The sequence below is a fragment of the Hyperoodon ampullatus genome, assembly GCF_949752795.1.
Source record: "Hyperoodon ampullatus genome assembly, chromosome: 2".
NCBI lineage: Eukaryota > Metazoa > Chordata > Mammalia > Artiodactyla > Ziphiidae > Hyperoodon > Hyperoodon ampullatus.
The window spans coordinates 32540901-32612989 of NC_136915.1; the positions used below are offsets into that span (position 1 = coordinate 32540901).

At 41.2% G+C, this 72089-nt stretch overlaps 3 protein-coding genes and 1 pseudogene across 4 annotated transcripts; 1 reads left to right on the plus strand and 3 right to left on the minus strand.

The window, feature by feature from the left end:
• Nucleotides 1-1592: 1592 nt before the first annotated feature.
• Nucleotides 1593-7499, minus strand: MYCBP (MYC binding protein; the record flags this gene model as incomplete). The annotated part of the gene is made up of 5 exons (XM_079698251.1): nt 7422-7499; nt 7155-7227; nt 3276-3324; nt 2903-3032; nt 1593-1637 (listed from the first exon to the last, which is right to left on the minus strand). The coding sequence occupies exons 1-5, from the start codon at nt 7434-7436 to the stop codon at nt 1593-1595; spliced, it is 312 nt and encodes a 103-aa protein (XP_079554377.1). The 5' UTR covers nt 7437-7499.
• Nucleotides 7500-8775: 1276 nt separating this feature from the next.
• Nucleotides 8776-10320, minus strand: GJA9 (gap junction protein alpha 9; the record flags this gene model as incomplete). Its single annotated transcript, XM_079697684.1, has 1 exon — nt 8776-10320. The coding sequence occupies one exon, from the start codon at nt 10318-10320 to the stop codon at nt 8776-8778; it is 1545 nt and encodes a 514-aa protein (XP_079553810.1).
• Nucleotides 10321-16973: 6653 nt separating this feature from the next.
• On the minus strand, nt 16974-47051 carry RHBDL2 (rhomboid like 2; the record flags this gene model as incomplete). Its single annotated transcript, XM_079728053.1, has 7 exons — nt 46791-47051; nt 41465-41613; nt 37540-37652; nt 23838-23938; nt 22121-22181; nt 17921-17982; nt 16974-17153 (listed from the first exon to the last, which is right to left on the minus strand). The coding sequence occupies exons 1-7, from the start codon at nt 47034-47036 to the stop codon at nt 16974-16976; spliced, it is 912 nt and encodes a 303-aa protein (XP_079584179.1). The 5' UTR covers nt 47037-47051.
• LOC307048414 (protein LTO1 homolog) lies at nt 41734-42817 on the plus strand (annotated as a pseudogene). The gene is made up of 2 exons: nt 41734-41790; nt 42362-42817. The product of its transcript is annotated as a protein LTO1 homolog (transcript).
• Nucleotides 47052-72089: the final 25038 nt, after the last annotated feature.

A 72089-nucleotide genomic window follows, 5' to 3' on the forward strand; every position in this document is an offset into this window, starting at 1 on the left:
CCCATTGCTGTCCATGTAGGAGGCACTAGAACTGGTAAAACATAAACCAATTCAAGTAAATGTTCTTCCAACTGTATCTGACTCCCCTCCAAAAACAAACTTGTGACTAGAAGAGGCACAGACCATTGCCACATTCCTGCCAACATGACTGATTGAAATGCCCTTATGATTGGCTTGGTCACAGTTTCCAGCAGGTGCTGAGGCTTTTGCTAGTTAAACCAGCTTTCATTGGATTTTGTTTTCTATGTGTGTTTTCACCAAAAAATAAAGACATTTCTCTAACAATAGGGACAGAATACATGAAATAGGACTACTTCTTAATAATGCTAGTCAATCAATAAGGAAAATAGGTGATCAGTAACACAAAACATCTGACTGTAGGTCTTCCAAGAAAGCAAAAAGGACTAACAAACAAGAATATAGTGCTTTACCATTTACAAATCTTTCACATACATTCCATTTGACCCTCACAACAACCCTGTGAGGTAGGCAGCACAGATATTATTCCCATTTAACAGATGAGGAAAGTGAATCTCAGAGCAATTAACTGATGTGCCCAAGGTTCTACAATTAGTAAATAATTTGTATTCATATCAGTCTTTTGCCTAAAAATTCAGCACCCCACCTCCCCTCATACTTGCCTACCTACTTCACAGGGATAATGAAGATAAAATGAATTCAAGGCTAGAAAAATACTTTGAGGGAAAAAAGCACTATATAATTATACCTGCAAACTATAATTTTCCACGATATATGGCTCATTCCCCTTCTTGTCCCAGCTTGTGCGTGAACCCAGAATTTTATATTGCCTCTGTTCTGTGTTCAGCTAAGCAACAAGTAAGGCAGGGGAACAGTGTGATTCTCTTTAAAGTTATATAAATTACAATCAGGATAACTGCTATTATAGCAAGTTGAAAAACAACACAGAAAGGCCAATGTGCAACCGGGACCCACGGAAGCACACAGTAAAGCAAGGCAACATTATCAGATAGGGCATGATTGCATAGAAGGAAACGTGGTGTCACAGTTCACACTGGTACACACACAGTTATCTAAGGCAAAGTGGTGGCAAAGAAGAGTCATTTGTTCCACATTATATAAACAAGAGCAGAAGATTCATGAGACCCCATGCAACAGTATCTTATGTCACACAGATCTCTCCAGCTGCCTACAGAGAATATAAACAACAGTGTCATCTTCATTTTAAAGAATGACTGTACCTGTGTTCATATCCTGAACTAAACCAAGGAATAGCTCCATGCTAAACTTCCTTGGCTAAAATACAACCAGTACCATCACTCCTAGTCAGACTAATAAACAGAATGTCTTTTAAGGTAATGAATTAGATGGCTGTGTTTAGATTTTTTTTCAGGATTCCCTTTTGATTCTCCTGCTTTTAAGACCCAAAGAAAGGTATATTGAGTTTTTATTGGTGATTCTAAGTATATGTGTTTATAACAGTTAAAGTGTGATAGGTGAATTTAACATATTAAAAGAGTGCTATAGCATCTGTTCAGAAAAGATTATATACTATACAAACTATTCAAGTCATACAAAACCATTTTTCAGTGTCTTTTCAACTGAGAAGAATCCTATTCAGCATGCTTCTCCTCCTGAGGTGGTTCATACTGATCAAGCTATGGGGCAAAGACAGAGGAGTTTAGGTGAATTTGATTCTAAATTGGGTAAAAAACTTAATAGTAACAAAATGAGTTAACTATTATATTCAATTTAATTACTGAATCAGTAAGTTTATATTAAAATCCTATCCTTTTTAAACCACTCAGTGATTTTAATATTTAATATAATCAAACCTAGTGAAAGTTCTTTTTAAATAAACCTTTAAAATTACTGGGAAACTAAAACTTAATTCCCATTCATGACTGCACTACACAAATACTTGATATGCAATAATCTATATCTTCCCAAAGATGTTGTGGCTTATAGTAAGGTACTTTCTTCCTCTCTACCATAAGTTTACTGAACTTTCTCCTAAAAAGCAGAAAAAAAGAACTATGTGACATACATTAATCTAGCCAGTCAATGAGGAGCAGCTAACGCTTTTGACTTAAAAGGTGCCAAAAAGTTGTGTGGCATCTACACACTGTGGGATCTCGGATAATTTCAGACACTGAATTTTCTGTTATGCCGAGCTGGGGTCTGCTGCAACACTGCACTAAGATTTGAGTTGTTCCAGTTAGCTGTCAGATTTGAGAAGCTAATTAGACTTCACTGTGTTTTAGTTTCCTCACCTACAAAATGGTCTGTGCACCCGTGTCACTTATCTCACAAGGTTGAGAAGATAAAACACATCATGAGAAATGCCTAGAGTCACGTGAAATGCATTATGTGATTCAGATGTGGTAAAATCTCAAAGACTTAAGAGTTGACTAGTTTGAACTTTATGAAAATTCTCACGGGAGCTTAAACAAAGAAAAAACTTCAGCGCTAGACAAAATTAAGGGCAAGCAAATGTACCGAGGTTAAGTGCAGACAAGTTTACAGAGCTAACACATTACAGGGCCACCACATGACTACGCAGATTGTGCACTGCACAATCTAATGGGTTCCATTAGCAAAGCAGTGGCCCTGTATTGACCTATTAAGTCAACTGCCTAAGACTCTAAGAAATCTCCATTTACTTATAAACCACTAATCATTAACCAATATTTTCATCTTTTTGTCGATGAAGGTTCCCAAGAACCTCTTCTTGACCACACTTTGCTCATCCTATTTACAGTTTGCTTGTGGTTTTCTAGACAGGGCATCAGCTTGGCCTTGCAGTTAACTGAGATTGATATTCACCCACCTCCCTCCCCTACTGTCCATTTTAGTGAGGTTTTGGTCATATAATCATTAAAGGTGACATTATTTTTAATATGAATTCTTTCAAAAATTTTACCTTTGTTTTCAGTTTTTTATTTTCTTCTACAATAGCTTCATATTTCTCTTTCATTTCTGCCAATTCTAGGCGAAGCAGCTCTATTTCTGGATTTTCTGGGGTAGCAGCTCCTAAGTGATGCTTTAAAAAACTAATGTAAAAGTTAAGAATTTACTGAGCTCAATGAAACTAATGAAATAGCCTTTTGAAATAATTCTCTGATGAGAGTTACCCCACCCTACCACAAATATTTACCCAGAGATCAAAATCCAAATACTCAAAGAAAGTAATTTTTTCAATAATCAAAAGTATTTTAAAGGTTATTATCTATGTGAAAAAATACGAGTTCAAAAAAATAAAGGCCTTTTTCTGACTTGAAAAATGAAAAGGATACTCCAAAGCACTATTAGGTTTCTCTGGTTCTTCATATAAGGCTACCAAAACTGCAAATCAAAAAGCAGAAAAAACAACAATTAAAGTCTTAAATTAAAATGGCTGAAATTATATTCCATATCCCAGTAAATATTGAGTGTCTATTATACACCATGCACATTGCTAGGACTGTCCATACCATGGTGAACAAGAGAGACAAGGTCACTGCTCTCAATAAATTTACAGTCTAGTGCAAAAGATGAACAAGGAACTAGACAAAAAAAGACTATCAAGCAGCAATATAGGGTAATGGGTTATAGGAGCACATTGGAAGAACACCTAACTCAGCCCAGGGCACCAGGGAAGGCGTCCCCAAGAAAGAGAAATAAGGGGCTTCCCTGGTGGCGCAGTGGTTGAGAGTCCGCCTGCCGATGCAGGGGACACGGGTTCGTGCCCCGGTCTGGGAGGATCCCACATGCCGCGGAGCGGCTTGGCCCATGAGCCATGGCCATTGAGCCTGCGTGTCCGGAGCCTGTGCTCCGCAACGGGAGAGGCCACAACAGTGAGAGGCCCACATACCGCAAAAAAAAAAAAAAAAGAAAGAGAAATAAGACCTGAGACCTAGGCAATGGTTTCAGATAAAAAGGGAAGGCCAGGGGCAAAAGAACAACATATTGAGGAACTGAAAATTCAAGTGTGTCTAGATGGAGTTGTGAAAAGGGGGGCTGGAAAGGTGGTTAGGGAGGAGACTAGAGGATCCTGCAAGTTCAGTCAGGCCTTGGTCCTAAGAACAAAATGGCATGTAATTAAACAGTTATAAGCAGGGGAGTGACAGGATCACTCTTGACTCCTGTGTGGAAGACTAACAAGTGGGACAAGGATTTAAAGGCAGAAAGAGCAATTAAGAGGCTGATATGGTAATCCAGTTTAAAGAGAGTGACCTGGGAATTCCCTGGCAGTCCAGTGGTTAGGACTCTGCGCTTCCACTGCAGGGGGCACGGGTTCAATCCCTGGTCGGGGAACTAAGATCCCGCGTGCCTCGTGGCGCAGCCAAAAAAAAAAAAGCCAAAAAAAAAAAAGGGAAAGAGTGACCTGCACTAGTGTGATAGAGGGATGAAAACAAGGTAGATACGTTTGAGAAAAACTCTGTAGAGAAACAACAGGGCTATGGTTAACTGTTGGAAGGAAGAAGCTCTGAATTCAAAATGTTCTTCAAGAATGAAGTTTCACACACAACATGCTAAACAACCACCAACCAAAAACTTTACCAGTAATCAACATGCTCAAATCAAAATAAATACTTTAGTGGTTTCATATCCAATAGTTCATGTCAGCACTACCTTTTCCATCTTATTATTGAACACATTCCTTCTAGGATATACTACTCAAGTAAAAATCTAAACCAGTGGTTAATTTTTTTCTGCACGGAACTCTTTGAAAAATCTGATCAAAGACAAAAAACTCTTATCTACACTCAAAAAAATGTGCATATCTAGACCCCAGTTTAAGAACACCTCATAAACCAACTTACATGCTTCCCTTATATTTTTTGAGTTGTAATAACCCTTCAAATATAGACAGTATTTAAAAAATCAAATGGGCAACTAATACTAACAACTTTCATTAAGTTCTGATACTCTTCTAAACGTACTTACAGCACTGTTTTTTAAGAAATTGGCATATTTACATCATCACTGCCCTCTCCTCTCCTTCCCTCTTCTTTCAGTGTTACAGTACACTTTAATTCCTCTACTTATTACCTTTTTCTTGAAACTATGTACTCAAGCCTCTGTTTCTTCTTCCATTAATGTCCACTGATCTCTACCAAATTCTAACTTTATAAGACATGAATACTCTTACCCTTTCTTCCCTTCTTCCCCTACCCTTTCTTTTAGCTTCTAAATTTCTGTCAGTGGTAGTTACAAGGTTGATAATTACAGAACATAATGTAAATGTCAAGTTTCCTGTGCTTTTCTATAGATGAAATATACTTCCTTTTAAACAGACAAGAACTCTATACCCAGTGTTTCCCTTTTTGCCTTAGCAGCCAGGATTTTTAGAGGTTGATACAGTGCTCAAAATAACTAAAATGCCTCTTCTTCCAAATGACTTATCTTTATCTTTAGCCATCCCTATAGCGTTTTAATGTTAGCGTTTTAATGTGGAAATAAGCTGGATAAAAATTATAAGTTAAATCTGTGTAAAGTACACAAAATCAAACTTTAAATAGATCATATCAGTAGATACTCTGTTGTCTGATGTTACTTAGGAGACTGGAAATCTGGGAAAGTTGAGGGGGAATACCAGTAGATGTCAGTAAGGGAAAAGAAGCCTCTCGTGGTTTCCAGTCTCTCATGAAGGAAAATCCATGTGTGGCCACAAGGCTGAATATCTTCATTTACTTCCCACTATCGTCACTTCTCTGTCCTTACCAGTGTATGTTTCATTCACTCCATCCAGCCACTCTGGCCTCCTTACACTTCCTGAAACTCAACATCACACTTCATTCAGGTCTCTGCTCAAATGCTCTTACGAGAGGCCTTGCCTCACCACCCTACATAAAATGGCACACCCATCCTCCTTATCCCCTTACTTTGCTATGTTTTTTTCATAACACTTACCGCTGGTTGACACTATGGTTTATCTGTCTCCCCCAACTAGGATATAAGTTAATTTACAGCAGGGACTTTTTTTTTCCCCCACTGTTGTATCCCCGGTGCCTAGAACAGACACCTGAATAAAATGGTTAAATAAATGAAAGAAGTGCGCTTGTGGAGTTTTTTGAGGGGTGGGGGAGGTCGATGAAATTCCAAGAGTCTGTGATACCTCCCCAGATGACAGCACAGGTGCTTTCATGTAGTCCCTTAAATGTTTAATGAAACTTATTTGCAAAGAGATAGGAAACTGGTACCTGAACCTAAGGTAGCAACTCAAAATTACCAGCCCAGGCTTGGGAATTAAAAGCCCTGCATTCTACTAAGACCCAGAGTTGCTATTCTCCCAGAATTTTCTCCTAACTTTTGCTTCTGGCCAAAGAGCAGTTACCAAATTATTTCCCAGATACTTACTGTACTTCTCATAGGGACCCAGATCATCATCCCTGCCAACTCCTCTGTTCTGCACCCTTGAAAGTTCCAGCCAGTGAGTTGAGTGATACATAACAGGCATTCACCTTACGGCTTAGCTAATGAAATAAGCAGTACCCACACTACCTCTTGGAACCCTCCAGTTTCAAGCACCTTATTCATCTACTTAGATCTTGAACCCCAGAGTAAGAGATACAGTGTAACAGCTTCCATTTTTAAAAGTGAAAACAATATAACTGTTTTGATGTGCCCTCAAGCTCTTTAAACTGTGATTCTACTTTAATTGTGAAATCTGCACAAAGTAGGAATTGATATAGACTACGAAACGGGGTTCGGTTGAAAAGCCACAGCCAAACCGCTACTTCGGGGATTAGGTTCACTTAGCTACTTTATAGCCAGCTTTCAAACCTGGTCATTTCCTCACTTGCCCTTTGTTCAAAGGAAAGTGTTTCTGTACAGGATTTTGAGGGCTCCGAAAAAAGTGTCAGGAGGGAGGAGTTGGGCTCTCAAGGTCTTTAGCAAACATGCTCACTGCGGCTGCTCAAGGCAAAGCAACGGAAGTTGGAGGAACTTCGCAACAGCTGCAAGAGTTTCACTCCCTGCGGCGAGAGCGGTAGCGAGTGCGAGGCTACCCGACCCCGGCGGCGGCCGGCAGCCAGGCGTGAGCCGGTCCCCGCTAAACCCCTAGGCCCACCTCGCTGGACCCGGGACGGGTTCCACCTGTTCCCCTCCTGCCCCACGCCACGGCCCGTCTGGGGCGCAGCGCCGAGGAGCACGACGAGGTCACGAGAAACCCTCTCCTGGCCCATGCTCACCCTTGGTCAGCGTGTCCAGCACCCCCGACTTCTCCAAGTACCTCCGGAACTGCTCGCGCTTCGAGTCGGCGGCCTGAGGAGACACGGCGGGTCAGTGGCCGAAGCCCGGGGGCCGGAGCAGGAAGAAGGCGCTGGGAGTCCGGCAACGCCGCCTCCGCCTCGCCACCTCAAGCCCCCCAGACCTGCGCGCGCGCTCCCACTCCCACCCGAGCCGACCAGCGGCTAGCTACCGCCCGCATGCCCCCAGCCACGCCGCGCCCCTCTCACTTTGTAATGGGCCATAGTGGCAGCGGCAGCGGCGTAGCTGGCGCCGGAGACCGTGGCGGGAGGGCTCGGAGTAGCACTGCTCATGCGCGGAAGGGCGCGCGCGCCTGCGCACTTGCGAACCACGGGCTGGGACCGCCGGGGTGTGGCTCGTTTTCATGGCGACCAGGACGCTCTGAATGCCCCATAGTGAGCAGAGCCAAAGGAGGCTGCGTACGCCCGCCCCTCTGTCTAGCAAAGCAGCACTCCTCCTTCCTCTTCCGGTTCTCGCAGCGATTCGGTTACTTAGTAGGAGGCTGGGTTTTGGTAACTCCGGACAAGTGTCCAGGTGGGGCCAAAGATGGGCGTGGCGCCAGGGGGAGGGGCCTACTGAGCCCTGGAGCACTAGAACGCATTCCAGAGACTCGGGTCTCCTGACACCGGAAGTAGGCGGATTTGTCTCAACTAGGACCTCAGGAACTCTGGCAGCGTGTGTGTGCTGGCTTGTCGACTCCCATCTTGAAAAAGGGCGCACTAACGAGGGCAACCCTTGGATTTCCAGTGGCTGGAGGACTGCTTAGAATCGTCTGTTTGGGCTCCAGCTCTTATATTTGGAGTCTCCTTGATTTGTGGCCAACTTGATGTGGGCCTCCGGAGGGTGAGCAGTAATGTGCTAATAATAGCTAGCACTTTTGAGCGCTTACTGTGTGCCTGGCAGTGCATTAAACACATATGTTTCTTATTTTAATTCTCACACCGTCCCTGCAAGGTAGGTACTGTTAGTAAACTGTCAAGGATAGATAACCAGTGAGTAGTAGAGCCAAGACTCCGATCCTGGCACTGAATCACGATGCTATCTTATAAACTGGTGAAAGAAAGCGACCAATCTTTTTAGGATTTTATTTACCTAGATAACAACATTATGATTATATTCAAGACAGATCAGGTTGCAGTCTATAAAGAAACTGCGTTAAGTCCCAGGGGCAAACAAAGTTTAATCAGTGTCCAGAAGTAAAAGATTAATAACCAAAAGAGGGAATTACATAGATTAAGAACAATCTCTGAAGGCTATGCTCCCTTCAAGGAAAAACCTGATTCCATTTAGCTTCGATTCTGACATGTGATTTTCCCAAAATTAGTGTTATTCTGAAGGGAGCCTGTAGAAAAGTAGTCCTGATTTGGTAACTCTATGTCTTTGAACTTGAAACTACTCCTTCCCAATTCAGAATTAGAGCCATTTTCCCTTTTTTAAATGGGTTTGCAGTTGTCTATCCAAACAGCTGGTCTGTAGAGCTGCCCTGTTGTTTCTGTGCTCAACCATCATTAAGCTACTTCTTTGATAATGTAATGCACAGAATGTCTAAAAACCAACAGCTGTTCAGATCTGAAGGTCTGTGGGAGCCCGCCTACCAATGAGGTTGTTTGTCAGCGACACTGAATGATTTGGAGGACAAGCAGGGGGGTTACTGCAGGTTCTGACCAACTCGGATTCAAAGGACAACCCTCCTAAAGAATCAGGAGTGTCTGGAATGTCAAGCGGATGGAAGTCTCCCTGTGAAGGAGGAAGCGTTCTGATTGTGCTGTCTCTGAGCTGGCCCTTGAGGTTACCTTTAGGAGGTAATGCCTGGTTTTCATTTTCTGCAGAGGGACCCCAAGTAGCACGAAGCCATTTCCGTTTCCAGGTGTAGTTAGCTGGCAGAGAGAAAGCTGTTTGGGGTGACTGCCCCGTGTGGTTGTTCAGATCTATAGCATCACCTGGAATAGAACAGTGACCTTTAGAGTAGTGGTTCCTTTTGCTGTCTTTGCCATCAATTTCTCTTTTTCCCCTCAACTGGTTACCATTAACTTCTTTTCCAGATATTTTATGAGTGTCTTCTTTATTACTTGAGTTGATGTTTTGAAGATGACCACAGGTAGTACTAAGCATGCACATCTCAGAAAGTAGCGTTTCCTGTTCATCCAAAATGCCTTTGTCATAATTTCCACTGTGATTATCAGGATCTGTCTGAAATGCAGGTGGATTTAAACCAGGGTACGCTGCTGTGTGTGTTTGCTTTTCCACTAACAGACTGTAATCAGGTGCAGAAGAGAATCGTTTCAGTGAATTTGCAGATATGTTTTGGTATTTGGCAAGGTTTTGTTTTGACTTGTTGGTACAAAATTCATTATGTTCATCCTTCAATTTATATTGTCCCCAAAGCCCTCTTTTAATCTTTTTAAAACCTAGATGGAATATTTCTAGAACATTTAAGAAAAGTGAAACAGTAGCTATGGATTGCATAAATAATAGGAATATCGTCTTTTCTGTGGGTCTTGAGACAAAACAATCAATTATATTTGGACACGGGTGGCCGTGGCATTTAAATAGAGGCTCTAAATGAAATCCATATAAAAGATACTGTCCAATCATGAACCCAACTTCAACCACAGAGCGAGTGAAAATGTGTATCACATAAGTGCAAAGCAAGGTTCCTCTGAGTGGAGCTTTATTTAGTTTCCTTTGCTCAAGCTCATGCAATTCTTGCTCCAATCTCCTCCGATCCCCAGGCATTTCAAGCTCTACCTCCTCCAGTTCACCCCTCAGTTGAGCTTTCTTCATCTGCCTCTCCTTCTCCAGAACTCTCAGTCTGTACAAAGCATGGCCCATGTAGACCAGGGATGGTGAAGACACAAATATCACCTGCAAAACCCAGTATCTAATGAGGGAGATAGGAAAGGCCTGATCATAGCATACATTTCTGCAGCCGGGTTGTTCTGTATTACAGATGAAGTCAGACTGCTCATCATTCCAGACATCTTCAGCAGCTACACCCAGAACAAGCATTCGAAATATGAACAGGATGGTGAGCCACATCTTTCCAATCATGGTGGAGTGGATGTGAACTTCCTCCAGAATGCGTCCAAGGAAAGTCCAGTCCCCCATGTTTATTTAGTCAGCCATCTTAGCTCTGAACCCCATCAAATAGGAGGCAGATAAATTCTTCCATTCTGAAGGGTGTGCTATTTCTTAAGGCAAACCTATGGCCAAAATATGAACAAAGCATCACTCTTTCAGCATGCTGGTTGCTCTACTTTTTTCCCTAGAAAGTTGTAATAATCTGTTACCAAGAATATGTTTAAGATGTCAGGAATATAAAATCATTTATGTTTAGACCTTACAATGCAATGGGAAAAAAAAAGATACCTGGAGGAGGGGTGTATATATTCCCTCCTATGAAGAATAGAATTATAGGAATTCCTGTAAGAGAAGAGTCTTCTTACTCAGCTGAAGTTTGTTGTTTTATTTTTTTAACTGAGAACTTTTGGAGAGGTTCCTAAAACTACTGACTTGATCTTACAAACCTATTAAGATTATTTTATATAAAAACTATAACCAAAGTCAATGATTTTTAAATCTCATTTATGCACAAAGGAAAAGGCATGTTAATTTCATAATCCAGTAAGATACAGCATTTAAAGAAACCAAAAGAAACAAATCTGGCTCTCGCTATAAGAATGTAGATTAGTTTTTTAATCCACATTTAAATGTCTAAATTCTAGTTTCTTTCTGGCAGTTTTTGAGCATTTTCAGAAATCATTTCAGCAATATATTTATGAATATTTATGAAATTATTACTAACTTTGTTGTGAAAATTTTCCAAAAGTTCTCAACTATTTTGTACTACCAGGATTAGATATTGCTTGAAATAAATGGATCATTGGTATGGTGGTAGTATTATAGAAATTTTCATTATAACAGTATGTGACCTTTCTAAGACATGTAGCTTGCTTTGTGGAGAGAGCAGTGGGGCGAGTTATAATATAGATGCTTGGATTATGAGCCAGTAGGTTCCATATTAGAGTTGATACCCTAGGATATCTAAGAGAAAATATATCCCAAAGAAAAGAAAAAAAGAGTGAATGTTTTCATTCACTTTCATTTAACATATAAATGTATGTCCTATATCCCTTATAGAAAGGGAAATGTTACACAATCAAACAACATACTAGGATATTATAGCTACAAGATATGTTCATCACAAAAATCCTATGAGGTAGGTATGTTGTTCCCCCACTTTACAGATCAGGAAACTGAGGCACACCTTAAATTACCCAAGATTACACAGCTAGAACTGGTATTCAAACTCAATCACTGTGGCTCTAAAGTCAGCTCTTAACTGTTTTACTAAACTGTTATTTTTCCTCTCTAAACACACTTGAAATTTTCATGAAAGAGATATTAAGAAATCATCTGTTTTCTCTTACAAGTTTAATTATTTAAATTAGGTATGTCAAATTGTGAAAGTTTTGACTTTTTAAATAACAGGTTCTAGAGTCTTTAGTTCCTTTCTGAAAGCTTTATATAGTTCAAAAGACTTGCAGAAGCATCAAACTTCTAAAATTGAGTTGTATTCCTGAGATAGAGAAAATTTCTATTTGACTTTATTACGTTAATAGTACTATACTCTTTGACCCAACAATCCAAAGCATTTTAAAGTGTAAGCAAAGATATTATTCTTGTTGTTTATAATAATCATAACTTGAAAATATCCAAAATAATTATCAATACAAGAAAGACTGTATTGTATATATAAATATAATAGTACATCCACAGTGTGGTACTATGCAACCAATAGAAATAATAAATATATACTAACATAAAAAGACATTGATATATCGTTTCAGTAACATTCATATTATAAAATATAGAATAATATGGCCCCATTATTGTAAATTTATTTATATGTAGAGATGCATCCAATAAAGCCTAGGATATTCATCAAAATATTAACTATGATTATCTCTGGGTAGTGTGATTACAATTGACTTAATTTTTTATAATTATATATATTTTAATTTTTTCTTTTACCATGAGTACTTTACTATTAAAATCACCGAAAGAAATTAAAGTTTTTTTCTCCCTTAAAGGACAAGTGCATGGTATTTCCTGAAAGAAGAAGTACTATTATTTAGCTTCAAATCTTAGGTCCTAAAGCTTTCATAGCAAATGACACAAATACTAATATACACAGATACAGTACTATAGAGTTCAAAAGAAAAAAAAATTTCAAATAACTCTTAATTAGCTAAGACAGAGAGATTAACACAGACCTTTCTCAGTTTAGGTAAATCTGAAGCAGATCATGTTTAAAAGTTATACCACAGCCATCTTCAGCTTAATCTCTGAATGTGTCCCTTTGCAGATGTAGAGCAGATTCAGTTTGGTTCAGTGCAGTGAGTGAGTCAGGCATCAGCTAAAATCCATCTCCCTGTCTTCATTCCTGCTTCTAAAACAGCACTACCGAATGGAACTTTTTTTTTTTTAAATCCGGTGGAACTTTTTGCAACAATGTTGGAATAGACTATCTGCACTGTCCAATAAGATGGCCACTAGAAACACATAGCTATTGAGCACTTGCAACGTGGCTTGTGTAACAGAGGCACTGAGTTTTTTATTTTGTTTAATTTTAATTAAATGTAAATAGCTACATGTGCTTAGTGGCTACCTTATTGGGCAGCACACATAAAGAATATTTCCAACATTTCTAATACTACAGCACAGTTTAGGAGACTAAAATTATGAGCCCCAAATTAAGCTGAATAAATGGCCCCTCTATAATTCAGAGATGTCATATTTAAAACACCAGATGTTTGTGTGCTTTTTTAATGGTAACTTTGCCCCCCGGGGAACCTAGAAAGACATCACAGTTTTTGGTAATGTGAGCGATGTTTCTAGTACCAAAATAATCTAACTAGATAGTAACTTCTTAGTCATCAGTCTTAATAATCAATGGGTCATGTCCGATTTCATAGTTAGATGAATCCTGTTTCTCTGTCTAGTTTTCTATTATTAACAATTACATTGCACTTTAGGTCATTAAAGATCTCTCTTCAGAGCTAGTGACCTAGTGGGTTGGCAATGGCAGATAAATATTTCTTCCCTGGGCTTCTTTGCCAACTATAGCTAATTTTCAAATTAAATGCAACCCTGTCATCAGGAAAAAATATATATATATTCATATTTGTATATTATGTATTATCTAAATTATATATTATGTGTAATATATAAATTATAAATTGTTAGTAAACTTAAAAAACACTAAGCTTCATTAGTAGTCAGAGAAATACAAATTAAAATAAAGTATTTTTTTTTTTTAATAAATTTATTTATTTAATTTATTTATTTTTGGCTGCTTTGGTTCTTCGTTGCTGCGTGCGGCTCTCTCCAGCTGTGGCGATCGGGGGCCACTCCTCGCCGAGGTGCGTGGGCCCCTCACCGCAGCGGCCTCTCCCGCTGCAGAGCACAGGCTCTAGGCATGCGGGCTTCAGCAGTTGTGGCACGTGGGCTCGGTAGTTGTGGCTCGCGGGCTCCAGGGCGCAGGTTCAGTAGTTGTGGCGCACGGGCCCAGCTGCTCTGCAGCACGTGGGATCCTCCCCGGCCAGGGCTCAAACCCGTGTCCCCTGCATTGACAGGCGGACTCCCAACCACTGCGCCGCCAGGGAGGCCCCCGTAAAGTATTATTTTTTAATAATACTTTACTTATTTATTTAATAAATTTAATAAATTTACTATCAAAATGTAAATTTTTTCAAGATTTATAATACCTGCTTTTGGCAAAAGTATGAGGAAACTGTTACTCTCATATGCTATCAGTAAGAATATAAATGTATACAGCTATTTAAAAGGTAATTCAGGGGCTGCCCTCATGGCACAGTGGTTAAGAATCCGCCTACCAATGCAGAGGACACGGGTTCGAGCCCTGGTCTGGGAAGATCCCACATGCCGCAAAGCAACTAAGCCCGTGCACCACAACTACTGAGCCTGCGCTCTAGAGCCCGCGAGCCACAACTACTGAGCCCGTGTGCCACAATTACTGAAGCCCGCATGCTCTCAACAGGAGAAGCCACTGCAACGAGAAGCCCCCACACCGCAACGAAGAGTAGCCCCCACTCACCACAACTAGAGAAAGCCCCAGCAACAAAGACCCAACTGAGCCAAAAATTAATTAATTAATTTTTTTTAAAAAAGGTAATTTAGGGAATTCCCTGGTGGTCCAGTGGTTAAGACTTGGAGCTTTCACTGCCATGGCCCGCATTCAATCCTTGGTCGGGGAACTAAGATCCCAGAAGCCACGTGGCACGGCCAAAAAAAAAAGGTAGTTTAAATCTATCAAAATTAACATAGCATTTCTGCTTCTGGATGCTTGAAATATCCATTCATTCATTCATTCATTCATTCTCAAAGACACTGCACATACTAGGATGTTCACATAGCACTGTTGATAATAGTACAAAATCAGCAACAACTTAAGTGTTCAGTAGAGGAATAGTTAAATAAACTATTACATCTTTATCATTAGCAATTCAGAGAATAAAGATCTCTAGGAACTAACAGAAAGATCCCTAATTCATATCATAAAACAAGTTACAGAATAATACATGTAGTATTGTTAAAAACCGTTTCTTGTTAAAAACCTTCATTTCATATGTACATTTAAAAAGCTAAAACAGCGAGATTAACCCAAACCTTTCTTAGTTTAGGTAAATCTGAGAAGCAAATCATGCTTTGAGAAGTTATACCAAAGTCATCTTCAACTTGTTCTCTGAATTTATCCCTTGGGGGTTAAAGAGCAGATTCAGTGCAGTTCAGTGCAATGAGTGAGTCAGTCATCAACTGAAAGCCATTTCCCTTTCTGCTCATCCTGAGTCAAAAAAGGTCTAGGAGAATATACACCCAACTGTTGACAATGGTCATCACAAGGGAAAAGAGCAGGTTTGGGGTGGAAAGGTAAAAGAGTTTCTTTTAAGTTCTTTTTTTAACCAAGAACATAACTGTATTCTCATACTCAAATTTTAAAGAATTCTGAAACAAATCTCAGATCAGCTTTTCTCAAAATGCTAGAATACTACTTTTCTCACTATAATTAAGGATGTATCCTCCTTTCAGAATACAGCAACATGTTTAGGTGGGTTTTAAATAAAACATGCTTATGATAAAAGAAGAAAAAATTGTATTTCCTGCATTCAGGTGACCTAAAACTACTATTTTGGAAAAAGAATGGCCAGCAATCTGGGTTCCATACAAGAAAACGACACAGGCATCCCAGCTTTCAGATATGACATTTTACCTTTTGTAAATACCCACTCATAGAAGAGCCACTAGCCACGTAAAGGATGAGAATCATGTCATAGATGAGACTCCAAAAAAAGAGTCCAGGTACATAGTGTGCGTGAGAAAGATAGTTCCAGGTTCCTTGGGATCCTAGACACACTATTCAAATCTTTTTTTTTGTTTTGTTTGGCTGCGTTGGGTCTTTGTTGCTGCACATGGGCTTTCTCTAGTTGCAGCGAGTGGGACTACTCATTGCAGTGGCTTCTCGTTGCGGAGCATGGGGTCTAGGCAAGCAGGCTTCAGTAGTCGCAGCACGCGGGCTCAGTGGTTGTGGCACACGGGCTTAGTTGCTCACACTATTTGAATCTTAAACTAGCAATCCAGAGAATTCTTCTATAAGGTATTTCTACCATTCTTGGTACACCCTCAGAAATGTTTCTTCCCATACTCCCATGATACTTTTTTTTAAATAAATTTATTTATTTGTTTATTTATTTTGGCTGTGTTGGGTCTTTGTTGCTGTGCACGGGCTTTCTCTAGTTGCGGTGAGTGGGAGCTACTCTTCATTGCGGTGAGCGGGCTTCTCACTGCGGTGGCTTCTTTTGTTGCGGAGCACAGGCTCTAGGCGTGCGGGCTTCAGTAGTTGTGGCGTGTGGACTCAGTAGTTGTGGCTCTCAGGCTCTAGAGAGCAGGCTCAGTAGTTGTGGCGCACAGGGTTAGTTGCTCTGCGGCATGTGGGATCTTCCTGGACCAGGGCTCAAACCCATGTCCCCTGTATTGGCAGGCGGATTCTTAACCACTGCATCACCAGGAAAACCCCGCCATGATACAATAAATTTTGGTATTTGGGGAACACAGCACTGATAGACCAGGAGGGCAGGAGAATATGGGCTGTCAAGTCATTACCAACCTTTAAATCCTGCTCCCTCTTAGACAAGTTACTTGATTTTTTTAAAGAGTTCCCATATCCTCCTCTCTAAGATAACAGAGTAATAGCTGCCTTTCTGGGTTGTTAAAAAGATGAGCAATAATGCATATAAAGCACCCCAAACAGTGACTTATCTACTCAAACAGTGATGGAAAGTGATAATCAATAGGCTGACAGATGTGAAAAGTTTTTATTTTCAGCATAGAACATTATTTGTGGATTCTATCAAGCAATCTCTATAGTATACCCTCCTAGGAGAGCAAGTCTCTTTTAGAGGATACATACCCTCATGCAGCACGCCTGGGAAAGAGCCAATCTTTGGTTCTCACTTCCCTTCTGTTTTCTTTCTTCCTCTTCCCCCTCATGCACAGAAGAGCCCCTTCCTTAAACCCTAACTCCTTTTGTAAGCAGTCTTTGAAACTGATGACTTCAAGGGTGTTTTGTCCTCTTTATAAAATTGTTAGCATTTGCTGGGACTTCTCTGTTTCTTCATAGAGAGTTCTCCAGTTTTTTCCCAGATGGCTCTTTTTATTAATTGGTTTGTGTTAGGGGCAAGTCAGTTCGCTGGGGATAGGAAAATGTTGAAAAACACAGCAAATAAGACGCAAGCTAAATAAGCTGCAATTGCTACCCAAAACCTTGGATCTTTCAGCAGTGCCTTATCAAAGCAGCTGAACACGGTATAACCAATGGACATTCCAGCAAATCCACCTGCAATGTGAGCTGCAAAAGACACCTTGAGAAAAAAGGGGAAAAAATGGGAATAAGTGAAGAAAATGTTAATTGCATATCTCAGCTGTTTAAAAAACAAATACCATCCCAGTCAAAGAGTCTTAAAAGTCTGAACAGCAAGGTGGTGAGACAAAAGAGACAGAAAAACTCCATGTGCACAGAGAGGAGATATTCCAAATCATGCAAAGCTAAAAAAAATATCAGTTCACTGACTCTGAGTACACAAGACAGAGCCATCATTTCTCCTTATTCTTGGTCATCATTGCGTTTAGGATGGTTCTATATAAGGCCAACCAAGAGAGTAAGAGTTGAGGTGCCATGAGGGATCTCTACAGGAGCATAATCTGATCCCACATAAATGGAATGTCTAAATTAAAAAATACACACAGATAGTCAAACGGAAACTACCAAATTCAAAGACCAATTTCAATAAAACTGGAAATCTTTGTCAGTTTTCTTTTTATTGTAAATTCATCTGGACCCAAATTATTGCTGCTTTCCAATCTGCATTTTATTCTCTGTGAAGTCCCTTCACTCCTGTTTTTTGGAATAGCTATCAGTATAACAGGTGCAGAGAACTAGAGCCCATTGTCAGGGCTATGAGAGAGAGAAGTGAAAAGGACAATCCAAAAGACTGATTTCCTCAGGAATTTTCTTAACTTCCAAGTGTAAAACTGACTGCCCTAAACCTCAGAATTGTTGCCCCTATTTGGTGACCCTTTTTAGCTATTGATATGATAGGTAATTTAAAAAATAATAAACTGAACTCACCGGGGACCCATTTGCAGGGACAAAGAACCTTCTGTAGAGAGCAAATCCCATGTCCGACACAACTAGAAGGGAAAACAGCCCAGTGAAGCCCCACGATCTCCAAAATAGTGCGCCAGTTATTTTTGGTTCCCCTCTAGCAATGGTAGCAACGTTTATTGAGACTTACTCTGTGCTAGGTACTGTTCTAAGAGTTTTACATGTACTAACCTGCATCATTAATCCTCACAACAACCCCATGAAATAGGTACTATCATTATCCCATTTTATAGATGTATTGATCCAACGAGTATTTATTGATTATCTCCCATGTGCCAGGCACTATTCTAGATGGTGGAGATACTGCCGTGAACAAATCAGACTGCCTCATGGCACTGAAAGTCTAGTTGGGGAAGGCAAATGAATAAGTAAAACATACAGTATTGTCAAATGGTGCTTAGTGCTATGGAGAACACACAAAGAGAAGAAGGAGAATTGGGAATGCTGAGAGTAGGGTGTGATTTTTAACTGGAGAGTCAGGGAGGATCTCAAGGAGAATATGGCATTTGATAGAGATAAGGGAGCAAGCCATGCTGACCTTTGAAGTAAGAGTCCTCTAGGCAGAGGGAAGTGCAAAGTCCCTAAGGCAGGACCATCCCCCTGGTGTGTTTGAGGAATACCAAAGCAGTTGATCTGGTCGCATAGGTGGTTTTCAAAGGATGGTTCCCTGCCCCACTGGGATCCCAGCATCACTGGGAACTTACTAGAAATGAAAATTCTCAGGCCCACCCCAGACTTACTGAACCAGAAACTCTAAAGGTAGGGCTCAGCAGTCTGTGTTTTAACAAGACTTTTGGGTGATTCTGGACTAAAGTTAGGGACAAAGTAGTAGGTGATGAGATCAAACAGAAGCAGATGCAGATCATGTAGGGCCCTTATGGACCATTGTAAGGACTTTGACTTTTACACTTTGAAGCTTTTGAGCACAGGAGTGACATGTCTGACATGTTTTTAAAAGATGATTCTGGCTGCTGTATAGGAAACATACTCTAAGGAAGCAAAGACAGGAACAAGCAGACAAGCTAATTACTACTACTGCAGCAACCCAAGTGAGGAATGAGGGTGGCGTCTTATACATAAAGAAACCAAAACACAGAGTTTAGTACTTGCCCAAGGCCGCCCATCTCAGAGGCAGTAGTGGGATTTGGACCTTAAGCAGCCTGACTGTGGGAGGCTTCACTCACCCACCACACTAATTGCCTCTGCTTACCATCAGGAGAACAGAAGATGGGCCAAAAAAGGAAATAAGTCCACATTTTCTAATGGAACAGTGAGAGCCAGAACTTAGACATTCCTCAAATAAGTCAGACCTCTGATGCTAAAAGAGCTTCCAGGTTTCTTGGCTCAGAAGAACTCTGCCCTACATGTGCACTTGGAAACATCTCCTGCAGCTGTCACATTCCACACCCATCCCCCAATTCCCTGTGCTCTACTTAGTGAATGTCCTAGGAGACAGAAAGACCTAGTCCTTGCCTTTGGGAAAACAGCATCAGGACCATGTGTTCTGGCTAGTTTCCCTTTCAATACAGTATTGACACTGAAGTCACTGGATAGAAATTGAGGTCAAGGAGAAGTACTCAATGTTAATCTAATTGTAAATGACTGTCACACAAAATGCTGGATAAATGTGGCTATATTGTTTTCTCGATCATTTGCAATTCCTGATCCAGTGTAAATAACAGAGATAGGACTAGGAAGGTATAAGAAAACCACTGCTGGAAAACAGGGTTGACTTACTGGAAACAATTACTTTGGTCTAGTCTTCCACAGTAGGAGACCTCCTTTCAAAAACTCTTTGTAACCCTTAGCATGTCAATTTCTCCATTCAATTTCTCTCTTGGCCCCTTCTGACTTACACCTGCCTGGCCCTTTCTGCTTCCCAGGGGAGTTTACTTCTAAGCTGCTGCAGTCTCTAAACCGAGACCTGTCTTCCCACCTGAAAAGAAGCCCTCATTCCAATAAACCAAATCATTGTCTTAAATAAAATTTGACACTCATTTTAAGGGAGCTGCCTTTATATGGATTTTTTTGAAGGATGAAAATGTGAGATTTCCTGAACTTTTTCCGGGGAAGCTCAGTTGCTTTGTTAGAAAACAGATCCAACAAATAATGCTTAATGAAGGAAGGTCCTGGGCCAATTGTCCTTCACAATTAGGAATAATATTTACCATTTAAAAAAAAAAGAAACTATACATTTTCCCAAGGAAACATGTTTAAAATTAAAATGTACTTGTATTTCATTAATCCGGAGTTTGTTCTAACTTCTCTCATTTTCAGTAGTAGGTAAACCAGGCCAAAGAACTTTTAGAAATGGCCTGTGGGGAAGGTTGATGTTAGTGTGTCCTACCTATGTTTGTAGGATATAATAAAAGCACATCATTCAGTGATTGTATTACTTACCTCAAGAATGACAGAATGTTTAAAGCAACTATACCCCAATTAAAAAAAAGAAGAGAAAGAATGACAGAATGTTACATAAACTATATTTGGAGATAACCCTGTGCATGAGGAAAGGGCTTTTACTCCAACATTAAAGGGTATTAGAGTATTAAAACCTTTTCCTCATTGAGGGTTTGAGGCTTATTTTACAAAAGTCATTCATAATTACCTGAAAGAAACAGATTGACTGATGACCCAGGTAACTTGTGGAAGAATATTTTTCTGTCTAAGGACTTGTCCCTTGGTTCTGGTTGTGACTCAGACGGCTCTGCCTGCACAGCAACTCTCCTAACTAACTCCCAGACATCTCTCCTCCTTTCTGTGCTGACTAGTTTCCCTCACTTTTTGGATTTCTTATGGAGAAAAACAGTATACATGGTATGGTATAAACTAGAAACAAGTCACTTCTTTTCTCTTGGGATGAAATATTGTTTTTACAGTTAAACCGTTCATAAACTTAATTTAGTGTCTTTTTTGAACTCTTGATACCAATTTGCAGAATGATTTTTTCCTACTATGTGGACAGCCAAAAGCTTAGCCTGTATCAAGTGTCACTTCTGTCTTGGCCTTCAAGTCTGAGCCAACAGTCTGGCCCCAGGGTCAGCCTTCTCCCCGCACCCTCCATGCAGATCCAGAAATACAAGTTACCAGCCCTGCCTTCACTCTTGCTTGCTTCTACTCTGTATGGCCTGCCCCCCCGTCCAAAATCCTGACTTTCAGACCCGCCTAAAATTCCACCTCTTCTCCAGATTGAACGTACTTCCTAAATTCTTTCAGCATGTAATTCCAGACTATCATTCCTGGAGATTTCCAAAGCCACATCAGTCATGCTCCTACTTCCCTGACCCCTCTCTTCCTTCACCTCTGCTCTCATCTTCAATCCTCAGCCACCACTCCATGCTTATATCCTAGATCAGTTTTCTTTTTTATCTGAAATTGAGGAAGAAAATGGATTATATGAATGGTTTTCAAGCTTTCCCTTTCTGACAAAATCATACGCAGAATCTAATGTATGAACAAGAAAAATCCAGTATATAAAACATAAATGACAGCAGAAAGTAACACAACAGTTTAAATCAACTATACTCCAATAAAAAAATTTTTTTAATAAAAAATTTTAAAAATCCAGGGGCTTCCCTGGCGCCGCAGTGGTTAAGAATCTGCCTGCCAATGCAGGGGACACGGGTTCAAGCCCTGGTCCGGGAAGATCCCACAGGCCGCAGAGCAACTAAGCCTATGCGCCACAACTACTGAAGCCCGCGCACCTAGAGCCGTGCTCCACAAGAGAAGCCACCGCAATGAGAAGCCCACACACCGCAACAAAGAGTAGCCCCCGCTCGCCACAACTAGAGAAAAGCCTGCGTGCAACAACAAAGACCCAACACAGCCAAAGATAAATAAATAAATAAATATTTTTAAATATATATATATATTTTTTTAAATCCATAAACGATGGTATTGTGGTTGAAGTGGACGGAGTGCCTCGAGCCCTACTCTCTTGACTCCCCGCACTCCAGAAAGAAACAGAGGCACCTCTAAGAACCACCCACCAGGATCTGTGAAAACTCCTTTCACACCTTTCTGCTTAGGGCTATGAAGCCGAACCATTCTTTCTGACTCTAGGCTTATGGTCATCCTACTTGTTAGTCTGGGAAATGTGAGAAGGTCTTCTGAAGGTTGAACCCGTAAAATTGAAGGTGTGAAATGTTCACAAAATACACTTACTTATAAGGACGATGATGAGTAGTCTGACAATTCCAAAGGCAGGAATCATTTCTCGAAAATTCTTGCAAAGAGATAAATAATAATATAAGCAAATCTATTGGCAAATGAAACTTCAACTGTCCTCCCCCTTCATCTGCTTTATCATTTAAAATAAAGTGTGAGTGTCAAGTATTTGCAAAACAAAGCATCGGTGTAACAGCCCAGTTTTCAAATGTATTTGGGAAGCACAATGCTGGTGCACTTTGGAGTGAAAATGAAACATGATATGAAATTCCTTGATATAAAGTAGACTCAATTTTATTAGCAGGAAATAATCTAAATATAAGTAATAAAAAATCAACACTTAATATGTCATAGATAGTTAATGCATGTTGTCAAACTAAATCTGATGAAATATTTCCAAGTTTTTTGGTTAATGTTCATTTGATACATCTTTACCCTCTTTCTAAGTAGGAGTTAGCAAAAACAACTAAAATTGGAGTATTACCTTTATTTTTTTAGATAATTTCAAAAATTTTTAAATGTCGGTCCAAAAACAACCCAGTTGGATTTTAGCTTTGAAAAATCTCACACCAGCTTGCAGTACCCTCGTGTGTTACTAGGGGACAGAGCAGACTCAGAAAGATACTCCCACTTCAGCCCAAGTTACGTCTCCCTTCCCTTTCAAGTTAACTCTCTTCCCAGAGAGTAGAGATGCTGAAATAGCTGTGTTTACTCTAAATCAATTATTTTCAAATTATTGTGACCATGACCTACAGTAAGAAATAATTTACATAACACACGTACATCAAATAGTACTTCTCCTTATTACACGTGATGTGTACTGAAATTTTTATTTGTAAAGGGATTTTCACAATCCCTTCAGCTGCGTTCACAACCACTAAATGGGTTGCCATCCAAAGTTTGAAAAACATTTTTCTAAATGACTTCTACTTTTTGAACAGTTTTTTAATTGTTTCATATCTCTTCCTCCTAGAGTATCTTTAAGGCACACCTATGTGGTTAAAGGGTTAATTTAGTCAGGATTTTAGCCTGTTTTAAAAAGTGGTTGGCATCTCACATACTATATCATGGGCGTGTAAAATGGTATGCAACTTTGGAGGCATTTATCAATGAAAATGTAAAGCCTTCACCCAGTAAATCCACTTCTAAGAATTTACCTGCAAAAAGAATCACAGAAATGCAAAAAGATAGGTGTGAAAGAACATTCCTTACAGCATTATTTTGAAATGTGAAAAGCTGTAATCACCCGAGATTTCTTTTCAATTAAGGATTAAATGTCGGAATACAGCTATATAGAGCGTGATGTGGAGCACCTGAAAAGACTGAGCTGGATTTCTGTGTACTGCCATGAGTAGATAGGATACTTTATGTTAAGATGCAGAACAATATAAGGGTAGTTCCATTTTTGTAACATTACTATTGGTAGAATTTTGAATACACATAGAAAATGTCTGAAAGGATGTATATTAAACTGTTAACAGATACTAAATTGGGAACTTTGACTTCCTATTTTTCAATTTTGAATTTTATTTAATATTCATTATTTTTGAGATTGGGAGAAAAAATAAAGATAAAATATGAAAGGAAAACTCTTGTGACCAAATGGAAGATGTGTTCTTAGTAAATATTGATAAATGAAGATCCCCTGAACCAAATACCAGTAATTGTTTTAAAAAAAACAAATTTAAGGTCCATAGATTCCCAAAGTTCTTACCACCAGAACATTCATGAAATAGCCTCCCATCAGAGCATAGACTCCTCCTGAAGCACCCACAAGAGATTTGAGTGGGTCAAAGATGGAGCTGGCAAGAGATCCTAAAGAAATAAAACACAAAGAATCAGATATGACTATAAAAATCATGAAGGATAAATCTTTCTAATCTAAGGTAAAAGTTGGGGAAGCTTAGACAATTATATTAACAAACAACAAATTCACTTTGTCCCTTCCATACTAGAAAAGTATAGCTATGTGGGCTAACTCCCTCAATTTTTATGAAACATTAAATGTTCAATATGAAGACAGTATAATGGTGATAAAGACACAGGCTCTGGAGCCAGAATAACCAACTGTGACTTGAGCAAGTTTCTTAACATCTCTGTGCCTTAGTATCCCTGTTTACAAAATGGGGGTATTAATAGAACTTACCTCAATGTGTTGTCAGGAGAAGTAAATGAGTTTATATGTGCATCATGCTTAGAACACTCTGTGACATGTATTTTATACTTGTTAGCCATTGTTTCAAAATATCCTACATGTTCAGCCAAAACTATCAAAATACCTGAGACATTCCAACATTTTATTATCTAAAGGCTTACTTTCTCATGGAGTCAAGATGTGGTCTCAGAAACCTTCTTAACATACTATTCAGTCACATTCACCAGGCAAGATGAAACCTATTGCTAACCCAATCTTATATTGCCTGAACCAAAACAAGACTTTAGAACCACCTTATGAAACTCTGAGGTGTTCTCTCTGTACTGCTTAGTTCTATTACTCATTCTCTTGCCTTCAAGGCCCTCCTTCATTCCTTAGGATACAACACAATACAATACCTACTTTATGCAAAAAAGATAAAGTGTCTGACCTTAGGAATCTTACAAATGGATGAGCAAACGGTTATCCTAAAATGCAGAATGTAACAACTACTATGATTATTTTAATGTAATAAATTTGCTATGGAAGCATTTAGGGAAGAACGACTTTCTCAGCAGAGAGGTGGAAGCCCTGCTACTCTGAGAGGAGGGAGACAGCATTTTGATTTAACTCTGCAGACCCTTTAAGATTGGACAGGGAAAACAAGGGGGAAGAAGGTCAGGACTTGGGGATCTGGAATAGCAAAGACATAGAAACAAAGTTATATGGATGACTGAAGATCAGTGAGAAGTAGTCCATTAGGATTAAAGCAGTGGTTTTCAAACGTTAACCTACAAACTAGGGCTGGGTGGTTGTGTCTTAATCATAAGAAATTTAGTTTTAAAATACAGATGTCCACTTCTGGCCACAATGAAGTAACAAGGATAAAATTTTTCCTCCTGCTTGAAACAGCTGAAAGTAGTGGACAAAATACACGAAACAATGGTCTTCAAGATACTGGACATCAGATAACAAAGGACAGAGAATCCTGAGAAACAAGAAATAAATAAGATGAGTTGACTAATTGCCCAGCTTACTGCCTTGAGAGAGACTGTAGGCTGCAGTACATGAAGGGGGAACCTAGGCAGATCACAGTAAATTTTAAGTTGATGAGATAGAGTCTAGGTCCATATAGATCCAGGCAGCTAGAGTTCACACTGCTTCCAAGTAACTTAACTGAGTTACAGAACAAATCTAAGGAATGTTTATAGGAATATAATAATGTCCACCATCCAAAGATAAAATGTCTAGCATCCAGACAAAAATTGTCAGACATGCAAAGAAGCAGGAAAATATGACCCATAATGAAGAGAAAAAAATCAATTAAAACCTAACAAAACTGAGAATTCCCTAGCAGTCCAGTGGTTAGAACTCCAAGCTCTCACTGCTGAGGGCCTGGGTTCAATCCCTGGTTGGGGAACTAAGATCCCATAAGCCATGTGGCACAGCCAGAAAACAAAAAAACAAAAACAGACAAAAAGACCTACCAAAACTAAAAGAAGAGTTACCATATATGATCCAGCAATCCCATTCCTAGACAAATATCCGGAGAAAACTATAACTTGAAAACATACATGCACTGCAATGTTCACTGCAGCACTAGTTACAATAGCCAAGACATGGAAGCAACCTAAATGTCCATCAACAGATGAATGGATAAAGAAGATGAGGTAAAAAAAAAAAAGTGGTATACATACACAATGGAATAGTACTCAGCCATAAAAAAGAATGAAAACAATCCATTTGCAGCAACATGGATGGACATAGAGATTATCATACTACGTGAAGTAAGCTAGACAGAAAGACAAATATAATATGATATAACTTATATGTGGAATCTTTTTTTTTAACATCTTTATTGGAGTATAATTGCTTTACAATGGTGTGTTAGTTTCTGCTTTATATGGAATCATTAAAAAATGATACAAATGAACTTATTTTCAATAGAGAAATAGACGCACAGGAATAGAAAACAAATTTATGGTTATCAAAAGGGAAGAGGGGGGCTTCCCTGGTGGCGCAGTGGTTGAGAGCCTGCCTGCCGATGCAGGGGACACGGGTTCATGCCCCGGTCCGGGAGGATCCCACATGCCGCGGAGCGGCCGGGAGCCATGGCCGTTGAGCCTGCGCTCCGCAACGGGAGAGGCCACAACAGCGCGAGGCCCACATACAGCAAAAAAAAAAAAAAAAAAAAGGAAGAGGGGAGGGATAAATTAGGAGTTTGAGATTAACATATACACACTATTATATATAAAATAGATAACCAACAAGGACCTACTGTATAGCACAGGGAAATATACTCAATATCTAGTAGTAACCTATAAGGGAAAAGAATCTGGAATATATATATATATATACATATATATATATATGTATATATATATATATGTATATATATATATGTATATATCTGAATCACTTTGCTGTACACCTGAAACTAACACAATATTGTAAATCAACTATACTTTAATTTAAAAAAAAAAACCGGGCTTCCCTGGTGGCACAGTGGTTGAGAATCTGCCTGCCAATGCAGGGGACACGGGTTCGAGCCCAGGTCTGGGAAGATCCCACATGCCACGGAGCAACTAGCCCCGTGAGCCACAATTACTGAGCCTGCGCGTCTGGAGCCTGTGCTCCGCAACAGGAGAGGCCGCGATTGTGAGAGGCCCGTGCACCGCGATGAGGAGTGGCCCCCGCTTGCCGCAACTAGAGAAAGCCCTCGCACAGAAACGAAGACCCAACACAGCCATAAATTAATTAATTAATTAATTAATTAAATTAAAAAAAAAAAAAAACTACCAAAACTGATACAGGTGTAAGATTTAGCAAGTAAGGGCAATAAATAATTATTACAACTATATTCTATATGTTCAAAAGTTAAATAGCACTATATAAGAAATGAAACAGGCTCAAATCAAACTTCTAAAGATGAAAACTACAATGGCTAAAATGAAAGCATAAACTTGTTCAGTTGATTGGCTGATTAGACATTGCAGAAGAAAAGATTAGTGAACATGAAGACATGGCAATAAAACTATCCAAAATAAAACACACAGAGAAGAATATTTTTTTTAAATGCATACAGCATTAATGAGCTATAGGTCAATTTCAAGCAGTCTTCTGATATGTATAATAATAAATACATAATTGGAGTCCCCAGAAAAGAGGAATGAAAGCAGATACAGAAAAAAATACTTGAAGAAATTATGGCTAAAGTTTTTCCAAAGTTTTATGAAAACAATAAACCCACAGATCCACGAACCTCAACAAATCCCAAACACAAGAGATGTGAAGAAAAGCACACCAAGGCATAACAAAATCACATTCGCAAAACAGTTAAAAGTCTTAAAAGCATCCAGAACAAAAAGACATGCTCCATACTGAGAAACAAAGGTAAGGATGACAACAGATTTCTCATTGGAAACAACGCAAATGAGAAAACAACACTAGGGCAACATTTTAAAGTACTGAAAGAAAAATACTGTCAAGCTAGAATTCCAAACCTAATAAAATATATTACAAAAATGAAGGCAAAATAAAGATTTTTTTTTCAGACATACAGAGGCTGGAAGAATTGATGACTAACAGACCCATGCTAAAAGAAATGTTAAAGGAAATCCTCAGGAAGACAAAGATATCAGATGGAAATATGGAGCTACACAAAGGAATGAAGAGCATTAGAAATGGTAAGGATGTGGGCAAATATACAAGATTTTGTTATTATTTAAATCTCTTTAGAAGTTCATTGTTTAACAGTTAAACTATTAGACTAACTACTAGGAATAATAAGTGAACTTATCAAGGTTGGAGGATACAAGATCAATATACAAAAAATCAACTGTATTTCTATGTAATAGCAATGAAAAATCAGAAGTAGAAATTTAAAAAATAGTACCATTTACAGTACATCAAAAATATGAAATATAGAAATAAATCTGACCCAAAAAATGTGCAAGACCTAAACACTGAAAACTAAAAAAGATGTTGAAAGGAATTTTTAAAGACCTAAATAAATAGAAATCTATACCTTGTTCATGGGGAAGACTCCGATATTGTTAAAATGTCAATTCTCCCCAAGTTGATCTAGATTCATTGCAATCCAAATCAAAATCCCAGTAGACTTTTTTGTAGAAATTGACAAACTGATTCTAAAGTTCACATGGAAATGCAAAGGACCTAGAATAACCAAACCAACTTTGAAAAAGAGCAGAGTTGGAGCACTGACACATCCCAATTTCAAGACTTAATAGAAAACTACAGTAATCAAGACAGTATGGTATTGGTGTACAGATATACAAATATATGAGGGAAACACAAGAGAAAGTCCAGAAATAAACCCACATATATATGGACAACTGATTTTGACAAGATGCAAAGGCAATTCAGTAAAGAAAGGATTGTCTTCTCAACCAATGATGCTGGAACAGTTAGACATTTACATTCAAAAAAGTGACACTTCAATCCATACCTTGCACCATGTATAAAAATGGATCATATACCTAGATGTAAAGCCTAAGATTATAATACTTCTAGAACAAAACACAGAGAAAATCTTTGTGACCTTGGGCTAGGCAAAATTTCTTAAATATGACACTAAAAGCATAATTCCTAAAATTTAAAAACTGATAAATTATACTTAATCAAAATTCAAAAATTTGACTCTTCAGAAGATACTGTTAAGAGAATGAAAAGACAAGCAGCAGACTAGAAGGCAATATTTGTAAGTCACATATGTGATAAAGAACTTCTAATAGGGACTTCCCTGGTGGCACAGTGGCTAAGAATCCACCTGACAATGCAGGGGACAAGGGTTCAATTCCTGGTCCGGGAAGATCCCACATGCCGCAAAGCAACTAAGCCCGTGTGCCACAACTACTGAGCCTGTGCTCTAGAGCCCATGAGCCCACGTGCCACAACTACTGAAGCCCACGTACTCTAGGGCCTGCATGCCACAACTACTGAGCCCACATGCTGCAACTACTGAAGACCAAGTGCCTAGAGCCCATGTTCTGCAAGAAGAGAAGCGACCACAATGAGAAGCCCGCGTACTGCAATGAAGAGTATCCCCCTGCTCGCCGCAACTAGAGAAAGCCCACATGCAGCAGTGAAGACCCAATGCAGCCAAAAAAAAAAAAAAGAAATTGTAATAATAATATATACTATATAATAAGGAATGTAAAGGAATACAATTCAATTTTTTTTTATTTGGTTGCGCTGGGTCTTAGTTGCAGGAGGCGGGCTCCTTAGCTGAAGCATGTGGGCTTCCTTAGTTGTGGCAGGCAAACCCCTAGTTGCGGCATGCATGTGGGACCTAGTCCTCTGACCAGGGATCGAACCCAGGCCCCCTGCATTGGGAGCGCAGAGTCTTAACCACTGCACCACCAGGAAGTCCCCATAATTCAATTTTTAAATGGGCAAAAGATTTAAACAGATACTTTACTGAAGAAGATATATGGATAGCAACTGAGCACGTTAAAAGATGTTCACCATCATTCTCATTAGAAAATGCAAATTTAAACCCAATGAGATACCTTTATATACCCAACAGATTGGCTAAAATTAAAAGACTGACCATACCAAGTGTTGATGAGTATATGGAGGAACTGGAACTTATGGTGGGGATGTAAAATGGTACCACTTTTTTACCATGCGACCTAGTAATTCCACTCATAGGTATATACACAAGAGATCCACACAAAAACTTGTACACAAATGTTTATAGCAGTATTATTCATAATAGGCAAAAAGTGAAAACAACCCAGATGTCCACCAAATGGTGAATGGATAAAGAAAATATGGTTTATCCATACAATGGAATGTATCAAGCAATAAAAAGGAATGAAGTACTTATACATGCTCCAACATGGATGAAGGATGAAAACATTATGCTAAGTGGAAAAAAAAGTCAAAAAAGATCACATTTTATTATTCCATTTATATGAAATGTGCAGAATGGGTAAACCTAAAGAGACAGAAAGTGATTAGTGGTTGTCTAAGGCTGGGGAAGGGATTTGGGGTGAAGAGTGGGGAGTGACTGCTAATGGGCACAGGGTTTCTTTGGGGCACAAAAATATTCTACATTTAGATTGTGATAAAGGGTGCATAACCCTGTAAATTAATTTAAAAACATTGAATTATACAGTTTAAATGGGTGAACTGTATGGTATATGAATTATATCACAGTAAAGCCATTTTAAAAGTTTGGTAGTTTCTTAAAAGTTAAATGTGGGGCTTCCCTGGTGGCGCAGTGGTTGAGAGTCCGCCTGCCGATGCAGGGGACACGGGTTCGTGCCCCGATCCCGGAAGATCCCACATGCCGCGGAGCGGCTGGGCCCGCGAGCCATGGCCGTGGAGCCTGTGTGTGTCCGGAGCCTGTGCTCCGCGACGGGAGAGGCCACAGCAGTGAGAGGCCCACGTACAGAGAAAAAAAAAAAAAAAAAAAAAAAAAAAAAAAAAAGTTAAATGTAACCCCATGATAGAATCCAGCCGTTCTATTCCTAGGTATTTACCCAAGAGAACTGAAAACATTTATCCACACGGAGACTGTACACCAGTGTTCATAGTAGCTTCATCTGTAATAGCCCCAAACTGGAAACAACCCAAATGTCCATCAACAGGAGAATGGATAAACAAATTGCTGTATATTCCCACCATGAAATACTACTCAGCAACAAAAAGGAATCAACTATTCATACACACAACAACACAGACAAACCTCAGAATAATTATGCTGAATAACAGAAGTGACAAAAAAAAAAGAATACTCCATGATTCCATTTATATAAAATTCTAGAAAATACAACTGAACCTATGATAATCAGTGGTTGCCAGGGGAAGGTGAGGGAAGGACAGGGAGAGGCAGGAAGGTGAGATTCCAGCAGGTTACCGGAAACTGTGGGGGGGAGTAACATTCACTACCTTGACTCTGGTGATAGTTTCATGGTTATATACACATATCAAAACATCAGCAGTTATTATATGTCAATTATACCTCACTAAACAGAAAAACAAAAGAACACAGATCCTAGGGCCATGTTCTCAGAGATTCTGATTCAGTAGATCTGGGTGGGATCTGAATAACTTAAGTTGTAACAAGCTCTCCAGGTGCTTCTGACCGTCAGTCAGGTTGGGAGACCCTGAGCGGAGTGCAGGCCGGCGCTCCTCAATCTTTACTAATCACCTGTGGTTTTGTTCAAATGCAAGTTAGTAGGTCTGGTGTGGGGCTCAAAATTCTGCATTTTAACAAGGTCCCAGTTGATACCAATACTGCTAATTCAAGACCACACTTTGCCAGGAGCAAGGGCAGGGAAACTAAAATGATGTTACATATGAAGGAATCTAGGAAAAAAGCAAAGCAATGGGAGAAATGGATGAAAGGGGTCAAAAGGTAAAAATAAAGTATCACTGCTTCCCTCATTTAAAAAAAAAAAAAGCAAAGCAAGAAAGACACTGAGCAGGAAGAAACTTCCAGAGGTGATAGATATGTTTGCAGCATAGAATGTGGTGATGAGTTCACGGGTGTATACTTACGTCCAAATGCATCAAGTTGTATACATTAAATATGTACAAAATTTTGTATGTCAATCACACCTCAAAAGTAATTTTAAAAAAGTTTTACCTCATCTCCCTCTAACCTCTTCATATATAATTTCTTTTTTTTAAACATAATAAAGAAGTTTATTCTTCCTTTAAAAAGAAGAAGGAGAAGGAGGAGAAGAAGAAAAGAATGAAAGGCAGTGGGGCCAGACAGTGGAGGGTAACGCAGAGCAATCTTGGACATTTCAGCTTTCTATCGGCCACTGTAAATGTTTTAGCAAGGGTGTAATATGATCTGATCTGTGTTTGAGGAAGGTGACCAGCTGCAGCGTGAAGGAGAGACTGGCATGGCAAAGAGATACCTGCCAAAACTTATTGCAAAAATGGGCAGAGGGGGCTTCCCTGGTGATGCAGTGTTTGAGAGTCCACCTGCCGATGTAGGGGACGCAGGTTCACACCCCGATCCGGGAAGATCCCACATGCCGCGGAGCGGCTGGGCCCGTGAGCCATGGCTGCTGAGCCTGCGCGTCCGGAGCCTGTGCTCCGCAACGGGAGAGGCCACAGCAGTGAGAGGCCCGCATACCACAAAAAAAAAAAAAAAAAAATGGGCAGAGGATGTGAACAGGTTATTCACGTTCTCTCCTCTCTCTACTCTGAAACTGGGGCAGAGCTGTGGGATAAGCAGGTATAGGTGCTGGAGCCAGGAAATACAGGTGTGTGCAGGCACAGAAGGAGGAGGTGGGAGAACATGATCCACGGAGGTAGGAGGGAGGTAGGATGGGGAGCTGCATCACTAAGCCTGGCCAAGCCCATCTCTTTACCATGTCTCATGATGGTTTCCTGCTCTCTGTCCCCCCTGCTCTGGGAAGCAGGCACAGTTGTGATGGGTAAAATTTTGAGCACCACGATGGGTCAGATGGTGTTCCCTGCCCCGCAAAATATGTTGAACTCCTAACCCCCCAGCACCTCGGAATGTGACCTTATGTAGAAATAGGATTGTTGCAGATGTGACTGGTTAAGACGAGGTCATATTGGAGTATGGTGGGCCCCTAAACCAACATGACTGTGTCCTTATAAGAGGAGGAGACAGGGACACATGAAGGGAGAACGCCATCTGACAATGGAGGCAGAGGTTGAAATGCTGCAGCTGCAAGGCAAGGAACTCCAAAGATTGATGGCCACCACCAGAAGCCAGGCAGAGGCAAGGACAGGTTCTCCCACCTAGGTTCCGGAGGGAGCATGGCCCTTGACACCTGGATTCAGACTTCTAGCCTCCAGAACTGTGAGACAATGCAGTTCTACTGTTTTAAGCCATCCAGTCTGTGGCAGCCCTAGGAAACTAATACAACTATCCACTGCAGTATAGGTAAATTCACTTACAAATGACATGTATATGTACCACTGCAGTATAGGTATATTCACTTATAAATTACATGTATATGTTCCACTACATGTATATGTGTTTAAAAACACAAAAACAGAATTTTAAAGGATGCGCTATATTGGTTACACAATATTTTAAAATTATTTTTACTTCATTAATGATATAAAAAATTCTTATCAAGCAATAAGAAGACATGGAGAAAGCTTAAATGCATATTACTAAGTGAAACCAATCTGAAAAGGCTACATACTGTATGATTCCAATTATATGACATTCCAATTATATGACATTCTGGAAAAGGAAAACGATGGAGACAGTAAAAAGATCAGTGGTTGCCAGGGGTTGGGGGATGGGGAAGGATGAATGGGTGGATCATAGAGGATTTTTAGGACAGTGAAGTTACTCTGTATGATACTGTGATGATGGATACATGTCCATCATTTGCATTTGTCCAAAACCATAGACTGTACAATACCAAGGGTGAACCCTAGTTTTCATGGACTTTGGTTGATTGTGATACATCAATGCAGGTTAATCAGTTGTAACGAGTGTACCATTCTGTCGATAATGGAGGAGGCTGTGCCTGTGTTGGGGCAGGGCGTGAATAGGAAATCTCGGTAGCATCCTCTCAGTTTTGCTGTGAACCCCAAACTGCTCTAAAAAATAGTCTTTAAAAAGAAAATCTTTCAATGAGCAGCGTTATTAAATAAGCTTCATTATTTTTAAAAATCCTGGTTAAATATCATGACGCAGAAATGCAAAGATGTACTTCTAAGTTCAATTATTTTCCATGGAAGTTTTCTCTTAATCACTGTCGTTACCAAAATATAAAATTTGAAAACAATGTCCAGTTTCAAATGGAAGAATTGCATCATTGCCTATATTTATTCCAATTATGCAAAAATTTTGTTGTCATGTGGCTATTAATTCCCACCTTCCCTAACATCAGTCATGTGTTCTTGCAAACTAATCAGAAAGTGTTACAGTCAACAAGTTTAAAACCCGCTAAAACTCTTCACTGAGAAATTTTAAATCAGTTGAGAAAATTGTTTCCTGGCTTTTTAAATGTGAACTTGTGAGAGTTATTGCATCTTCTTCAGGAGCAAAATCACATAATGATGGAATGATTTCCATTGACCAGTTTTCAAAATGCCCCTTTCATAGCATGAGTATCTTTGGAAAAGTAGTTACATCATCACTCCTTAAGAGAAATATACTATTATGTCTTTGAAGAGACATATTTTGTGTTTGTCTTTTTAGCAACATCTGTTAAATAGCTTACTACTGAAAGCTTTTTGTTATCACAGAAAAAAAGAAAATTAGACACCCATCTTTATGTAAAAGAAAAATGCATAAAGTAATCTTTAAAATGAGCAAAAAATGAGAGGAATCCCTCTCACTGATTTCAGGACTTATTATATAGCTACAGTGGTACTGACTATGTGGTGTTGGTGGAGGGGTAGACACATTGATCAATGAAACAAAAAGGAGAAACCAGAAATTGTTCCAAAAAACTACAGCCAAGGCTTCCCTGGTGGAGCAGTGGTTAAGAATCTGCCTGCCAATGCAGGGGACACGGGTTCAAGCCCTGGTCCGGGAAGATCCCATGTGCCACGGAGCACCTAAGCCCGTGCGCCACAACTACTGAGCCTGCACTCTAGAGCCCGCGAGCCACAACTACTGAAGCCCGTGCACCTAGAGCCTGTGCTCTGCAACAAGAAAAGCCACCGCAGTGAGAAGCCCGCACACCACAACGAAGAGTAGCCCCCCGCTCGCCACAACTAAAGAAAGCCTGTGCACAGCAATGAGGACCCAACGCAGCCAAAAATAAATAAATACATTTATTAAAAAAAAAAACACTACAGCCAACTGATTTTTGACAAAGGTATAAAAGCAACTCAGTGAAGGAAGAATAGTCTTTTCAACAGATTATTCCAGAGTATTTGGATATCCATAGGCAAATAAACAAACAAAAAGAAAATCTAAACATCACACTTTATACAAAAACTAACCAACTCAAACGGATCACATACTTAAATGTAAAGTGCAAACCATAACTTTAGAAGATAACATAGGAGAAAATATTCAAAACTTAGGGCTCGGTGAAGAGTTCTTAGACATGACACCAAAAGCTTGATTCATAAAAGGAAAAACTGATAAACTGGACTTCATAAAAATTAAAAACTTTTGCTCTGTGAAAGACCCTGTTAAGACAATGAAAACACAAGCTACAGACTGAAAGAGAATATCTGTAAACTACATATTTGATAAAGGACTGGGATCTGGAATATATGAAGAACTCTCAAAATTCAACAGTTAAAAAAAACCTAATTATTTAGTTAGTGGGCAAAAGACATGAACAGACATTTCACTGAAGAGGATACACAGATGGCAAGTAAGCCCATGAAGAGATGTTCAACATCATTAGCCATTAGAGAAATGCAAATTAAGACCATGATGAGATCACGCATGTGTGAGCACAGCTAAAATTAAAAATAGTGACAGGGACTTCACTGGTGGTGCAGTGGTTAAGAATCTGCCTGCCAATGCAGCAGACATGGGTTCGAGCCATGGTCCAGGAAGATCCCACATGCCGCGGAACAACTAAGCCCATGCACCACAACTACTGAGTCCGTGTGCCACAACTACTGAAGCCCGCATGCCTACAGCCCGTGCTCCACAACAAGAGAAGCCACCGCAATGAGAAGCCTGCACACCACAACAAAGAGTAGCCCCCACTCGCGGCAACTAGAGAAAGCCTGCAAGCAGCAACAAAGACCCAACACAGCCAAAAATATTAATTAATTAATTAAAAATAGTGACAAATGCTGGTGAGGATGCAGAAAACTGAATCACTTATACAAACCTGGGAGGAAAGTAAAATGAAACGGCTATTCTGAAAAACATTTTGGCTGGTTCTTAAAAAACTGAATATACAGTTACCATACAACGCAACCAACTTGCTCTTGGACATTTATCCTAGAGAAATGAAAACTCATGTTCACAAAACTGTACTTATGTTTGAAAAAACCTGTACACAAATGTTTGTAGCAACTTTATTTGTAATAGCCCCAAACTGGAATGTCCTCCAATGAGTGAAGGATTAAACTTGTAGTTTTCCATCCACACCATGGAATACTACTCAGCAATAAAAATGAACTATTGAAACATGCAACAACCTACACGAATTTCCAGAGACTTATGCTGAGTGAAGAAGGCTAATCCTAAATGGCTATATACTGTATTATTCTATTTATATAACATTCTTGAAGTGAGAAAATGATAGACACAACAGATTAGTGGTTGCCAGGGGTAAAGGAACATGTAAGGGGTGGGAGAGAAGAGGGTATGGCTGTAAAAATGCAACTGTGAGGAATCTTTGTGGTGTTGGAAATATTTTGTACTTTGTATCAGTGTAGATGTCCTGATTAGGATACTGTATTATAGTTTTGCAAGCTGTTACCATTGTGGGTAACTGGTTAAAGGGTACATGGGACCTCTAGGTACTTAATTTCTTACAGTGTAAATCTATAATTATCTCAAAATAAAAAGTTTAATTTTGTAAAGTTTCTAAGAAATAAATGGATAGATAGGAGTTCTAATATCTTCTGCTCACACCCTAATGAATCATCTTTGGCACACCCAATATGAGAGATCATTGGCATATGCTGCTAGTCCCAGGATGATAGCCCCTACCCAGTCTTTGGGTCCCTTTAGCTATTCTCAACATTCTCTTGAAGTTATCTTCCTTAAATGCAATCCTGATCACCTTATTTCCCCAAATCATTAGTCTTGACAAATAAGGACCTTCTGGCTTTAGTCCTTTATCCAATATATACACCTGAACACCAAACTACTCAGTTTCCAATGGCGCAAAACCCTGTCTGACTCTGAGGTACCTGAGAATGGGCACAAAGACCTCTCTATACGCTTATCTTATCTCTAATTAACGTATTTCTAAGCTTATCAGGTACCCTAGCACATATGAGGAATGCAATAAATCTTGATTTAAATGTTTATTACCAGGCTTCCCTGGTGGCGCAGAGGTTAAGAATCCGCCTGCCAGGGGACATGGGTTCAAGCCCTGATCTGGGAACATCCCACATACCGTGGAGCAACTAAGCCCGTGAGCCACAACTACTGAGCCGGCGTGCCTAGAGCCCGTGCTCCACAGCAAGAGAAGCCACCGCAGTGAGAAGCCCCTGCTCCCGCAACTATAGAAAGCCCGTGAGCAGCAACGAAGATCCAAAGCAGCCTAAATAAATAAATAAAATTTATTTTTTAAAAAATGTTTATTACCTTTGTTTATTACCTCCTAAGAGTCCAAAGGTGTTGATTCTGTGTTGCATTCAGAACACTAACCTGCAATCACTCCTGCCAGGTACACCAGCCCCACGCGGAGGCCTTTGTGGACCATTTCCAAGGGGATACCCAAAACGAGCTGCATAACAAGATTCCCCAGGATGTGCTGAACTCTGCAGAGACAAACACAGTTGTCAAATATTATGACTAGCCCAGGCAGTTATTTCCTTGGGAGATTAACAGGCATTGATGTGTTGTTTTTAGTTAAGAACTTGCTTAACTTGAATTCCACTTTCCAATTTTTTTAGGCGACTTTCTTAAAAAATAAAATCTTACATGAAGCCTCAATATGTAAAGCAGATAAAAGGACATTTTAGAAGTACACTTTTGTTTTTTGTTTTGGCTGCACTGTGCGGCATGCGGGATCTTAGTTCCTGGATTAGGGATCGAACCTGTGTCCCCTGCAGTGGAAGTGCGGAGTCTCAACCACTGCACCGCCAGGGAAGTCCCAGAAGTATACATTTATTTTATAAGCTCTGTTTTACAACAATTACTGATAATGTCAAACAAAGAGCAATGAGGCTTCTTTAAGGAAATAAGCTTGCAGTTACGGGGTTTAGATGACAACTGCCATCATATGTCAGCTTCAGCATATGCTTTTGTTTTGGTTGCATAGTAGTACTGAGAAAATACTAATTCACTCATGTAGAGTCAAATTTCAATCGATTCTTTTTTTTTTTTTTTGGCTGCATTGGGTCTTTGTTGCTGAGCGCGGGCTTTCTGTAGTTGCGGGGAGCAGGGGCTACTCTTCCTTGCCCCTGCTTGTTGCAGAGCACGGGCTCTAGGTTCGCGGGCTTCAGTAGTTGTGGCTCGCGGGCCCTAGAGCGCAGGCAAAGTAGTTGTGGTGCATGGCCTTAGTTGCTCCGCGGCATGTGGGATCTTCCTGGACCAGGGCTCGAACCCGTGTCCCCTGAGTTTGCAGGCGGATTCTTAACCACTGAGCCACCAGGGAAGCCCCGAAATTTCAATAGATTTTTAAACAACCTGTCTTGCAAGTTCAGGATAGTCTTTAATGAAACAGAGATGGGAAGAGAAACTTCATTCCCAGTTCTACATTAAAAAGGTTGTTTTTTTTTTAAGTTCACCAGAATGAAAAAAAAAAGAAGTTACCTAGTAACAATAGAGAAAGTTGGTATCTCCCATGTACCATAATTTGGCATATAACATTTTTGAGTACAAATGCTTTTTATTATACTTTTTAAATAGGGAAAAATATTTTTAAGTGAAATTCACGTTATTTTACTTGTCAAACCCCACAAGCATCTCTGGAGAATCTCTGAATGTAATTTAGCAAAATACCACATTACAGTAATCCTTAATTTACTTGCCGTGTAGCACAATGCTTTATTTTTTTTAAGAGATTTTGGGTTAAACCAAAAAGTTAAAAAATAACACAGGTGTTGAATCTTTCACAAAGTGCAGCCACTTTCATAGTAGTTTTAGGGATTATGTTTTTGAATTCTAATTTACTTAACAGATATCCAGCAGACCGCTGAAGCGGTTCTCTGGGCAAACCCTACAGAACAGATTACTTACCTTTAGGCCACATGTGCATCCAGCCACAACTCTCACTGTACAAGCCATCTTCAAAGACGTGAGAGGTAACACATAATTCAGCACAGAACAGCCTAGCCAGGACAGTTACACCAATCTTATGGAGACCTCAGACATAAACAGGTTTTTGAAATATGTGCACCGTGTGAATTGGAACAAGAAGTTCAAAGAAAGCTATCCCATCCCGTCCTCTGGGAACAGTGTGAGGACAAAGTGACTAATAGCACAAAACCCCAAAGAATCACCCCAAGCACTCTTTCCGCTGCTCAACAGCTAGAGTAGAAGTGGCATAATGCTGAGATCCTGTCATTTACCCAGAAGAGAAATACTAATTTTTTTCATCCAAATTCTATGCACCCTTCAAGGTCCAACTTGAATCCATGTCATCTGTGAAGCCATCCCCATCCCGATCATCCCCTTTTTCTGTTTATATTTATGTAGTTAATCCAACATCCATTTCTTTATCCCTTGTCTACCTCCTCTAGTGAGGGTAGAAGAGCTGGTATTGATTTTCCCAACCTCTCTTAGCTAGGGGTAGCCAGATCACATAGTCCTGGCCAATGAGACACAGGTAAGAACACTGCTAGGAGACTTTTAAGAGAGCCTCTATCTAAACAAAAGGGATGGATGTCACCAGTACCTGGTACTACCTCTTCCCCCTTCCTGCTTTGAATGCAGAGCTACAGCAGCCAACTTGCAACCATGACAGAAAGGTGAAGGGAAAAGCAGAGATGTCAGCACAGGATCAAGAGTCCTGGCTTCATTAAACAGATGAACCAACCAGCTACTGCTGGGCTTCTTATATGGGCAAAAGATTTACCTACATTCGTTTAGGCCCCTGTTACATTTTCTTGTCACTTGCATCCAAAAGCACCCCTAATTTATACAACCCCATATGTGACATGTCCTACACAGCCTTGCGAATTCTTTTTGAGCACCTTACTATATGTGTCAGACGCTGTAAAAATTGTTAAAACCATTGTCTCATTTAATCACAGCAACCTTATGAGGTAGGTACTATTACCCCATTTTAGAGATGTGGAAACTGAGGCACAAAGACGTTAAATAACTACAGTATACTGTAATACTATACTGCCTTGCATTACTATTTAACTGACTGTTCCCCCTTATAATTTTAAAGTCTTTGAGTGCAGAAGCCACATTTGCTTCGAACATACTTGTTAAATGGAAAACTAAAGTGTGGAAGTATCCACAGAAATGGGGCAATTGGTGATTTTGTCCCTAACTTGTCAAGCCTCTGAGCCCTGTGTCCTGCCATGGACTCCTATTTAGCCACTGGCCAGAGTTATCTTTCAAGGTCCAGGGCTGGGTAGGTTGCATACATGAAGTTGGCCTCATCTGAAACCCCAGGAGTCCACCAGAGAGGAGGGACCAGCAGCGAGCTGCTCACTGTCTGCAGTGGGCATGGTGAATCACAGATTCTGAGCAAGGTCAGAAGGCTATTAGCATTTAAGAACTGTAAGCAGGGACTTCTCTGGTGGCGCAGTGGTTAAGAATCCGCCTGCCAATGCAGGGGACATGGGTTTGAGCCCTGGTCCGGGAAGATCCCACATGCCATGGAGCAATTAAGCCCATGCACCACAACTACTGAGCCTGCGCTCTAGAGCCTGCAAGCCACAACTGCTGAGCCTGTGAGCCACAACTACTGAAGCCTGCGTGCCTAGAGCCCGTGCTCCTCAACAAGAGAAGCCACAGCAATGAGAAGCCCACACACCACAACGAAGAGTAGCCCCTGCTCGCCGCAACTAGAGAAAGCCCACATGCAGCAACAAAGACCCAACACAGCCAAAAATAAATAAATAATTAAAAAAAAAAAACTGTACCTGCCAAATGGCAGGCTCTACATCACCTATTGCTTGTATTATTCTAAATGAACATTATTATACACTCATCGAAATGCTCGTGAATTAATTTTTTGAGTGTTTGGCAGAGGTGGGGAGGATGGCACTGATGATTCACATGTTCAAAGGAACATTTAACAACATCACACAGCTTGAGGAACACACTTTTGGTTTGGTAACGATTTCTCTTCTCATTAATATTCCTACATACATAACAATATTAGGCAGTTACGATGCAATACAAAGTACACTGGACCTAGAGTTAGCACTAATGGGTTGAGATCCTCACTCTACAACTTAGCTGTGGGACACGGAGCAAGAGTCTACATCCCGTAAGCCTCAGACACGAAACAGCAGGAGTAATACATGCCTCCTGGGATTGCCATGAGGATCAAACAAGATTATGGACGTGAAAGTTCCTGATCAATAATAAAGCACCAAACAAATGCTCGGGGTTACAGTGACTTATAGTCACCTCTGACATCAGTGACTTAACTGTCAGTCCTTACCCAGCATGCACCAGCATGTATGAGATAAACCTCCAGGCTTCCTCCCTCTTCTCAGGACTGTAGATAAAGGGACTCTCCAAGATGCCAGTGTCCAAGGTGATCCACTGTTTCTGCGGCTTCCACACAGCATAGTAAATAAACACTGCCAGCTGACAGGGAGGGGCAGACACAGACATTAACCACACCTTCTGCAGAGAGAGGCCCCATTAAAGCCCACGGGCACTACCTCTGTTTCAAACAGTTAGCTCTCAAGAGGGCCACTCCCTAGCATGTGCTCAGAAGATGACAGGAATTCAATTCCCTGCAATATATCTGACCATACAACTGTGGGCACTTCCTCCAGCGATTAGGAGCAGCCATAGACCAAACTGCAAAGAAGAATCTTTCGAACCCACTTTCCCCTCTTAAATACCCACTGCCATCATCTTCCCACACTCACTATTTGGTCATTCATTTACAACTTAATATGAAATTAAGTCACTGCTGGCTTCTGAAGAATAGAGGAGGAAAAGGGAAAAATAGTAACTTTGCAGTGGAGAAACCTGGAAAATATGACCTTAACCAAGTGATGAAAGTTAATGTCACAGGGATGTCATGTGGATGTCCCCTATCCTCTGCTTCCTGACGTGATCTGATGAGAAGCGTACTTCACTTCTGTGGTCTTCCTCCCTCAAACCCATAACTTCAGTCTAATCATGAGAAAAACATAGACATCCCAGACTGGGGGACATTCTACAGGATACCTGGCCAGTACTCCTCAAGACTATCAAAGCCATGGAAAGCAAAGACTGAAACTGGGAAGTGGACTTCACCTCCCCAGGACTGGTGCGTCTGTGCACGAGCCTCGCGGGTCTGCGGCGGCAGACCTCATAAGGTCTGCCCTTACGAGGGGTAAAGGCAGAGGCAGGGGCAGGGGCAGGGGCAGGGGCGGCTGCCGCCACGGCCGGAAGTCAGGACACATTCGACGCCATCGTGATGGTGGATGAGAGGTTTCACAGGGAAGGGTATCAGGAAGGCTATGAAGAAGGAAGTAGTTTGGGTATGATTGAAGGAAGGCAGCATGGCACGTTTCATGGAGCTAAAATCGGATCTGAGATCAGGTGCTACCAAGGTTTCGCTTTTGCTTGGAGATGTGTCCTGCACGGTTGCTCCACTGAGAAAGACAGCAAGTAGATGAAAGTCTTAGAATCGTTGATTGCAATGATTCAGAAATTCCCTTATGATGACCCTACTTATGATTAACTTCACGAAGACTTAGACAAAATTAAAGGGAAATTTAAGCAGCTTTGTTCATTACTAAATGTTCAGCCCGACTTTAAAATTAGTACGGAAGGTTCTGGACTTTCATTTTGATGACAGACGAACAGACAAAACATCAGGGAACAGATGTTCGTATGTTAAGTGTTTAAAATATGATTAAAGGCAAAACAATGATGGGGGATTCATTGTTTTGCAGGGAGGGTTCCAGCTTGGCCGGTGAAAGGGCTTCCTTCCCCTGAGGTCTGCCTGCATCGCCTCGGTGCCCCCCACAGGGCCCCTCCGCACAAGCCTGTCCTTTGTTGGGCCCTGTCTGCTCTCCAGTCTGAACGCAGCCCTGGCAGAGCCCTCACTGGGTTGCACATGAGTTTCTTAGTTTTGACAAATGTACTATGGAAATATAAGATATTAGCAATGGGAGAAATTGTGTGAGGGGTATACAGGAACTCTGGTGTATACAGGAACTCTCTGTACTATCTGGGGTATACAGGAACTCTGGGGTATACAGGGGTATACAGGAACTCTCTGTACTATCTCTGCAAATTTTCTATAAAGCTTAAAAAACAATGTATTATTCTCTGATCCAGGATCCAGGCCATTAGCTCATGGGTTCTCGCCACCTGGCAGGCCTGGCTGGATATAGACTCAGGTTGGCTCTGGATAGGATAAACCTCCCATTTACCCCCATTTACCCCCCAGGCTTTGGTCAGTGCTCAGAGGGACAATTTTTTAAAAAATGAGAGCCACAGGGTTGACACGAAGCAGGTTAATGGGAAAGAGTGATGGGTACTGTGACATTTATTGACCCTTGAGATGCGCCAGTGCTGTGACCTGCTTCTCATGTTTTATTTAGTCCCTTCAGTAGCCCCTGAGGTGGGCGTTATTCCTGTTTTATAGTCGAGGAAACGAAGGCCCAAGAGACTGCCTGGTCCAAGGGCGGCGGGCGGCAGAGTTGGGAATCCAACCCCCATCTCCTGGTCCCCACTCTGGAACCCGCGGTCGCATCCACAGGCTCGGAGTCCCTGCCCGCAGATCCCCGCTGTGCCCCGTGGAGCCCTGGGGCGTTGCCTGTGGCCATGGACGTGGGCGTCTGGCTGAGAGGAGGAAAGGCCAGCCCTGTCCCCAGGGAGCCCAGACATGCTCTTCCTGTGTCCCCGGGTGGATGGGGCTCTGCAGCATCAAAAATGGTCAAGGGGGGTTCCCTGGTGGCGCAGTGGTTGAGAGTCCGCCTGCCGAGGCAGGGGACACGAGTTTGTGCCCCGGTCTGGGCCGCGGAGCAGGTGGGCCCGTGAGCCATGGCCGCTGAGCCTGCGCATCCGGAGCCTGTGCTCCGCAACCGGAGAGGCCACAACAGTGAGAGGTCCGCGTACCGCAAAAAAAAAAAAAAAAAAAAGGTCAAGGGGAGGGGATTTTAAGGCCACCGCTCTATGTGCAGAAACTTTGGAGCCTTACTGCAGCCTTCCTTTTAGTGTGAGTTCTCTGTCTTCTGCCCGGACTTAAAGGCATCGTCTATACGTGGTGAGGTCTCGGCAGGCCAGTCCCCCGTGAGATGTGTGGCTCCCGGGCGTTTCTCTGCAAGTGATGGCCCGTGTCCAGGCCCCTCGAGCACCCCGGCCAGAGCCCTCTCCCCACCCGCTACTGGCCCAGGGAGCAGCAGATTTGGAAGACATGAGTGAAATTAGCACACGGGTAGCCGTGAATCCGCTCCAGATTTCAAAATCATTCCAGAGCGTCTGGGTAGACTGTGCTCCCCAGGCACCTGCTGGGGTGTCTCTGCGGGGCCTGGGACGCTGGCCCTCACCATGTGCCGAGGAGGAAGAAACGGTTTCTAGTTGTTGGAGGACAAGACTCCGCCTTTATCCTGCTTGACTTTCTTATGTGTGTCTCGCTGTAGGTTCATGGCCTGCAGTCCCAACCTCAGTTCTGCAGAGCTCAGGGCTGGGCACACGGCCTCAGATGTGCCTTCGTACAGACACCAGCAGTGCTCATCTCTGGCTGGTGGAATGAAAGGGCTTTTGTTGTCATTTTCCTGGGTGGATTTTTGTGTTTTCTAAACTATCTGTTTGGACAATGTATTATTTTTATAATTGGAGAAAAAATAAACAGCATATTTTTTTTTTTTTTTTTTTTTTTTTTTTTTTTTTTTTTTTTTTTTGCGGTACGCGGGCCTCTCACTGTTGTGGCCTCTCCCGTTGCGGAGCACAGGCTCCGGATGCGCAGGCTCAGCGGCCATGGCTCACGGGCCCAGCCGCTCCGCGGCATATGGGATCCTCCCAGACCGGGACACGAACCCGTATCCCCTGCATCGGCAGGCGGACTCTCAACCACTGCGCCACCAGGGAGGCCCAACAGCATATTTTAAAGAAAAAAAAAGACTGAGACACTGTCACAGATCAGAGTAAACTGGGGGGAATGTGAAAATTAAAAGCAGCATGATACCCTGGGTTCGAGGGTACAAGAGGGACAGAAAGAGGACACTAATGGAAAAATTGGTAAAAGCCAAATTAAGCCTGTAGTTTAGTTAATACTAATATACTAATATGAGTTTTTTAGTTTTGACAAATGTACTATGGAAATATAAGATATTAGCAATGGGAGAAATTGTGTGAGGGGTATACAGGAACTCTCTGTACTATCTCTGCAAATTTTCTATAAAGCTAAAATTATTCCAAAATAAAAAATTTGTTTTAAAAAAGAATTTTTTTTTTTTTTGGCCATGCCATATGGCTTGTGGGGTCTTAGTTCCCCAACCAGGGATCAAACCCAGGCCCCTGGCAGTGAAAGTTTTGAGTCCTAACCACTGGAGTGAGAGGGAATTCCCAAATTTGTTTTAAAATTTTTAATTAGGGAATTCTCTGGTGGTCCAGTGGTAAAGAATCCACCTTCCAATGCAGGAGACACGGGTTTGATCCCTGGTTGGGGAACTAAGATCCCACATGCCGCGGGGCAACTAAGCCCGTGCACCACAACTAGAGAGAAGCCCACACGGTGCAACAAAAAAAAAGACCTTGCACACTGCAACTAAGACCCAACGCGGCCAAAAAAATTAATTAAATAAATAAAATAATTTTTTTTTAAAAATGGCCTTTGGCCTTCAACTATAAGTCTTACCCCCAGGTCTCCAGTCCTGGCCTACCCTGTAGATTTTAAACTTGCCAAGCCTCCACAATTACATGAGTCAATTCCTTAAAATTAATCAATCTCTCTCTCTCCATATACATGTGTATGTAGATAGATGATAGATAGATAGATAGATAGATAATGTGTGTGTGTGTGAGGGTGTATACATCCTATTGGTTCTGCTTCTTTCAAGAATCCTGACTAATACAGTCCCTGATAAGGAAGTTGAGGCATCAGTGGGAATTAAGAGGATGACTTCCTAATGGCCTTAAAGTCACACCCCACAGGCAGCCATCCTCTGTCAATTCCTTTATGAGGCATCATGGTGCGGGAGAAAAAGCTGGGTGAGATGAGGCTCAGGAGAAGCCCAGTCCTGGCCAAATAACTAAGTATGTGGCCTTGGGCAAATCGCCCCACGTCTCTGGGCCTTGCACTCTTTTCTGGAAAACAAGAGGGCTGACTAGACCAGAGTCTGAAACCCACTACATGCTGCCCATATTAGACATCATTAGAGGATCCCATTTTTTTCCTACTGAAATCTGGAGGCAACTTATAATTCTTCTAAACATATGGTTCCTGATAGACCTTACCAATCAATCAAAGTTGGTTCATGAGATCAAACCAATTTGCAACCCCAAAATTATTTGATTTCTAAAGTCCCCACAAACTAAAATGAAACGAAACCACTAAAACTGTGGTCACTGATGGGCAGGGGAGTTGTTTGAAAAATAAAACTCAACCCTTGGCTAAAAGTGACTGGGAACATAAGAAAAACCTGGGAAGGGAACTCTGGAGAGGGTGAGGTCGAGTTCTGTGTGTGCTGTACTTGCCATCGCCAAGCTCTCCTCTTATGTTTTCCAGTCTCTTATCTAGACCTGATCTAAAGCCGCAGTGTGTGTGCAACCCCCCAGGGGTCCTTGCACCAGTGCCCACCACCCCCAACGCTTACCTCAGCAATGCTGATGGAGATGATGAACACAGGGGGCGGGAGGCAGTTAGCTCTTTCCAGGTATGTTCTTCGCACCGGTTCAGGAAGCATCCATTTTGAGACAGTCCTGTGGACCTTTTTAAGCTTGAAGGGATCTTTACCTGCCCTGTCCTCTCTCATTTTCTCCTCTTCCAGCATTTCTTTCATCCCTCTATCCCTATTCAGATTCACATCCTCTTCCATCTCCAAATTATGAACAGCAGCCATTGTCCTGGGTCCACCCTCCACCTGAAAGGGACATGAATGTCAGGGAAAAACAGATGACCCTATAGTTTTTGGGCCATGGCTCTTTCCTGGGCTCTCTGGCACAACCATTGGTTTCCAATGCCTTTCCTATGTGTTAATAGAAGGCAGCTGAAGATCTGGTGCCCAAATACACGTAATATCCATACCCTCGTCACCAGTGTGTAATGGTGAAAAAGTACTAGAGTCTCCCCAACTGAGGGAGAGGACTCCCCAGAAGTCATTTATGGATTCACCTATTGACACCACCCAAAGGATGGACTGGAACTTTGGGATGGCAACTCTACCTCATATACCAATTCCTTCCCCTCTGCCACTGACTCTCAAAGCAACCATTAGTGTAAGAAGTAGCTTTGCCACGAGGTGAAGTATCTCAGAGCCCAAACCACGCTCACTGCATAACTGAACTCAGTTTTGTCCAGCTTAAGTAAATAATCTCCTTTCCCTTCTTAGTTTCATCTTGCTTCTGCTCCCAGGCCAAACACAGATCTCTAGTTTCAGATTCAGAATCAAAAATGATTTACTGAACATTGACTATATATCAGGTACTATGCTAGGGGCCCCATTATAGGTTAAAAATTTTGCTTCCCATTCCCTGCTCAAAACTGATTTAAATCCACATCTTCTCCTTCTAAATTATCAGTGTCCTTTCTAAAATGCCACCCTGCCCATTCTGTAGCACTTGGGAGTTAAGTAGACCCTTCCTTACTGGTTCTCCAGATACAACATTAACACCCTCGCTAAAACACATCTTCCCAACAATTCTCTGACATCTGACACTCTTGGCTGAGTTCCTACTAATTTCCACATCCAGTATTCCTTTGAACTCAATCCTCAACATGAAAACACTCAAGGATTTATTCAACAGATATCTGTTGAACACCTACTCTGTATCAGGCCACCATCACTATCCCAAAGTGTTTAAAATGTCATGCAGGAGGCTGAGGTCAATAAAAATTACACAAATAATTGTACAGTTACAGCTGTGCTAGGTGATACCAAGCAGATACATAGGTTACTGAGGCAGCATGTCTGTAACAGTGAGGCCTGCTCTACATACTCTTTCCTCTCCCTGTGTCATGGTGCTAGCTGTACTGTCCTTCTCCTTTTGGTTTAGTTCTGTTATATTTCACTTCTGGTTGAACTATTTAAATCTTTCAATCAAATGTTTTTAGGTCAAAAAAAGGGGTGGGGGAGGCTCAAATATATTAAGGGAAAAAAATTATGTTGCCAGATACTACAAAGAATACAATCCAGATACACCAGAAATACAGCTACACGTGGAACAACTCCTACAGAACACCTACTGAACGCTGGCAGAAGACGTCAGACGTCCCAAAAGGCAAGAAACTCCCCACGTACCTGGGTAGGGCAAAGCGGAGAGATTCCCGCACAGAGGATCGGTGCCGACCGGCACTCACCAGCCCGAGAGGCTTGTCTGCTCGCCCGCCGGGGCGGGCGGCGCTGGGAGTTGAGGCTCCGGCTTCGGTCAGAGCGCAGGGGGAGGACTGGGGCTGGCGGCGAGAACTCAGCCTGAAGGGGGCTAATGCGCCACAGCTAGCTGGGAGGGGGTCCGGGAAAACTCTGGAGCTGCCGAAGAGGCAAGAGACTTTTTCTTCCCTCTTTGTTTCCTGGTGCGCAAGGAGAGGGGATTAAGAGCGCTGCTTAAAGGAGCTCCACAAACGGGCGCGAGCCGCGGCTGAAAGCGCGGAGCCCAGAGACGGGCGTGGGACGCTGGGGCTGCTGCTGCCGCCGCCAAGAGGCCTGTGTGTGAGCGCAGGTCACTGTCCATGCCCCCCTTCCGGGGAGCCTGTGCAGCCCGTCACTGCCGGGGTCCCGGGATACAGGGACGGCTTCCCTGGGAGAATGCACGGCGCGCCTCAGGCTGGTGTAACGTCACGCCGGCCTCTGCCGCTGCAGGCTCGCCCCGCACTCCGTGCCCCTCCCTCCCCCCCGGCCTGAGTGAGCCAGAGTTCCCGAAGCGGCTGCTCCTTTAACCCTGTCCTGTCTGAGCGAAGAACAGACGCCCCCCGGCGACCTACACGGAGAGGCGGGGCCAAATCCAAAGCTGAGACCCGGGAGCTGTGAGAACAAAGAAGAGAAAGGGAAATCTCTCCCAGCCTCAGAAGCAGCGGATTAAAGCTCCACAATCAACTTGATGTACCCTGCATCTGTGGAATACATGAATAGACAACAAATCATCCCAAATTGAGGAGCCAGGAGTCAGTGCTGTGCCTCTGAGGTGGGAGAGCCAACTTCAGGACACTGGTCCACAAGAGACCTCCCAGCTCCACATAATATCAAACGGCAAAAATCTTCCAGAGATCTCCATCTCAACACCAGCACACAGCTTCACTCAACGACCAGCAAGCTACAGTGCTGGACACCCTATGCCAAACAACTAGCAAGACAGGAACACAACGCCACCCATTAGCAGAGAGGCTGTCTAAAATCATAAAAAGTCCACAGACACCCCAAAACACACCACCAGACGTGGACCTGCCCACCAGAAAGACAAGATCCAGCCTCATCCACCAGAACACAGGCACTAGTCCCCTCCACCAGGAAGCCTACACAACCCACTAAACCAACCTTAGCCACTGGGGACAGACACCAAAAACAACGGGAACTACGAACCTGCAGCCTGCAAAAAGGAGACCCCAAACACAGTAAGATAAGCAAAATGAGAAGACAGAAAAACACACAGCAGGAGAAGGAACAAGATAAAAACCCACCAGACCTAACAAATGAAGAGGAAATAAGCAGTCTACCTGAAAAAGAATTCAGAATAATGATAGTAAAGATGATCCAAAATCTTGGAAATAGAATAGACAAAATGCAAGAAACAGTTAACAAGGACCTAGAAGAACTAAAGATGAATCAAGCAATGATTAAAAACACAATAAGTGAAATGAAAAATACTCTAGATGCGATCAATAGCAGAATAACTGAGGCAGAAGAACGGATAAGTGACGTGGAAGATAAAACAGTGGAAATAACTACTGCAGAGCAGAAGAAAGAAAAAAGAATGAAAAGAAATGAGGACAGTCTCAGAGACCTCTGGGACAACATTAAATGCACCAATATTCGAATTATAGGGGTTCCAGAAGAAGAAGAGAAAAAGAAAGGGACTGAGAAAATATTTGAAGACATTATAGTTGAAAACTTCCCTAATATGAGAAAGGAAATAGTCAAGTCCAGGAGGCACAGAGAGGCCCATACAGGATAAATCCAAGGAGAAATACGCCAAGACACATATTAATCAAACTGTCAAAAATTAAACACAAAGAAAACATATTAAAAGCAGCAAGGGAAAAACAACAAATAACACACAAGGGAATCCCCATAAGGTTAACAGCTGACCTTTCAGCAGAAACTCTGCAAGCCAGAAGGGACTGGCAGGACATATTTAAAGTGATGAAGGAGAAAAACCTGCAACCAAGATTACTCTACCCAGCAAGGATCTCATTCAGATTTGATGGAGAAATTAAAACATTTACAGACAAGCAAAAGCTGAGAGAGTTCAGCACCACCAAACCAGCTTTACAACAAATGCTAAAGGAACTTCTCTAGGCAAGAAACACAACAGAAGGAAAAGACCTACAATAACGAACCCAAAACAATTAAGAAAATGGGAATAGGAACATACATATCGATAATTACCTTAAAAGTAAATGGACTAAATGCTCCCACCAAAAGACACAGACTGGCTGAATGGATACAAAAACAAGACCCATATGTATGCTGTCTACAAGAGACCCACTTCAGACCTAGAGACACATACAGACTGAAAGTAAGGGGATGGAAAAAGATATTCCATGCAAATGGAAACCAAAAGAAGGCTGGAGTAGCAATTCTCATATCAGACAAAATAGACTTTAAAATAAAGACTACTAGAAGAGACAAAGAAGGACACTACATAATGATCAAGGGATCAATCCAAGAAGAAGATATAACAATTGTAAATATTTATGCACCCAACATAGGAGCACCTCAATACATAAGGCAAATACTAACAGCCATAAAAGGAAAAATCGACAGTAACACAATCATAGTAGGAGACTTTAACACCCCACTTTCACCAATGGACAGATCATCCAAAATGAAAATAAATAAGGAAACACAAGCTTTAATTGACATATTAAACAAGATGGACTTAATTGATATTTATAGGACATTCCATCCAAAAACAACAGAATACACATTTTTCTCAAGTGCTCATGGAACGTTCTCCAGGATAGATGATATCTTGGGTCACAAATCAAGCCTTGGTAAATTTAAGAAAATTGAAATTGTATCAAGTATCTTTTCTGACCACAATGTTATGAGACTAGATATCAATTACAGGAAAAGATCTGTAAAAAATACAAACACATGGAGGCTAAACAATACACTACTTAATAACGAAGTGATCACTGAAGAAATCAAAGAGGAAATTAAAAAATACCTAGAAACAAATAACAATGGAGACACAATGACCCAAAACCTATGGGATGCAGCAAAAGCAGTTCTAAGAGGGAAGTTTATAGCAATACAATCCCACCTTAAGAAACAGGAAACATCTCGAATAAACAACCTAACCTTGCACCTAAAGCAATTAGAGAAAGAAGAACAAAAACATCCCAAAGATAGCAGAAGAAAAGAAATCATAAAAATCAGATAAGAAATAAATGAAAAAGAAATGAACGAAACGATAGCAAAGATCAATAAAACTAAAAACTGGTTCTTTGAGAAGATAAACAAAATTGATAAACCATTAGCCAGACTCATCAAGAGAAAAAGGGAGAGGACTCAAATCAATAGAATTAGAAATGAAACAGGAGAAGCAATAACTGACACTGCAGAAATACAAAAGATCATGAGAGATTACTACAAGCAACTCTATGCCAATAAAATGGACAACCTGGAAGAAATGGACAAATTCTTAGAAATGCACAACCTGCCAAGAGTGAATCAGGAAGAAATAGAAAATATGAACAGACCAATCACAAGCACTGAAATTGAAACTGTGATTAAAAATCTTCCATCAAACAAAAGCCTAGGACCAGATGGCTTCACAGGCGAATTCTATCAAACATTTAGAGAAGAGCTAACGCCTATCCTTCTCAAACTCTTCCAAAATATAGCAGAGGGAGGAACACTCCCAAACTCATTCTACGAGGCCACCATCACCTTGATACCAAAACCAGACAAGGATGTCACAAAGAAAGAAAACTACAGGCCAATATCACTGATGAACATAGATGCAAAAATCCTCAACAAAATACTAGCAAACAGAATCCAACAGCACATTAAAAGGATCATACACCATGATCAAGTGGGGTTTATTCCAGGAATGCAAAGATTCTTCAATATACACAAATCAATCAACGTGATACACCATATTAACAAATTGAAGGAGAAAAACCATATGATCATCTCAATAGATGCAGAGAAAGCTTTCGACAAAATTCAACACCCATTTATGATAAAAACCCTCCAGAAAGTAGGCATAGAGGGAACTTTCCTCAACATAATAAAGGCCATATATGACAAACCCACAGCCAGCATCGTCCTCAATGGTGAAAAACTGAAACCATTTCCTCTAAGATCAGGAACAAGACAACGTTGCCCACTCTCACCACTATTATTCAACATAGTTTTGGAAGTATTAGCCACAGCAATCAGAGAAGAAAAGGAAATAAAAGGAATCCAAATTGGAAAAGAAGAAGTAAAGCTGTCACTGTTTGCAGATGACATGATACTATACATAGAGAATCCTAAAGATGCTACCAGAAAACTACTAGAGCTAATCAATGCATTTGGTAAAGTAGCAGGATACAAAATTAATGCACAGAAATCTCTGGCATTCCTATATACTAATGATGAAAAATCTGAAACTGAAATCAAGGAAACACTCCCATTTACCGTTGCAACAAAAAGAATAAAATATCTAGGAATAAACCTACCTAAGGAGACAAAAGACCTGTATGCAGAAAATTATAAGACACTGATGAAAGAAATTAAAGATGATACAAATAGATGGAGAGATGTACCATGTTCTTGGATTGGAAGAATCAACATTGTGAAAATGACTCTACTACCCAAAGCAATCTACAGATTCAATGCAATCCCTATCAAACTGTCACTGGCATTTTTCACAGAACTAGAACAAAAAATCTTAAAATTTGTATGCAAACACAAAAGACCCCGAATAGCCAAAGCAATCTTGAGAACGAAAAATGGAGCTGGAGTAATCAGGCTCCCTGACTTCAGACTATACTACAAAGCTACAGTAATCAAGACAGTATGGTACTGGCACAAAAACAGAAAGATAGATCAATGGAACAGGATAGAAAGCCCAGAGGTAAACCCACGCACATATGGTCACCTTATCTTTGATAAAGGAGGCAGGAATGTACAGTGGAGAAAGGACAGTCTCTTCAATAAGTGGTGCTGGGAAAACTGGACAGGGACATGTAAAAGTATGAGATTAGATCACTCCCTAACACCATACACAAAAATAAGCTCAAAATGGATTAAAGACCTAAATGTAAGGCCAGACACTATCAAACTCTTAGAGGACAACATAGGCAGAACACTCTGTGACATAAATCACAGTAAGATCCTTTTTGACCCACCTCCTAGAGAAATGGAAATAAAGACAAAAATAAACACATGGGACCTAATGAAACTTCAAAGCTTTTGCACAGCAAAGGAAGCCATAAATAAGACCAAAAGACAACCCTCAGAATGGGAGAAAATATTTGCCAATGAAGCAACTGACAAAGGATTAATCTCCAAAATTTATAAGCAGCTCATGCAGCTCAATAACAAAAAACAAACAACCCAATCCAAAAATGGGCAGAAGACATAAATAGACATTTCTCCAAAGAAGATATACAGACTGCCAATAAACACATGAAAGAATGCTCAACATCTTTAATCATTAGAGAAATGCAAATCAAAACTACAATGAGATATCATCTCACACCAGTCAGAATGGCCATCATCAAAAAACCTAGAAACAATAAATGCTGGAGAGGGTGTGGAGAAAAGGGAACACTCTTGCACTGCTGGTGGGAATGTGAATTGGTACAGCCACTGTGGAGAACAGTATGGAGGTTCCTTAAAAAACTAAAAATAGAACTACCATATGACCCAGCAATCCCACTACTGGGTATATACCCTGAGAAAACCATAATTCAAAAAGGGTCATGTACCAAAATGTTCATAGCAGCCCTATTTACAATAGCCCGGAGATGGAAACAACCTAAGTGTCCATCATCGGATGAATGGATAAAGAAAATGTGGCACATATATACAATGGAATATTACTCAGCCATAAAAAGAAATGAAATTGAGCTATTTGTAATGAGGTGGATGGACCTAGAGTCTGTCATACAGAGTGAAGTAAGTCAGAAAGAGAAAGACAAATACTGTATGCTGACACATATATATGGAATTTAAGGAAAAAAATGTCATGAAGAACATAGGGGTAAGACAGGAATAAAGACAGAGAACTACTAGAGAATGGACCTGAGGATATGGGGAGGGGGAACGGTAAGCTGTGACAAAGCAAAAGAGAGGCATGGACATATATACACTACCAAACGTAAGGTAGATAGCTAGTGGGAAGCAGCTGCATAGCACAGGGAGATCAGCTCGGTGCTTTGTGACAGCCTGGAGGGGTGGGATAGGGAGGGTGGGAGGGAGATGCAAAAGGGAGGGGATATGGGAACATATGTATATGTATAACTTATTAAATTTGTTATAAAGCAGAAACTAACACACCATTGTTAAGAAATTATACTCCAATAAAGATGTAAAAAAAAAAAAAAGAGTACAATCCAATTTTTGTAAAAAGTAATATATTGTGACACAGGAAAACATCTGGAGAATTAGCCATGATTATATCTACATGATAGGATTTCACTAGGTTTTTGTCCTCTATGCAGGAGTAGGTACAGATTTTGTGTACCCTGAAGCTTACACAATTAGGGAGGGGGGGGGTTCTTTGGAAAAAATAATATAAAATTAAAATTACAAAATAAAAAAATTATAAATGTACATACACTGCTTTAGAAGGAACCCATGCAAGTAGAAGTCTGAAGATTAAGCTTTATTAGTTTCACAAGTAATCCAGCCAAAACAGTCCTAAAAAAGAAGAACAAAACAGGAGGTATCACACTCTCTGATTTCAAACTATATAAAAATCCACAGTAATCAAAACAGTATGGTGCCGGCACAGAAACAGACAGACACGTAGATAAATGGAACTAAATAAGGAGCTCAGAAATGAACTCATACTTATACAGGCAATTAATCTACAAAAAAAGAGGCAAGAATATACAATGGGGAAAAGACGTCCTCACACCACATACAAAAATAAACTCAAAATGGATTAAAGACTAAAATGTAAGACCTGAAACCATAAAACTTCTAGAAGAAAACACAGGGAGTCTGCTATTTAATATCAGTCTCAGCAATATTTTTTTGGATATGTCTCCTCAGGCAATGTAAACAAAAGCAAAAATAAACAAACGAGACTACATCGAACTAAAAAGCTTTTGCACAGCAAAGAAAACTATCAACAAAGGAAAAGGCCACCTACTGAATGGAAAAAGATGTTTTCAAATGATATATCTGACAAGGGATTGATATCCAAAACATACGAAGAACTCATACAATTCAACAGCAAGAAAACAAACAACCGGATTGAAAAACGGCCATAGGGAGAGATTGGCTGGAGAGATGGCGGAGTAGAAGGACATGCTCTCACTCCCTCTTGCGAGAGCACGGGGATCAAAACTGACTGCTGAACAATCATCAACAAGAAGACACTGGAACTCACCAAAAAAGATACCTCACATCCAAAGACAAAGGAGAAGCCACAATGAGATGGTAGGAGGGGCACAATCACAGTAAAATCAAATCCCATAACTGCTGGGTGGGTGACTCACAAACTGGAGAACACTTATACCACAGAAGTCCACCCACTGGAGTGAAGGTTCTGCGCCCCACATCAGGCTTCCCAACCTGGGGGTCCAGCAATGGGTGGAGGAATTCCTACAGAATCAGACTTTGAAAGCTAGCAGGATTTGATTACAGGACTTCGACAGGATGGGGGTGTAGGGGGGAACAGAGATTCCACTCTTGGAGGGCACACGCAAAGTAGCGTGCATATCGGGACCCAGGGGAAGGAGCAGTGACCCCATAGGAGACTGAACCAGACCTACCTGCTAGTGTTGGAGGGTCTCCTGCAGAGGCAGCATGTGGCTGTGTCTCACCATGAGGACAAGGACACTGGCAGCAGAAGTTCTGGGAAGTACTCCTTGGCGTGAGCCCTCCCAGAGTCCACCATTAGCCCAACCAAAGAGCCTGATACTACCCAGTGCTGGGTTGCCTCAGGCCAAACAACCAACAGGGAGGGAACCCCGCCCCACCCATCAGCAGACAAGCAGATTAAAGTTTTACTGAGTTCTGCCCACCAGAGCAAAACCCAGCTATACCCACCACCAGTCCCTCCCATCAGGAAACTTTCACAAGCCTCTTAGATAGCCTCAACCACCAGAGGGCAGACAGCAGAAGCAAGAAGAAGGACAATCCTGCAGCCTGTGGAACAAAAACCACATTCACAGAAAGATAGACAAGATGAAAAGGCAGAGGGCTATATACCAGATGAAGGAACAAGATAAAACCCCAGAAAAACAAGTAAATGAAGTGGAGATAGGCAACCTTCCAGAAAAAGAATTCAGAATAATGATAGTGAAGATGATCCAGGACCTTGGAAAAAGAATGAAGGCAAAGATCGAGAAGATGCAAGAAATGTTTAACAAAGACCTAGAAGAATTAAAGAACAAACACCTAGAAGAATTAAAGATCAAACAAACAGAGATGAACAATACAACAACTGAAATGAAAAATACACTAGAAGAAATCAATAGCAGAATAACTGAGGCAGAAGAACGGATAAGTGACCTGGAAGACAGAATGGTGGAATTCACTGCTGTGGAACAGAATAAAGAAAAAGGAATGAAAAGAAATGAAGACAGCCTAAGAGACCTCTGGGAGAATATTAAACATAACAACATTTGCATTATAGGGGTCCCAGAAGGAGAAGAGAGAGAGAAAGGACCAAGAAAATATTTGAAGAGATTATAGTCGAAAACTTCCCTAACAGGGGAAGGGAAATAGCTACCCAAGTCCAGGAAGTGCAGAGAGTCCCATACAGGATAAACCCAAGGAGAAACATGCTGAGACACATAGTAATCAAACTGGCAAAAATTAAAGACAAAGAAAACTTATTGAAAGCAGTAAGGGAAAAATGACAAATAACATACAAGGGAACTCCCATAAGGTTAACAGCTGATTTCTCAGCAGAAAGCCAGAAGGGAGTGGCATGATATACTTAAAGTGATGAAAGGGAAGAATCTACAACCAAGATTACCCTACCCAGCAAGGATCTCATTCAGATTCGATGGAGAAATCAAAAGCTTTACAGACAAGCAAAAGCTAAGAGAATTCAGCACCACCAAACCAGCTCTACAACAAATGCTAAAGGAACTTCTCTAAGTGGGAAACACAAGAGAAGAAAAGGACCTACAAAAACAAACCTAAAACAATTAGGAAAATGGTCATAGGAACATACATATCGACAATTACCTTAAACGTGAATGGATTAAATGCTCCAACCAAAAGACACAGGCTCACTGAATGGATACAAAAACAAGACCCATATATATGCTGCTTACAAGAGACCCACTTCAGACCTAGGGACACATACAGACTGAAAGTGAGGGGATGGAAAAAGATATTCCATGCAAATGGAAATCAAAAGAAAGTTGAAGTAGCAATATTCATGTCAGATAAAAAAGACTTTAAAATAAAGAATGTTACAAGAGACAAGGAAGGGCACTACGTAATCATCAAGGGATCAATCCAAGAAAAAGATATAACAATTATAAATATATAAGCATCCAACATAGGAGCACCTCAATACATAAGGCAACTGCTAACAGATATAAAAGAGGAAATTGACAGTAACACAATAATAGTGGGGGACTTTAACACCTCACTTACACCAGTGGACAGATCATCCAAACAGAAAATTAATAAGGAAACACAAGCTTTAAATGACACAACAGACCAGATAGATTTAACTGATATTTATAGGACATTCCATCCAAAAACAGCAGATTACACTTTCTTCTCAAGTGCGCATGGAACATTATCCAGGATATATCACATCTTGGGTCAAAAATCAAGCCTCAGTAAATTTAAGAAAATTGAAATGATATCAAGCATCTTTTCCGACCACAACACTATGAGATTAGAAATCAATCACAGGGAAAAAAAAAACGTAAAAAACACAAACACGTGGAGGATAAACAATACGTTACTAAATAACCAAGAGATCACGGAAGAAATCAAAGAGGAAATCAAAAATACCTAGAGACAAATGACAATGAAAACACGACGATCCAAAACCTAGGGGCTTCCCTGGTGGCGCAGTGGTTGGGAGTCCGCCTGCCGATGCAGGGGACACGGGTTCGTGCTCCGGTCCAGGAGGATCCCACGTGCCGCGGAGCGGCTGGGCCCGTGAGCCATGGCCGTTGAGCCTGCGCGTCCGGAGCCTGTGCTCCGCAATGGGAGAGGCCACAACAGTGAGAGGCCCGCATACCGCAAAAAAAAAAAAAAAAAAAAAAAAGAAAAAAACAAAACCTATGGGATGCAGCAAAAGCAGTTTACAGCAATACAAGCCTACCTCAAGAAACAAGAAAAATCTCAAATAAACAATCTAACCTTACACCTAAAGGAACTAGAGAAAGAAGAACAAACAAAACCCAAAGTTAGCAGAAGGAAAGAAATCATCAAGATCAGAGCAGAAAGAAATGAAATGGAAACAAAGAAAACAATAACAAAGATCAATAAAACTAAAAGCTGTTTCTTTGAGAAGATAAACAAAATTGATAAGCCATTAGCCAAACTCATCAAGAAAAGGAGGCAGCAGACTCAAATCAATAAAATTAGAGGGCTTCCCTGGTGGCGCAGTGGTTGAGAGTCCGCCTGCCGATGCAGGGGACACGGGTTCGTGCCCCGGTCTGGGAAGATCCCACATGCCGCAGAGCGGCTGGGCCCGTGAGCCATGGCCGCTGAGCCTGTGCTCCGGAGCCTGTGCTCCGCAAGGGGAGAGGCCACAGCAGTGAGAGGCCCGCCTATCGCAAAAAAAAAATAAAATAAAATAAAATAAAATAAAATAAAATTAGAAATGAAAAAGGAGAAGTTACAACAGACACCACAGAAATACAAAGCATCCTAAGAGACTACTACAAGCAACTCTATGCCACTAAAATGGACAACCTGGAAGAAATGGACAAATTTTTAGCAAGGTATAAACTTCCAAGACTGAACCAGGAAGCAACAGAAAATATGAACAGACCAATCACAAGTAATGAAATTGAAACTGTGATAAAAAAAATCTTCCAACAAACAAAAGTCCAAGACCAGATGGCTTCACAGGCGAATTCTATCAAATATTTAGAGAAGAGCTAATACCATCCGTCTCAAACTCTTCCAAAAAATTGCAGAGGAAGGAACACTCCCAAACTCATTCTATGAGACCACCATCACCCTGATACCAAAACCAGACAAAGATACTACAAAAAAAGAAAATTACAGACCAATATCACTCATGAATATAGATGCAAAAATCCTCAACAAAATACTAGCAAACAGAATCCAACAACACATTAAAAGGATCATACACCATGATCAAGTGGGATTTATCCCAGGGATGCAAGGATTCTTCAATATACACAAATCAAACAATGTGCTACACCATATTAACACACTGAAGAAGAAAAACCATATGATCATCTCAATAGATGCAGAAAAAGTTTTTGACAAAATTCAACACCCATTTATGATAAAAATTCTCCAGAAAGTGGGCATAGAGGGAACCTACCGCAACATAATAAAGGCCATATACGACAAACCCACTGCAAACATCATTCTCAATGGTGAAAAACAGAAAGCATTCCCTCTAAGATCAGGAACAAAACAAGGATGCCCACTCTCACCACTATTATTCAACATAGTTTTGGAAGTCCTAGCCATGGAAATCAGAGAAGAAAAAGAAATAAAAGGAATACAAATTGGTAAAAAAGAAGTAAACTGTCACTGTTTGCAGATGACATGATATTATACATAGAGAATCCTAAAGATGCTACCAGAAAACTACTAGAGCTAATCAATGAATTTGGTAAAGTAGCAGGATACAAAATTAATGCAAAGAAATCTCTTGCATTCTGATACACTAATGATGAAAAATCTGAAAGAGAAATTAAGGAAACATTCCCATTTACCATTGCAACAAAAAGAATAAAATACCTAGGAATAAACCTACCTAGGGAGACAAAAGACCTGTATGCAGAAAACTATAAGACAGTGATGAAAGAAATTAAAGATGATACAAACAGATGGAGAGATATACCATGTTCTTGGATTAGAAGAATCAATATTGTGAAAATGACTATACTACCCAAAGAAATCTACAGATTCAATGCAATCTCTATCAAATTACCAATGGCATTTTTTACAGAACTAGAACAAAAAATCTTAAAAATTTGTATGGAAACACAAAAGACCCCGAATAGCCAAAGCAGTCTTGAGGGAAAAAAATGGAGCTGGAGGAATCAGACTCCCTGACTTCAGACTATACTACAAAGCTACAGTGATCAAGACAATATGGTACTGGCACAAAAACAGAATATAGATCAATGGAACAGGATAGAAAGCCCAGAGATAAACCCACGCACTTATGATCAACTAACCTATGACAAAGGAGGCAAGGATATACAGTGGAGAAAAGACAATCTCTTCAATAAGTGGTGCTGGGAAAACTGGACAGCTACCTGTAAAAGAATGAAATTAGAACACTACCTAACACCATACACAAAAATAAACTCAAAATGGATTACAGACCTAAATGTCAGACCGGACACTATAAAACTCTTAGAGGAAAACATAGGAAGAACACTCTATGACATAAACCACAGCAAGATCCTTTTTGATCCACCTCCTAGAGAAATGGAAAATAAACAAATGGGACCTAATGAAAATTAAAAGCTTTTGCACAGCAAAGGAAACCATAAACAAGATGAAAAGACAACCCTCAGAATGGGAGAAAATATTTGCAAACAAATCAACAGACAAAGGATTAATCTCCAAAATATATAAACAGCTCATGCAGCTCAATATTACAAAAACAAAAACCCAATCCAAAAATGGGCAGAAGACCTAAATAGACGTTTCTCCAAAGAAGACATACAGATGGCCAACAAACATAAGAAGAGATGCTCAATGTCACTAATCATTAGAGAAATGTAAATCAAAACTATGATGAGGTATCACCTCACACCAGTTAGAATGGGCATCATAAGAAAATCTACAAACAACAAATGCTGGAGAGGGTGTGGAGAAAAGGGAACCCTCTTGCACTGTTGGTGGGAATGCAAACTGATACAGCCACTATGGAGAACAGTATGGAGGTTCCTTAAAAAAATAAAAATAGAATTACCATATGACCCAGCAATCACACTACTGGGCATATACCTAGATAAAACCATAATTCAAAAAGACACATGCACCCCAATGTTCATTGCAGCACTATTTACAATAGCCATGTCATGGAAGCAACCTAAATGCCCATCAACAGATGAATGGATAAAGAAGATGTGGGGGCTTCCCTGGTGGCGCAGTGGTTGAGAGTCCACCCGCCGATGCAGGGGACACGGGTTCATGCCCCGTTTGGGGAAGATCCCACATGCAGCAGAGCAGCTGGGCCCGTGAGCCATGGCCACTGAGCCTGCGCGTCCGGAGCCTGTGCTCCGCAACGGGAGAGGCCACAACAGTGAGATGCCTACGTATCGAAAAAAAAGAAAAAAAGAAAAAAAAAAGATGTGGTACATATACGCAATGGAATATTACTCAGCCATAAAAAGGAACGAAATTGGGTCATTTGTAGAGTCGTGGATGGATCTAGAGACTGTCATACAGAGTGAAGTAAGTCAGAAAGAGAAAAACAAATATTATATATTAACGCATATACATGGAACCTAGAAAAATGGTACAGATGAACTGGTTTGCAGGGCAGAAATAGAGACACAGATGTAGAGAACAAATGTATGGACACCAAGGGGGTAAAGCAGGGCTGGGGGTGGTGGTGGTGGGATGAATTGGGAGATTGGGATTGACATATATACACTAATATGTATAAAATGGATGACTGGGCTTCCCTGGTGGCGCAGTGGTTGAGAGTCTGCCTGCTGATGCAGAGGACACGGGTTCGTGCCCCAGTCTGGGAAGATCCCACATGCCGCGGAGCGGCTGGGCCCGTGAGCCATGGCCGCTGAGCCTGTGCGTCCGGAGCCTGTGCTCCGCAACGGGAGAGGCCACAACAGTGGGAGGCCCGCGTACCACAAAAAAAAAAAAAAAAAAGGATGACTAATAAGAACCTGCTGTATAAAAAAATAAATAAAATAAAATTCAAAAATTCAAAAAAAAAAGAAAAGAAAAGAAAAACGGCCAGAGGACCTGAATAGACATTTTTCCAAAGAAGACATACAGATGGTCAACAGGCACATGAAGAGATGCTCAACACCACTAATCATCAGGCAAAGGCAATGAAAACCACAATGAGGGAAATTTCCTGGCAGTCCATTGGTTAGGACTCCACACTTTCACTGACATGGTCGAGGGTTCAATCCCTGGTCTGGGAACTAAGATCCCACAAGGCGTGAGGTGCGGGCACCCCCACCAAGAAAACCACAATTGCGAATCACTTCACACCTTTCAGAATGGCTCTTATCAAAAAGTCAACATAACAAGTGTTGGCCAGAATGTGGAGAAAAGAGAACCTTCATTCACTGTTGGTAGAAATGTAAATTGGTGCAGCCACTATGGAAAACAGTATGGAGGTTCCTCAAAAAATTTAAAAAAGAACTACCATATGAACCAACAATTCCACTTCTGGGCATTTATCCAAAGAGAACACTAGAACAGATATATGCCTCCCTATGTTCATTGCAGCATCATATACAACAGCCATGATATGGAAGCAACCTAAGTGCCCATCAATAGATGAATGGATAAAGATGTGGTGTGTGTGTGTGTGTGCATACACACACACACAGGAATATTTCTCAGCCATGAAAAAGAATGAAATCTTGCCATTTGCAGCAACATGGATGGACCTAGAGGGTATTATGCTAAAAGAAATGAATCAGACAGAGAAAGACAAATACTGTATGATTTCAATTATATTTGTAATCTAAAAATCAAAACAGGGACTTCCCTGGTGGTCCAGTGGGTAAGACTCCAAGCTCCCAATGCAGCGGACCTAGGTTCAATCCCTGGTTGGGGAACTAGATCCCACTTGCATGCCACAGCTAAGAGTCTGCATGCCGCAACTAAAGATCCCTCATGCCACAACTAAGACCCAGCACAAGCAAAATAAATAAATAAATAAATAAAAAGTAAAAAGTAAAATAAAAAACAAAACAAATGAACAAACACAACCAAACGGAAACAGAGTCATAGATACAGAGAACAAACAGGTGTTTGCCAGAGGGGTGGTGGTGGGAGGAGGTGAGAAAAAGGTGGGAGATTAAGAGGTACAAACTTTCAGTTACAAAATAAATGTCACAGATATGAAATGTACAGTGTGAGGAATACAGTCAATAATTATGTAATAGCTTTGTATGGTGACAGATGACAACTAGACTTTTTTTTTTTTCTTTTTTTTTTTTTTTTTTGCGGTACACAGGCCTCTCACTGCTGTGGCCTCTCCCCTTGCAGAGCACAGGCTCCGGACGCGCAGGCTCAGCAGCCATGGCTCACGGGCCCAGCCGCTCCGCAGCATGTGGGATCTTCCCGGACCGGGGCACGAACCCGCACCCCCTGCATTGGCAGGCAGACTCTCAACCACTGTGCCACCAGGGAAGCCCCCGACAACTAGACTTTTCATGGTGATCATTTTGAAATGTACAGAAATAACGAATCACTGTGTTGTACACCAGGAACTAACAGTGTTGTAGGTCAATTATGCTTCGAAAACAAACTCATACAAAAAGAGATCAGATTTGTCGCTATCAAAGGGGTGGGTGGGAGGGGGAATTCGATGAAGGTAGTCAAAGGGTACAAACTCCTAGTTATAAGGTAACAGTACTGGAGATGTAATGTACAACATAATAAAGATAATGAACACTGCTGTACATTATAAATGAAAGTTGTTAAGACGGTAAATCCCAAGAGTTCTCATCACAAGGAAAAAAATTTTTTCTATTTCTTTAATGTTGTGTCTATATGAGTTGACAGATGTTCACTAAACTTACTGCGGTAATCATTTCGTGATGTATGTAAGTCAAATCATTATGCTGTACACCTTAAACTTAAAAAAAATAAGATATAATAAAAACAAAGTCATATCTATGAGACCTTTGCTGGACCCTAAGGTCTCAAGCACTGTACTATTTCTTCCCTCCCCTTGTGGCCTAGTGTCTTGAAGGAGGAGTTAGTATCCACTAAACATCTTATCATCTGCATCCCCCACTGAAACTGCTCTGCTGAGTTATGCCCTTAAAACAAGTCCACTTCAGTCATGATGTGAGTCCTAAGGAAGTGTGCAGAGCTCCCCAGTCTCTTCAAAGCACATCCTCATGCAAATTCTCACGTACTCCTCCGAACAATCCAGGAAGAAAGAAGACAAGCAGTATCTTCCCAATTCTCATCTTCACCCTTCCTCACAGAGCTTCCTGTTGTAATCCCTTCATCCCTGCCTTTCATCCCAACCATATTCCATCTCCTGGCTTCCTTCTCCCACTCCCCAGCCACAGGCCACAGAGGATCCTCTGCACACTTCAACGATTCTGTCGTCCTGCAACTGGACTTCTCTAACGTGGTGGAGAAAGACACAGTGTCAAGGTCACTAGAGGGCAGGTACCCAGGCTAGATAGACCTGGAAAGTGGTCATGTCTTATTTTTATGTGCAACCCCAGACAATAGCCCTGGACCTAGGACCCTGAGCCATAGAATGGGGGTTGCCAGGGGCTGGGGGACAGGGGGAATGGGGAGTTATATGTTTAATCGGTACTATATAGAGTTTCAGTTTGGGAAGATGAAAAAGTTCTGGAGATGGATGATGGTGATGGCTGTACAACAGTGTAAATGCAGGGAATGCCATGAATTGTACACTTAAAAATGGTAAAAATGGTAAATTTTATGTCATGTATATTTTACCACACACACAAACTAAACAATAATATTAAATTTTCAAAGTCACTGTGAAGACTAGATAGAATATACTGTTTGTCACCAGCATGGGCTTAATCAACGGTATCCAATACTACTGATATCTTCAGCTTAGTCCAGTGTATCTACACTTCCTAAATGGCCCCAAATAAAGTTTTTCACTGGAATTTTTTTAAAAGTCATGAGCCGGGCTTCCCTGGTGGCACAGTGGTTGAGAGTCCGCCTGCCGAGGCAGGGGACACGGGTTCGTGTCCCGGTCTGGGAAGATCCCACATGCCGCGGAGCGGCTGGGCCCGTGAGCCATGGCCACTGAGCCTGCGCATCCGGAGCCTGTGCTCCGCAACGGGAGAGGCCACAACAGTGAGAGGCCCGCATACCGCAAAGAAAAAAAAAAGTCATGGGCCATAGAGCCAGATGACTGGGATTAAAACACAGCTCTACAACCTATCAGCTGTAAAGTAACCTTAAGTAAGTGACGTAAATTCTCTGAGCCTCAAATTACATTTTTTAAGAATTGTAGTAAAATAAACATAAAATTGACCATTTAAAAGTGTACAATCCGGTAACATTAAATACATTTGCAGTGTTGTGCAACCATCACTACTATGTAGTTCCAGAACTTTTTCATCACCCCAGACAAAACCCCCATACCCATTAAGTAGTCACTCCCCATTGCCCCTCCCTCCAGCCCCTGGCACCCACTAATTTGCTTTCTGTCTCTATGGATTTACCCATTTTAGATATTTCATATAAATGGAATCATAAAATATGTGGCCTTTTGAGTCTGGCTTCTTTTACTTAGAAAAGTCTTCAAGGTTCATCTGTGTTGTAGCATGTATCAGTACATCATTCCTTTTTATGGCTGAATAATATTACATTGTATAGATACATATACAAACAAAACCATATTGTTTATCCATTCATCTGTTGAAGGGCATTTGTATCGTTTCCACCTTTTGGCTACTGTGAATAGAGCTGCTATGAACATTCCCATACAAGTTTTTATTTGAATACCTGTTTTCAATTCTTTTAAGTATATACCTAAGAGTGGAATCGCTGGGTCATATGGTAATTCTATGTTTAATTTATTGGAAAATCTTCAGATCCCATTTTAAAGTCGGGATCATGATAGCACTTACCTCATAGCATTATGGGGAAAATTATTTGAGACAATGCATGTAAAGCACTTAGGACAGTTTCTGGCACATAGTAAACACTCCATAATTATTAGTTATTACTGGCTATGTATGGATGGATGAGTGGGTATGTGGATGGATGGATGGACAGATGGAAGGGATGGGGCTGAATCTGGGGTCTATTTTCACGCTGCAAATTACTAGGAATCAGGTCACAATTCATTTTCAAATGTATTCCATTAGGCAAGGTTCCACATTACAATAGGTTATATCCAATAAATTTAGGGAAGAAGAGAATTCCCCTTTTATTTATTTTTCCCCAGTAACTTTGCTGAAAATAAAGGCTTCTTACCTCCCACTCACCCAGCCTCCCAGGGTCAGACATTAAGTCTGTAGAGATAACTATTTTATTAATTTTCCTTGCATATTGATGATTATTTATAGTTTCTTTCATGTCTCATAAATGGCAAAACGAGTATGGATTTAAGCTAAGCAGCTCTTAAATACAAATATTAAGGCATTAAAAAAATAAGTTCAATTAGGAGTAATTAACATTGTGTTAATAAGCCCTATTGTAAATTTAAATATCATACATGATCATTTCATGAGGAAAGTTCCACGTTGTGAATAACACAACTTTATATCTATAAAAGGAGCTAGAAAAAAAAGGATTACATTTCCCCGCAGTTTTTCTTTTTTCCAGATTTCAAAATTTCCAGAAATGTTACAACTTCAAGCCCATCATTTTAGATATTTTAGTGAAATATGTTTCCTGTGTTGCAAAGGTATCTGACCCATTCAGTTTAGCTAAGACTCACTGTGTGTCTGCTTTCTTCCTTGGCATGTGCAGTAAAGGGATCTGACATCTAGACCTACCTACTGTAGATTCCAGAAACAGATGAACATGTTGGTAGTGATGGTGGCATTTTGTTTTGACCTCTCTTCTCGGTCAGACACTGTCACACTCTGACTTCTGTACCTCTCTGTGTGCCTGTTCTTGAGGACAGAGGCCTCTCTCTGGTTCATCTCATCTCCAGCATCTAGTGCTTGATGCTCACAGGTGCTGCTTCTAGTCTGACATTCCCCGTCCCTGCCATTCCTATTTATCGTCTGCATCCACACCTGAGTTTCTGAGCACAATTCACCACATTGGAAACATTACTGACCAGATTGGCAACAATGAAAAAGACTGATTCATACTTACAAGGCTGTGTGGAAATGGGTGCAGTTTATGAGGTGTAAATTGATGCAGCCTTTTCACAAGGCAATTGGGCAGTATCTATAAAATATGAAACGCATATACCTTTCAACAGAACCTTTCTACTTCTAGAAATCTATGCTACAAATGTATTTGAGCGAATACTCAAGGCTATCTTTCAAAGATGCGCAGTGAAGAACTATTCAGAGTAGTGAAAACTTACAAAGAACCTGAACGTACTTTAATTGGCTTGTTGTATTTTCTGATAGTTCTACTTCTTAGGTAGTTCATCTTTATACTGTGCTGAAATCTGCTCACCAAACCTTCTGCTCCTGGGTCAAAGGTTTCCCTCCCTAGGGCCTCACAAAGCAAGTCTAATCTAAGATCATGTCATTAATTGTGTAGGTGTGGCCTGTATACTCCATGGGTTCTATAGGTCATAGTTGGGATAGAATATCTGAATTTTCTAGATTACCAGAATTTTCAGAGGCTCAGTTTGACAGCACAAGAGCCTCAAAACAAGCCAGCAAAGATTACAACACATTACAGTCTCACAGAGATATAAAAACATCCACAGCTATCAAATTATTTACTTGGTCACTCTCATTACAGTGTTACTCATTGAGTGAAATTGTTTACCACACTGACTGTGCTTTCTTACTCATTAAGCAAAGATCATGCAGGTTTCTTGAGCTTTCTTTAATGTTGACTTGATATTACGCCTCACCTCCTACCTTTTATCTGTAGCAAGTGGCTGCCAACTCTTTGTTGAAATACACACACACACACACACACACACACACACACACACACACACACACACACATTCAGATCAAAAGTGGGTGGCCCTGCCATGAAATGTTCTCATCCTACCCTCTGGGAACAACTGGGGGTGGCTTGTTAAAAAGAATGTTGGAAGAGTAGAAAAGACTCATAGCCTTCTGGTTAAAAATGGAGACGTTCAAGAACCAAAGACCTTCCCTTCAAGTTAGCAATTATTCTTAAGAAGAGGAAAAGTGGAAAGAACTTTCCTACTTCCTGACCTTACCTAGTTAGTATAAGCATTGCTCGTGTTACAAGTCATGTAGCCAGTGCGTTGGCCACAGGCTGTGCTCATTTATCCAGAACAATCATCTGCCTTAAAAAAAAAAAAAAAAAATCTGTAGAAAAAGAGATTTCCATAAGAAGATTTAGGACTCCCCTGGCAGTCCAGTGGTTAAGACTCTGCGCTTCCACCGCAGGGGGTGTGGGTTCAGTACCTGGTGGGGGAACTAAGATCCCGCATGCCACGTGGTGTGACCAAAAAAATAGATTTACCCAGGAGACTCGACATTGGCAAGGGATTTTTCCAAAGACCTTTTAGGTGCCCTCATTCACTATGTACTGATATAGACAGAGTAAAGGGACAAAGTAGATAAATAGTTATTTCCATCAGAGGATTGTAAGTAAAGAAAAAATTATGGGAGACCCCTGTAAGTTAATGATCACTCAAGAAAGCAGGTTTGCTTAACCATAAAACCAAGCAGGCTTGCTTAGCAGCGAAACCATGCTACAGAAGCATGAGACGTGCCCCAAAACAATAACACAATGGTGGCATGAGACCCACATCCTGTCCAGTGAGCTCAGTAAGTTAACGACCCTTAGGACATGCTCTCTGCACACATAAAAAAACAATAATTTATGGAAAGGTGACTTTTCAAAGTGAAAGGCCCTCATTGTACTGAGACCTGAAATAATTTTTCCATAGTGCCATGACAGTCCTGGCTTGACCACGTAGGGACAAGAAAACTCCCCGCCCCAACATAGAGGAGGAGCTGATGATGGAAGTGTGACGTCTACTCAAAAATGAGGAAGGTGGTCTTTCCCCCCGCCCCACTTTTCCTTTGATTATAAAACTGTAGCTCACTAAGTTCTTCCGGCACAGCACCTTCTCACCCGCCCGACTGTAAGCATCACAAGCGTCCTATTCTAATAAATCACTTCTTATCTATCACTTTGCCTCTCGCTGAATTCTTAATGTGCTGAGACATAAAGGACTGGAGGTCCTCAGAGCCCCCTGAAATGCCACTTAGCAGTTTCAATACCACATAGTGTCTCCCAAAATTGTTATAAATTATAGCCAGAAAATTTTAAGTCAGTGACTTCCATAACCAAGCAGGACCCTATGGGGCCTTCACGGGACAGACCTCTCCCTCATATCCTCTGCTTTAGCTCCTCTCTGACGTACCTAGATAATAGTATCTGTGACACCACCCTGTTACCTCACCATCAGAGAAGTGTATACCAGCTGATCACATACCTTGGGTCACCCCTCCCTCACCTTGCCTTTAAAAAATGTTTTGCTGGGCTTGCCTGGTGGCGCAGTGGTTGAGAGTCCGCCTGCAGATGCAGGGGACACGGGTTCATGCCCCGGTCCGGGAAGATCCCACATGCCGCGGAGCGGCTGGGCCCGTGAGCCATGGCCGCTGAGCCTGCGCGTCCGGAGCCTGTGCTCCGCAACGGGAGAGGCCACAACAGTGAGAAGCCTGCGTACCGCAAAAAAAAAAAAAAAAAAAAAGTGCTTTGCTGAAACTCATCGGGGAATTCAGGTGTTTTGAGCGCTTGCTGCCCTGGACTCCTTGCTTGGTGCCCTGCAGTAAACATTGCACTTTCCTTCACCAAAACCTGGTGTCAGTAGATTGACTTTAGAGTGTAGGCGAGTCAACATTTGGTTGTATAACACTTCCACTGTATTCTTTTGATAACACATGTAATGGTCATTTGTCAGTTTTCTCAGCGAATTCCTCATCTCATGAATCTGGGTGGGCAGCAGGGACCACTTCCCAGTACAAAAGCTAAAAATGCTCAGTACTCACTTTTCCAGGTCCTTAGGCAGCTAGAGCTCAGGTATGTGACCTAGGCTTGAACAATCAGCTGCATTTGCTTAGAATTTTGGGGACTGGAGCTGGGGATTGGGAAGATTCTTACAACAGTGTACTTTAAAGCAGTGGCAGCGGTATCTGGTGTCCATCCAGCCTTGCCATTGGAGTCAGTGTGGCACCCAGAATCCAATGCCATCTGTGTCTTTGATGCAGGCTGAAGCAACGAGCATGCAGCAGCGACAAGGGGGCCTACCTGGCTCTGTGATTTTGGTGTACTTGTAGGTGCCTGGTCTCCGTGTGTTTCTGCTTATTTCCCAAACTTTGCTTCCTTCCAGTGATTTTGTAACCTAACATGATATTGTGATATACTAAGAAATACATATTCGGTCTTCATCCCCAGTTCCAGGCACTGACCTAAAACCCTTGGAATTTCCTGAGTGATAGGGGTGAGAGGAGTATCTTTTGTTATTCATAGTAAGTTTTTTTCAACTGTACCTGAGTTTATGCTAATGAAGTGATTCTTAGAGGGTGGGACCTGGTTGCCAGAGGAAACACCCATGTGATTAGAGGGTTGGAACTTTCAGTCCCCACCTGTGGGATGGGGAAAAGGGCTCGAGATTGAGTTTAATGACCAGTGGTCAATAATTTAATCAATCATCCCTATGTGATGGAACTTCCATAAAAATCCTAAACAAATGGGTTTGGAGAGCTTCCAGTTTGGAGAACAGATCAAGGTGTGGGAGGGTAATGCACCCAGAGAGGGTGCGGAAGCTTTGCATCCCTTCCCCTTGCCCTATGCACCTCTTCCATTTGGCTGCTCCTGCGTTGTAATCTTTATACTAAACTGATAATAGTAGGTAATGCCCTCTCCTGAGTCCTGTGAGCTATTCTGGCAAATTATAGAACACAAGCCGGGGGGAGGTCACAGAAACCCCGAATTTATGGCCATTTGGTCAGAAGCACCGGAAGCCCAGGCTTGCAGTTGGCATCTGAAGTAGGAAGCAGTCTTATGGGACGGAGCCCTTAATCTGTGGGATAGCCAGTGTCAGAATTGCATGGTGTGGGGCTTCCCTGGTGGCGCAGTGGTTGAGAATCCGCCTGCCAGTGCAGGGGACACGGGTTCGTGCCCTGGTCCGGGAAGATCCCACATGCCGCGGAGCGGCTAGGCCCGTGAGCCATGGCCGCTGAGCCTGTGCGTCCGGAGCCTGTGCTCCGCAACGGGAGAGGCCACAACAGTCAGAGGCCCGCGTACCGCAAAAAAAAAAAAAGAAAAAAAAAAAGAATTGTATGGCATGGAAAACCCACACATTTGGTGCCAGAAATGTGAGTACGATGAGCAAAATAGATTTTTTAAATTTTACTACCCAATGGGCATTCAATAAAATTCATTTACTGGTGTAATCAGCCAGAATCAGAATCAGAATCCCTTACAACCAAGAACCTAACTACTATACCTGAATAGCCAAGGAACTCTTCTAAACTCTATCTGGGGTCTTCCTGTTGCAAGCTAAACTCATTTCTTGCTCTGTGT